The sequence below is a fragment of the Ranitomeya imitator genome, chromosome 5 (genome assembly GCF_032444005.1).
Source record: "Ranitomeya imitator isolate aRanImi1 chromosome 5, aRanImi1.pri, whole genome shotgun sequence".
NCBI classification, from domain to species: domain Eukaryota; kingdom Metazoa; phylum Chordata; class Amphibia; order Anura; family Dendrobatidae; genus Ranitomeya; species Ranitomeya imitator.
Genome location: NC_091286.1, coordinates 520,174,709 through 520,246,797, shown reverse-complemented (window position 1 = coordinate 520,246,797; position 72,089 = coordinate 520,174,709). Strand labels below are relative to the sequence as shown.

The window sequence follows — 72,089 nt, the reverse complement described above, 5'->3', positions numbered from 1 at the left end:
GGTATCAATTGCCTACTTGATGACCAAGCACTCTTTCTCCACAATGGCATATATCTTCTCACAGGAGGAGAGTTTCCTACTCAGGTATAGGACTGGGTGTTCGTCGCCATCTATTTCCTGGGACAGCACAGCTCCTAAACCGACTTCGGAGGCGTCAGTCTGGAGCACAAACTCCCTAGTGAAGTCTGGTGCGACCAAGACTGACTGTCTGCGCAGGACATGCTTCAACTCCTGGAATGCCATCTCTGCTTCAGAGGGCCATTGGACCATCGTTGACTTGGTGCCCTTGAGGAAATCAGTCAGGGAGGCAGCTATCATGGTGAAATTCGGGATAAATCACCAATAATATCCCACAATTCCAAGGAATGTCCTGACCTGCTTTTTGTACACCGGGTGTGGCCACTTCTGGATTGCCTCCACTTTGGCTACTTGCGGCTTTATCTTGCCTTTTCCAATGATAAAGTACTTTGCCTCCTCTTTCCGGAGGGCGTACTTTTTTGAGCTTATGGTAAACCCCGTATTCCTTAGTGCATCTAGTACCACCTGGACATTCTGCAGGTGACTACCCCAATCTGGTCTGAAAATCACATTGTCGCCCAAATAAGCACAATTGGAACATTGTGCATCAATGGAAGAAGTGGGTATCTCTGTATAATGTTCTACTGGAAAATTATATGCCCTACTATTCATGTGGCTTTCAATTTGACATATGACACATTTCCAAACACTGTTGGAGACCGCGTAGGCAGAGGCCCCTTTTTTAGCAAGAAGATCGATGAATAGATAGGAAAAATCACACTGATGTTTGGAAGATATCGTTTTACTGGCTGAGAATCTTCAAAACAAGAAGTGGGCAAACAATTTTTCCGAGAGCCCACAAAAGAGACTCTGACTGTTATGGAGGGCCGCACCAACTGGCCAAACTTAATTCTGCTTATTATTATTGTTTTATATTAATTTTAAACACTTAATATTGAGCACAATTAAGTATAGTCACTCGCTTCTACTGTTAATACTTGTTACAATAGGGCTTATTGTAACCTGTTTTCTTATTAGTGGTGCTTGTACTTTGATCAACAGCTTCCAGCACAATATGAAGCCCCTACAGACCTTACACAAAGTATGATGTTCCCACATAGTTTGATGTCAGCTTACAGCCCCTAAAAACAATAAGATGTTCCCTTAAACAGTATACTCACCTCACAAAGCCCCCTACGCAGTATTATGTTTCCATACAGCCCTCTTACACAGTATTATATCCCCTGGCAACTCCATAACACAGAATTATATCCTCTCACAACTCTCACACAGTATTACGTCCCCACACAGCCGCCTTGCAGAATGATGTCCCCACACAGCTCCATGCACAGTATGATGTCCTTCAAATAGCTCCCATGTGCAGTATGATGTCTGCACACTGCTGCTATGCACAGTATAAGGTCCCTCACACAGCCCCATGTGTAGTATTATGTCCCCCACATAGCTTCCATGTGCAGTATGATGTCCTCCACACAGACCTCATGGGCAGTATGATGTCTCCCACACAGCTCCCATGCGCCTTATGATGTCCCACACACGACTTCCATGCGCAGTATCATGTTCTTCACACAAACCACCCCATGGGCAGTTTGATGTCCCACACACAGATCACATATGCAGTATTATGTCCCCCACATAGCCCTCATGGGCTGTTTGATGTTCCACACACAGAGCCCATATGCAGTATTATGTCCCCCCACACAGCCCCCATGTGCAGTACGATAACTGCCACACAGACCCCATGTGCAGTATGACGTTCCCCACACAGCCCCCACGGGTGGCAAGATTTAACAAAATGTAATAAAAAACTATTCAGCACACCCCATTCCCCCGCAGCTATACCCAAATTATCGCTGTAAGTGTCTGTCTGACTATGGGTCTAATGATCTTTAAGTCGTGTGGCACGATCTATCATAAAATATTGTGTCCAAATAATGTATTTTAAATGCATTATCTAATATGCTTACATAATTCCATTATAATGAATAGCCTAAATATTGTAATATATTATTGGCATCAGCTAAAGGTAGGAGTAGACTTTATAGTTTGACTATAGCAAGATCGCCATCTGTATAGGAATAAAAATCAGGCAATGAAAATGGTATATTTTTTTTATCCAAAAGATCTTCTGGGCAACAACTACTGTGTGTCTGGCCAGCTTAGGAGCTTTAACAATATAATTCATATTCTTCATAAATAGTTCACACATCACTATAGGATTATTTCACTCAATGCTTAATAACTGGGTCACACTTTCTACTGCTACACATCTTGCTGAATAGCCGATTTCCTTCCTCCACTCATCCAGGGTTGTCTAGCCATTTACGTGAAAAACCCGGACTGATATGACAATTAAACAAATATGATCAATTAATGATTAATTTGACACAATATGCCATAAATCAATACATTACACATTGTATTACAGTGTATGGGTGATTATCCAGGAAAGTCTTGGTTGCAATAAAACCATGTATTGTGTTTCCCCATAGACATCTAAAGTCATGACTGAAAGTATTGCTACTCTTGAAATTGCTCCATTACTCCCAGAAAATTATTGCAATTACACATGTTATGTTATACACGTGGCATCCGTAACTTAATATTTTGTTGCACACCCTTTGGAATAAATAACTGCAATCAATCGCTTCCAATAACCACCAACAAGCTTCTTACACCTCTCAACTGGAATCTTGGACCACTCCTCTTTTGCAAAGTGCTCCAGGTCTTTGATATTTGAAGGGTGCCTTCTCCCAACAGCAATTTTTAGATCTCCCCACAGATGTTTAATGGGATTTAGATCTGGACTCGTTGCTGGCCACATCAGAACTCTCTAGTGCTTTGTTTCCATCCATTTATGAATACTTCTTGAAGAATGTTTGGGGTCTTTGTCCTACTGGAAGACGCCTGACCTAGGGTGCAAACCCACCTTTTTGACAAGGGGTACTACATTGCGACCCAAAATGCTTCAGTACTTTGTTATTTTCTTTGTAAGCCTCATTTCATTTTCTGTAAACAGCAGATTAATGTGCTTTACCAAAAAGTTATACAGTCATGGCCAAAAGTATTGACACCTCTGCAATACTTCTGTCAGATAATACTCATTTTCTTCCTGAAAATGATTGCAAACACAAATTATTTGGTATTATTAACTTCATTTAATTTGTCTTAAATGAAAAAACATGAAAAGAATTGTTCTAAAGCCAAATTGGATATAATTCCACACCAAACATAAAAAAGGGGGTGGACAAAAGTATTGACACTGTTCGAAAAATCATGTGATGCTTCTGTAATTTGTGTAATTAACAGCACCTTTAACTTACCTGTGGCACCTAACAGGTGTTGGCAATAACTAAATCACACTTGCAGCCAGTTGACATGGATTAAAGTTGACTCAACCTCTGTCGTGTGTCCTTGTGTGTACCACATTGAGCATGGAGAAAAGAAAGAAGACCAAAGAACTGTCTGAGGACTTGAGAAACCAAATTGTGAGGAAGCATGAGCAATCTCAAAGCTACAAGTCCATCTACAAAGACCTGAATGTTCCTGTGTCTACCGTGCGCAGTGTCATCAAGAAGTTTAAAGCCCATGGCACTGTGGCTAACATCCCTAGATGTGGACGGAAAAGAAAAATTGACAAGAGATTTCAACGCAAGATTGTGCGGATGTTGGATAAAGAACCTCGACTAACATCCAAACAAGTTCGAGCTGCCCTGCACTCCGAGGGTACAACAGTGTCAACCCGTACTATCCGTCGGCGTCTGAATGAAAAGGGACTGTATGGTAGGAGACCCAGGAAGACCCCACTTCTTACCCCGAGACATAAAAAAGCCAGGCTGGAGTTTGCCAAAACTTACCTGAAAAAGCCTAAAACATTTTGGAAGAATGTTCTCTGGTCAGATGAGACAAAAGTAGAGCTTTTGGGGCAAAGGCATCAACATAGAGTTTACAGGAGAAAAAAAGAGGCATTCAAAGAAAAGAACACGGTCCCTACAGTCAGACATGGCGGAGGTTCCCTGATGTTTTGGGGTTGCTTTGCTGCCTCTGGCACTGGACTGCTTGACCGTGTGCATGGCATTATGAAGTCTGAAGACTACTACCAACAAATTTTGCAGCATAATGTAGGGCCCAGTGTGAGAAAGCTGGGTCTCCCTCAGAGGTCATGGGTCTTCCAGCAGGACAATGACCCAAAACACACTTCAAAAAGAACTAGAAAATGGTTTGAGAGAAAGCACTGGAGACTTCTAAGGTGGCCAGCAATGAGTCCAGACCTGAATCCCATAGAACACCTGTGGAGAGATCTAAAAATGGCAGTTTGGAGAAGGCACCCTTCAAATATCAGGGACCTGGAGCAGTTTGCCAAAGAAGAATGGTCTAAAATTCCAGCAGAGCATTGAAAGAAACTCATTGATGGTTACCGGAAGCGGTTGGTCGCAGTTATTTTGGGTAAAGGTTGTGCAACCAAGTATTAGGCTGAGGGTGCCAATACTTTTGTCTGGCCAATTTTTGGAGTTTTGTGTGAAATGATCAATGTTTTGCTTTTTGCTTCATTCTCTTTTGTATTTTTTCATTTAAGACAAATTAAATGAAGATAATAATACCAAAGAATTTGTGTTTGCAATCATTTTCAGGAAAAAACTGAGTATTATCTGACAGAATTGCTGGGGTGTCAATACTTTCGGCCATGACTGTATTTTAGTCTCATTTGTCCACAAGACAGTTTCCCAGAAAGATTTTGGATTACTCAAGTGTGAATATTTTTCTGCTCAATGATGACAGAAGTATTCTAGGAGTGATATCTTTATTGGCTAACCAGAAAATAATATGTTTGCAAGCTTTCAGAGCACAGTGGCTCCTTCTTGAGGCAAGATTACAAAGCTTTTGTAATCTTGCCTCAAGAAGGAGCCACTGTGCTCTGAAAGTTTGCAAACATATTATTTTCTGGTTAGCCAATAAAGGTATCACAGCTGGAATGCTTCTGTCATCATTGGGCAGAAAAATATTCACATCGATTTTTCTGGCTAACACGGTACCACAATACAATTTGTTATTGTACATCTGTATTACTCAAGTAAATTTTGGCAAACTGCAGTCTAGTTTTTTATGTCTCTGTGTCAGCAGTGGGGTCCTCCTGGGTCTCCTGCCATAGCATTTCATTTAAATGTTGATGAATAGTTCATTTAAATAAATAATTAAAAACAAAGTGGGGTCCCTCCCATATTTGATAACCAGCCTTGCTAAAGCAGACAGCTAGGGAATGGTATTCTCAGGCTGGAAAAGGGCCATGGATATGGGCCCCCCAGGCTAAAAATAGACCGCAACCGCCCAGAAAAGGCGCATCTATTAGATGCACCAATTCTGGTGCTTTGCCCATCTCTTCCCACTTGACAAGTGGGGTTCATGTTTGTGGGGTTGATGTTGTCGCACCTCTTGCTTCTCCTCCTGACCGCCGACATACTTACCCGGCCTTGCGTGACTTGCTGCTGCTGCCGTGTCTTCTGGGTCTTCCTCCAGCTCCTGGCGTTCCTCCCTGTGCGCGTCCGGCATGTGTGCGCACCGCCCGTCCTCCTCTCTTCCGGTCTCTTCACCATCTCCTGACTCCCGTCGGGTGTGCATGCGCCGCACTTCGCCTTCTGGCTTCTGTGGTGCACGCGCACCTCCACTGGCTGATTCCCGGTCGCTCCGTTCCTCCTTACCCTGACCCTGGAGGTTCCTGATCCGGAAGTCCTGTGGTACTCCTCCTATATCAGGTAGCCTCTCCCCGTTCCTTGCCTGATTGTCAATTGTGTTTTTCGCTTGATTCAGGTCCCTGCATTTCTCTGTCTACCTGCTAGCTAGTCCTGTACCTTGTCCTGCTTTGTTTACTGTGCCATCTACCCCTTCCTCCCTGTTTGCCCTCTTAGCACCATTCGTTCGCCTCCGTCAGCTCCTTGTCAGTATTCATGTTCCCTGCATGTCCTACTGCCCTCTTCCCTTGTTGGACCATTAGTATCCTTTTCCTGTAGTCCCCAGTCTCCGCTACTCATTTCCTTTTCTGCCTAGTCCTGTGACTCCCACCCTCTGTCCACAGGTATTAGCTTCCGTGGCAATAGTCTCCCTTGGACCTGCCCCTGTTGCTCCCTGTATAGGGAGTGGTCTACCAGGCCAGCTCACCCTTGGGAGGTTCGTTGTCGCGGTCCAGCGGGTTCACCTTAGGAGTTTCTCTCTCCTTAGTCTCAGACCTTACAGATGTCACCTTTGTATTGTTAAGTGACATCAAGCCCACAGATTAATAATAGAGAGGTGTCTATAAGACATCAATCCATTACTAATCCTATAGCTATATGGTACATAAAGACACAGCCGGAATAAAGTATTTTATTTGAAATAAGACAAAGCACTTTTACTTTTTTTATTTAAAAATAACACAGTTATACTCACCAAACGCCTAATTCCACTGAAAACCTTGGCTCCTGTAATAAAAAAGCAAAAACAAAAAACAACAATATCCCTCACCTGTCTGTCGTTCTATCCCACACCATAATCCATGTCTGGGGGATTAACAGTTTTCAACCTGGATGGTGCCAAGATGCGACCATCCAGGATGAGAACCACTGGGGAATGAGCTGCTGCAAGCTCAGCCTCAGTGACTAGCTGTGACATCATTGAGGTTACTGCCGGTCACTGAGGCTCTGTTCCCAGCCGGGCTGAACTGTGGTGAACTCGGTGAGATCCCCGCTAGCACAGTGAGAAAAAGTCTCACAGTGCAGAGGCAAGTTCTCACTGTGCTAGCGGGGATCTCACCGAGTCCACCACAGTGCAGCCCGCCTGGGAACAAAGCCTCAGTGTCCGGCAGACTGATGTCACCTCAGTTCATTAGCATGGCTGGGAATGCAGTCTCAGTGACTGGCAGTAGTCTCGATGACGTCACTGCTAATCTCTAATGCTGCGCTCGCAGCAGCTCATTCACCAGTGGCTCTCACCATGTACGGTCGCATCTTGGCACGATCCATGTTGAAAACTATTAATCCCCAGACATGGATTATGGTGTGGGACAGAATGTTGGACAGGTGAGGGATATTGTTGTTCTTTATTTTGGTTATATTATATAAGACGAGGGATTCCATGGACTGGTCATTAGGTGAGTATAACTGTGCTTGTTATTTTTATATAAAAAAAGTGTTTTGTTTTATTTCAAATAAAATACTTTATTCTGCCTGTGTGTTTATTTACCATATAACTACAGGATTAGTAATGGATAGGTGTCTTATGGACGCCTTTCCATTACTAAGTCGTGGGCTTGATGTCACCGAACAATACAAAGATGACATCAAACCCAAAAATATGAACACCACTTGCCACCGCTACGGGGCAAGTGGGAAGAGCCAGACAAAGCTCCAGAGTTGGCGCATCTAAAACCACATGAGCCGGCCTATGAATACTCACCAACAGCCGCTCCAGCTCTCACTGTTATTAGTGGTAGCAGGCATCGGCTGATGGGAGCAGTAGTCCTATAAGGTGACACCAGAAGCCGGAGGTAAACTTATACCTCCCATCACAGCTGCGCGCTCATGCTGTTTTGATTTTACCGCCGATCAGAAGCAGTATTTGCTGTGCTGTCATGCACATGACAGCGTGGCTAACACTGGATGTTTGGGGCCCCCATTCAAGTGAATGGGGCCTGGATACGGGTACTGTTCTGGTACCTGAACCCAAACTTTTTGAAATTGTTCGGCCGAACCCGCTGGACGCGCCCATCTTTGACGCTCTCTCCACTACAATAATGCCAAACATTTGGCCACTTACTGCGGTTTTGGCACAGTGAGGCTCAGAAGGAGGGGGTATTTGAATTTGGGAGTGCAGATTTCACTGGATTTTATTCGAGAGGGCGAGAGTCATGTTGCTTTTCCATAGGCTTTGTTCTACCAGTAACATGGGAACACCTATATTTTCAGTGAGATGACTGACATGAGTGGGGGTTGATTTGAGTGTGGGATACGTTTGGGTTTTTATTCTTAATATTTTGGGGTACATAAAATGTTTTGATTACTTTCAGTATAAGGCTGTGATCACATTTTTACGTGGGTTTTCCGTGTAAATCCCTCAAAAGTATTATTTAGAAGAAACCCCCTGATGGAACCTCTCACTATGATGAGGCAGATGGAGACACTTGGAGTCTGTTTGGCGTCTGCTGCAGTGGTGTATATATTTTCAGGCATTCATAGAACTGTGATGGACCACACTTCTGTGCTATAACAACACTTAAATTGACACTGCCAGAACAGAGGCCAGACGATGTCCAAAGTGGCTCCACCTGTCTCATAAGTGAGTGGTTTCGAATCAATCGCATTTTGGGGGATTTGCACAGAAACCCGGACGTAAGTGCTCAGTGGAGAGCACAAGATAAATGTGAGCTGAGCCGTGCTACAATTTGTGGAAGGCAAAATAAATGAATAGAGAGCAGTACAAGAATAGGTCTTATTTATATTTTTGAGTTGTTCACCTTGTGATTTAAGATATTAGAAGACTTTATTCATCGGGTCAATGCGATTACAGTGATACCAGATTTATATAGTTTGTGACAACACAGCATTTATTCTTAATTACACCAGACATGTTTTCCTTTGGTGGGTCAAGAGACATAGGCCATTGTTCATGTGAGCCTAAACGTTGACTCTTTGATTTATTGTGTTGCTATCTTTGGAGAACAGGAGCGCTGGGGAATTGAACAATTGATGTGTGCTAATATGTTGATTACCCATTGTACTAGGACATCCAGTTTGATGACCTGCAAACAGTGAAGAAAAAACTAAGCAAATTGATTAAATACTCAGTGAGAGTTGACCTCATCCCACCTTTCCGCTGACCTGGTGATGATTACCTGAAGGACAGATGTGGGTATAAAAAGGGACCTTTACCCTTTTACAAAGAGACTCTACAGAACAGCAGCCAGGATACCATGGCTCTAACCAGAGGCATACAGATTTGAGACACTCTACAAGAAGTCAGCCTAAGGGACCATAGCCCCAGCTGAGGAATACAAATCTGATCCATTGACCATGATTGAACCCAAGGAGATTTTTGGAGAAGCCAGGTTGGGACCATCGGGTCACCTGGCACCATGGAGACGATTGGAGAAGCCAGGTTAGGACAAACAGGCCATGTACCTCAATGGACTGTAAGCTTCATAAGCTTGTCATTACCTCCTCTCTGTGGGTGCCCGCCAAAACCAGAGTGCCACTGGTGGGGGTTGTTGGACCTGGAAGCCCCGAAGTCGCAGCTGCTCTAATCCTGGGGAGCCAGCGGAAAGGTGAGACTGCAATTTGCATCATCTTATGTACTTGCTGGGACTGTACTATATGTCATTGTCTGTTGGTGATTCAATAAAGTAATGCCAACCTGTTTTACCCTTACCCTGTTTTGTCTGAGTAGTATTCTGCCCACGGTAAAGGATTACTGGGGTTCAGTGGGTTGAATACTGGTCCATGCGGTCTTCCTAAAGACAGGCGGGCCTGCAGAAGAGAGAAACCACTGACCCTCATGTATATATTTTTTACTACTATCACGCAGTAAAAATGCTTTTTTATAAAAAAAAAAAAAGAAAAATTATTGCCATATTCTGAGAGCTGCAACTTTTTTTTATTTTTGGCAAATAGAGCTATATGAGGGTTTATTTCTTCAGCAACGAGTTGAAGATTTTTTGGTACCATTTTGGGGCACATAACGTTTTTTGATTGCATTTTATTCAGATTTTTACAAAAACAGCAATTCAATTATTGTTTTTATTTTTTTGTGCGATAAAAGTGATAAGACCGATTTGTGCTTTCGGCTAGTATGCCTACAGGGATACCAGCATTATATTGTTTTATTATTTATTATATTTTCACACACTAAAAACAATATTGATTTGTTTTTGCATCGTCATATTCTGAGAGCTTTTTTTAAATTTTTTTTGCTGGATGAACCCTAGTAGGGCTTGTGTTTGCGGGACGGTTTTATCATTCTCATTTATACCATTTTTTTTTTTAATATGACATTTTGATCACTTTTTATTCAATTTTGTACATATTAATATGTTGAAAAAGCGACATTTTTGGCGTGTTTTTTTATTTATTTTTTACTGTGTAAATAATGTGCCTATTTATAGAGCGGTTCATGCTGGATGCAGCAATATCAATTATGTGTACTTTTTTTTGTTTATTTTTGTTTTAATGCAAACGCTGCGTTTTTTATGGCGAAACAGCATTTCATAATTTGTATGCGCTTTTTTGTGTTTTTTTAACATCTTTTATGTATGTTATTTTTACTTTTTCACTTAGTCTCGCTATGAGACATGAATATTTTTTACTTTGATCGCTGGTCTCATGCATTGCAGAACTTGTGTACAGCAGTGCATGAGACCTGTCAGTGTCTCTGTAAGACTGAGTCAGTGAGATCTAACAGGCCACCATACTCTGGGGTCATCACATGACCTCAGGGTGCCATGGCAATGATCGGCACCTGCGATTACGATCGCGGGAGGTCGATGAGCTTAGATACCACTGTTGTGATTGAGAGTAGTTAAGGAGTTAGTCAGCCCCGATTGGTTTCAAAATCATCCAGGGCCGATGCCGCAGGGTGTCAAAAATAGAACAGTGACTTAACCCATTATCTACCAATGTCCTTTTTTTGGGACACCTAATCTTTAGCTTCTAGCAACTAAGATTTTATAATTTTTATAACTAGCTCCAATTTTTGGTGTTGCGTTTGTAAAATGAATGTTTTCAAAATAGGAAATCATGTCATTGTCATTTTTAATTGAATATTGGGATGCCCTTTTCTGAAAAATCCGTACTTGTAAATTTTAATTTGGCAAGTAATGGGTTAAGATAAAGTGAAAATGATGAATCGGGCCCAAAGAGTTCTCCTCTTGCGTGAATTTGCAGACCTTTCCACCCAACTTTACCAGACTCCAGAATGACAACTTGTCGTCCAGGAGACTGAAAAGTGGATGCCACACAACTTTTCAGAATTAGTCAACTATACAATAGGAGATTTATTTTATCATGGGAACTGTGTAAAGGAAAGAAAGAATCAACTTCATGAAGAATTCAATGAATGAGCACTTTGTTACTACAATATGGTCAGTATTCATCAGGACGAGGTTTGAGGAGCAGGAAAAACAACATGGAACAATTTTACTAGTTAGTGCAGGCATGTTTTCAGCCTGGCCTGACGGATGTGCTCCCCACGCATGGGCCTCTCTCGAATATCTAGTCTCGCAGTTGATCACGTACAGCATGCTTTTCTCTCAGCAAACAGCTTTGAACACCAAATGGGGAAAAAGGGAAGAGTGGACGCAATTACGTAATCATTTTACCTTATAGGACATCAAGCTAATCTCTGTGTATTATCTCACTTTTATATAGAGGAAAAACAAACACATGTAATACCTACTATAATACCATTATAATATGTTTTATCTACTATATAATTGTCTAAGGGTCACTTCCGTCTGTCCTTCTGTCTGTCACGGATATTCACTGGTCACGGCCTCTGTCTGTTATGGAAATCCAAGTCGCTGATTGGTCGCGGCAAAACAGCCATGACCAATCAGTGACGGGCACAGTCCGGAAGAAAATGGCCGCTCCTTACTCCCGGCAGTCAGCCAGCCCGCATACTCCCATCCAGTCACCGCTAACACAGGGTTAATGCCGGCGGTAACGGACCGCGTTGTCGCGGGTAACGCACTCCGTAACCGCTGCATAACCCTGTGTGTCCCCAACTTTTTACTATTGATGCTGCATATGCGGCATCAATAGTAAAAAAATGTAATGTTAAAAATAAAAAAAACAAAAAACCTGCTATTCTCACCCTCCGTAGTCCACCGAGCCGTTCTCGCAGCTGCCGCCATCTTCCGTTCACAGGATGCATTGCAAAATTACCCAGATGACTTAGCGGTCTCTCGAGACCGCTAAGTCATCTGGGTAATTTCGCAATGCATCCTGTGAATGGAAGATGGCTTCAGCTGTGCGTGTATCGCCGGAGCTTCGCTGGATCCCAGGGGTGAGTATATAACTCTATTTTATTTTAATTATTTTTTTGACAGGGATATGGTACCCACACTGCTGTATACTACGTGGGCTGTGTTAGATACCGCATGGCTGCTATATACTACATAGGCAGTGTTATATACAGTACTATGTGGGCAGTGTTATATACTACGTGGCTGTGCTATATACTACGTGGCCACTGTTATATACTGCTGGGCAGTGCTATATACTACGTGGCTGCTATATACTGCGTGGGCAGTGTTATATAGTACGTGGCTGCTATATACTGCGTGGGCTGTGCTATATATTACGTGGCCAGTGTTATATACTGCGTGGCCTGTGTTATATACTACGTCGCCTGTGTTATATACTGTGTGGCTGCTATATACTGCGTGGGCTGTTATATAGTACGTGGCTGTGTTATATACTGCGTGGCCACTGTTATATATTGTGTGGCCTGTATTAACGCATCGGGTATTCTACAATATGTATGTATAAAGCAGCCACATAGTATATAGCACAGGCCACGTAGTATTTGTCTGCTATATACTACATGGCTCCTATATACTACATGGACTGTGCTATATACTATGTGGCTGCTATATACATACATAAATACATATTCTAGAATACCCGATGCGTTAGAATCGGGCCACCATCTAGTACTTTATAAGTAATTATATCTATTTATATTTGCAATTAAGATTTCATACAAACTAAATTATATACAGTAGTCACTCAATTACTAATTTATCCAGGGAATCCCTGTACGTGTTGTGGCTGTCGAACAGTCGAGAGACATGCACGCACGGGGATTTGTACATAGTATTCGAGCACGTCGAAGACTCGAACATAGAATTCGAGCACGCCGAAGTCACTCGGTTACACCTTATTTGAGCACATTTGCTCATCACTAGTACTAATGTGTGTATATGGGCAATGAAAGATAAACAGTTTATGGAGTTTTTATCTGGGTGACAGATTCTCTTTACAAAAAGGATTTCCTGCACACAAAAAAAGAAGGGACTTCAAGATCATTATCATTAGATTATAACCAAAATATATCCAAGAGGGGTGTTGTGTTTTATGTTAGGTTTGATGGACTGGTCATACGTGTTAACTGCGATGGGCAGCCAGAGGTGGCTTGCCAAGTGCATTAATGCCACTTGAATTGATGTAAGCCCTGGTCATATGGGTAAATTTGTAATTGAGCACGTTCGCTCATCACCAATTAGTACCTTTATATCTGCCATCTGTTACCAGAATTTGGAGAAGTCCACAATTTTCACAATATGTAAATGAAGCCTTAAGTACTATATCACGCCCAAAGCACTTAAAGAATTTGTCCACTATTCAGCCAACCCCTTCTCAATCTGTATATTCCCCCTTTTAAAATAACACTTAGGCTAGGTTCACATTGCGTTAGGGCAATCCGTTAAGCGCATAGCGCTAGCGGATTGCGCTAACGCAATGTTTATTTTTGGTCCGCGTTCGCCGTCCCCGCTAGCGCAGATCCCCGATCTGTGCTAGTGAGGAATGGACCTGGGACGCGCCTCGGATGCTGCAAGCAGCGTCCGAGGTCCGTCAAAAAAGAACGGCACATCGCTAGCCGAAAATGGCACCCGCTAGCAATGTGCTACAGGCAGAAATAACATTGCTGTCAATGGGTGCGCTAACGGACCCGTTGCACGGTATTAATTGCGACATTTTCGCCGTGCAACGCTGTCCGTTAGCGTTAAACCATTAACGCAATGTGAACCTAGCCTAACTCATCTCCAAGACTCACTTCTTCCGACAAGCCTACAGCCTGCAGTGATCCTCAACCTACTGAACCGCCGCACAACCAGCTCTACCCTCTCCTAGTGTATCCTCACCCATCCCCTGCAGACTGTGAGCCCTTGCGGGCAGGGTCCTCCCTCCTTCTGTACCTGTGTGCCTTGTTTTTTTGCTCATGTTTAATGTATTTGTCTATATTTGCCCCCTTTTCATATGTAAAGCGCCATGGAATAGATGGTGCTATAAAAATGTATAATAATAAATAATAATCTCCAGTGTCGGCGCTGTCTCTCCAGGCAATCGCTTACCAGTGTGACGTTATGCGAACCCAGCAGCGATCACGCTTGCCCAGTCACACACATCAGGAAGGAGAAACTGCAGCAGCAATCATGTTCTCCTGATGTGATTTGTTTGAAGGCTGGGAGAGTGAAGCGGCCGCTGATTGGCCACACAGTTCGGGTTACATCACATTGTTACGCGACCGCAAGTGCCGACAACTGTAACAGCGCCAGCATCGGAGGAGCATACGTGTTATTTTTAAAGGAGGAAACCTACAGCTTGAAAAGGAGCTCTTCAAATGATGGACAACCCTTTTATAAAACTTTGCCTCCTGAGGTTAGTTCACCGAGTCTGTGACATTAGGTGCCGACCAGGAAATCTAGCGTCTGTGTAGATCATCACTTTCCTCCCTACTGTGCACAACGGTGCCCTACTAAGGCAACTGGCCTCAGTGTTCTCCTGCCCATGCGCAGTTCATTTATCCTGTACATCCAAACACCCGCATTGCTCTTCTTTGAGGTGTACATCGTGGCTTGGCGGCACATTCCCAGTAGAGCACTAAAGCCAGTGTCCATAAGTGCATCTTAGTGTGCAGGAGCGAGGGAAGCGGTGATCTCTGCAGGTACTAGGATTTTCTGCCCAATGCCTGATCACAGATAAATGAGCCATTGCTAAAAGAGGGAGGTGCTAACAATAAAAAATAACCTCTGGAGGCAGAATTCTGCTAAATGCTCTGGTAGTGGCAAAGTACAGTAGGTATCAGCTCATTTTGGATATTGCAAAAATCATGAATATCTTTAGTTTAATGGGGTAGTTCTGCAGGCGAAGCATTTTTCCCTATTTAGTCCCATAATTGAAGCTATTTTCAAATACGCTTTAAAAATTCCCTACCGTTCCCGAACTATATCAACTGCTCGTCTTTTCCTCTACTTCCTGTCTGATGACAATTCACTTGACTATCCCCAGTGCATGCTGTGGAAACACTCAAACAAAGCATCACCATGGGGCAGAGGCTGTGGTCACTGTCACAGTCCTTGCCCTCTCCCTAAAACGAAGCGTCAGTAGTGACGCTCCTTTCACGGGGCCGGTCCCTGCTCTGTCCCAGAGTGTCTCCTCCAGTGCCCTGAGTGCGGTGCCCGGTCTGCGTGGATGAATAGTAATAAGCTGGTAGCAGAGTGGTTTCACAATACCCAACATGCAAGGACTAATGCCACCCCTGCAGATAATGTCACTAGTCTCTGACAGGTATAGTGACACTGCTCTGCTGCCAACCTATTACTATTCATCTAAGCAGACCGGACACTGCAGTCATTGCACGGGGAGCCTGCGCATGGAAGAGAAACTGCACAAGGTCCAGCCCCTGAAATGAGTGTCACAGAAGACGCTCCGTTTCTAGGGGGGGGTAGAGGATGCAACAGTGTCCACAAACTCTGCCACCTGATGATGCTCCGTTTTAAGGAGGGGCCAGGGGCTCTGATATTGACCACAGCCTCTGCCCCTGATGATGCTCCGTTTTAAAGGAGGGGCCTGTGTATTGCAGGGATTAGTATAAATATTTTTTCATCTCAGCACCATCATCAAATTGCTTTCCCACCTGTATCAAAAGGGTTGGAATAAGGTAGTGAGTGACAGCCCACATTGAGTGGGGGTGCCAAAATAGTTTCTAGGGTGCCAACCTCCACAGCTAGACAAGTGTAAACTAGGCCTAGTGTAGGGCATCTACAGGGTAGCTATTGCAGGTCACTTTTTGGGGTCTATACCTATTTTTTCCCACTGGGTTGGTGTGTTTTATAAGATTATTAAAAGTTAAATTTTAGTGGAAATGTATGTACACATACCTGTATTAAGGAGGGGCCAGGGGCTGTGACATTAATCCACTCCGCCCAAAGCGACGCCCCCTTCTGTACGCACAGTGATTCCGGATGTGTTCATTGCACACATCCAGAATTGCCGCACCTTATACATAGGACTGTGTTATTTACCTCCGTCGCCGCAAGGTAAACAAATAAGCTATGTTCTAAAAAGACGCGCCACATGTCCGTAAACGCAGGGCTGCCGGATGTGTGTTCACACGCATAGTGGAGACGGGATTTAATAAAATTCCCTTCACTATGCTGCAACATCTGGATGCTGCGGATCGAACGCTGCCGCTGTACGCAGTGTTCAATACGCAGCTAATCCGGATGTAATCCAGCCCGTGGACACATACCCTTAAAGTATGTGCACACGTATTCTGGAGGACTGTGGATTTTTTCCGCAGCGGACTTGGAAAAACCGCAGTGCAAAACCGCTGCGGTTTTTCCTGCCGATTTATCGCGGTTTTTACTGCGGATTCCGCTGCGGCTTTACACCTGCATTTTTCTATTGGAGCAGGTGTAAAACCGCAGCGGAATCCGCACAAGGAATTAACATGCTGCGGAAAATAAACCGCTGCATTTCCGCGCAGTTTTTTCTGCAGCATGTGCACTGCGGATTTCGTTTCCCATAGGTTAACATGGTACTGTAAACTCATAGGAAACCGCTGCGGATCCGCAGCAAAATCCGCAGCGTGTGCACATAGCCTTAAAGGAACCAATGTGTTTCACTGACCTACATGCTCTTATAAACAATTTAGGGGGGGTGATAGATTCCACTTAACTCATTTAATTAAATGTTTGCCAGTTTTCCTAAAGGTACCTTCACACTGAACGATATCGCTAGCGATCCGTGACATTGCAGCGTCCTAGCTAGCGATATCGTTCAGTTTTGCAGGCAGCAGCGATCTGGATCCTGCTGTGCCATCGTTGGTCGGAGCAGAAAGTCCAGAACTTTATTTTGTCGCTGGACTCCTGCAGACATCGCTGAATCGGCGTGTGTGACGCCGTTTCAGCGATGTCTTCACTGGTAACCAGGGTAAACATCGGGTTACTAAGTGCAGGGCCGCGCTTAGTAACCCGATGTTTACCCTGGTTACCAGAGTAAATGTAAAAAAACAAAACAAACTACATCAGGGGCGTCAAACTGCATTCCTCGAGGGATGCAAACAGGTCATGTTTTCAGGATTTCCTTGTACTTCACAGGTGATAATTTAATCACCAACTCATTATTTGTGTAGGTGATTAAATTATCACCTGTGCAGTACAAGGAAATCCTGAAACCATGACCTGTTTGCAGCCCTCAAGGAATGCAGTTTGACACCCCTGCACTACATACTTACATTCCGGTGTCTGTCCCCCGGCGCTGTGCTTTCCTGCACTGGCTGTGTGCGCCGGCTGGCCGGAAAGCACAGCGGTGATGTCACCGCTCTGCTTTACGGCTGGCCGGCGCTCACAGCCAGTGCAGGAAAGCACAGCGCCAGGGGACAGATACCGGAATGTAAGTATTTGTTTGTTTTTTACATTTACGCTGGTAACCAGGGTAAACATCGGGTTACTAAGCGCGGCCCTGCGCTTAGTAACCCGATGTTTACCCTGGTACGTTACCAGGGGACCGGCGTCGCTGGTCGCTGGAGAGCTGTCTGTGTGACAGCTCTCCAGCGACCACACAGCGACACTGCAGCGATCGGGATCGTTGTCTAGATCGCTGCAGCGTCGCTAAATGTGACGGTACCTTTACAACTGGATACCTATAGGCTTAGTTCATTTACCCCGTAGCCAACATTCCTTAACCATACATTTGGCCAGTTATTAGAATCTTATTCACGGACACGCATTGGCAGACTTTTACTAAGCTACCTGCACCAGAATTCTGGTTAAATTTGATTTAGGCCATGTTCACACAGTGCGTTTTTTACCGCGGAACCGCGGCGGTTTTGCCGCTGCGGTTCCGCAGCTGTTTTCCATGCAGGGTACAGTACACTGTACCCTATGGAAAACAGGACACACTGTGCACATGGTCCGGAAATTGTAAAAAAAAAGCCGCGCTGAATAGCTCCCGGAAAAAAGAAGGAGCATGTCAATTCTTCTTCCTGAACCGCAGCGGTTCTGCACCCATAGACCTCCATTGTGAGGTCAAAATCGCAGTAAAACCCGCAGATCAAAAATATATCTGCGGGTTTTACTGCGATTTGATGTGCAGAACCGCTGCAGCAGGAAGTGCGGGGGAGCGGGCGGAAGTGCGTGGGCGGAGTGTGGCTGCCCCCCCGTGCTCCGTTCCCGCCCCCCCGTGCTCCGATGCCCCCCCCCCCCGTGCTCCGATGCCCCCCCCAGTGCTCCGATGCCCCCCCGTGCCCTAATCTCCCCCCCTTATACTTACCCGGCGTCCCGGTGTCCGTCCGGCCGTCTTCTCCCTGGGCGCCGCCATCTTGCAAAATGGCGGGCGCATGCGCAGTGCGCCCGCCGAATCTGCCGGCCGGCAGATTCGCTCCAAAGTGCATTTTGATCACTGAGATATAACCTATCTCAGTGATCAAAATAAAAAAATAGTAAATGACACCCCCCCACTTTGTCACCCCCATTGGTAGGGACAATAAAAAAATTAAGAATTTTTTTTTTTTTTTTCACTAAGGTTAGAACAGGGTTAGGGTTAGGGTTAGGGTTAGGGGTAGGGTTAGGGGTAGGGTTAGGGGTAGGGTTAGGGTTAGGGGTAGGGTTAGGGTATTTTCAGCCATTTTAGCCCTAAAAAGCTTCCTAGGAAACACACAGTAAAAAAAGGATAAAAAAACGCATCAAAAAACGCATCAAAAACGCATCAAAAAAGGACAAAAAAAGGACCTGCGTTTTCTGCCAAGAGCTGCAGTTTTTAAAAAAAACTGTCCTGAAAAAAAAAGGATGGAAATCCTGAACGTGTGAACATACCCTTAATGGTTTTACTCACAATGCACCATAGTTATGCGTTTTACACACTCGGTCAACGAGGGATGCAGCTTTGTCAAGATACAAGTGTGGTTTAAATGGAAAGAGGCATGTTCTAAGATGCAAGACCAGGTGCCATATTTGGCCAAAATTTCTGGCACAAAAAAGTCAACGAATAGTTGGTGTAAATAGACTAGACAGTCTAAAAATGCACCAACGCTATTAAACAGCATGAGCCTCTTTCATAAACTTGGTACATTTCATTGCGTAACTACTCTGTAAAACCAGCTGCGTAAATGGAACCGTGAAGGACACTGGTATGTGACTGGCAAAATAGTATGGTTCAGCTGTCATAGTGTTACTAATATGCTGCTGCTACCATTTTATCAGTATGCCAGAAGTGCAGCATGCCACCAATGTGCGATTACTAGCTGTGAGAATTACCATTAGGAAAAATTGAGGTGTAAGCTTTCAGAACATTTGGTTGTCTTAAGATATTAATTGGGGTTCATGTGCAAGGTATGGAAAGAATAAGGTGGGAGATGTACCGTACTACAAAAAATGTTGGTATGGCACATATGTAGATTTTACATCAAAGTTATGTGTCTTTAAAAGTCAATGTCCACCATTGAGGATAATTTCCTTTTTACATAAAGACATATTTCGTCATAAAAATAATTTTTACAACTGAGTTTCATTAAAAATGTTACACCGATTGTCTTTTATAACCTTTGGTGCACTTTGTATTGCTGGCTACACAAGGAGTTAACTGAAATTCCAGAACAGGAAGGGGTTGTAATTTAGTTTGTCCACAAACTTTCAGGATGGCAAAAACAAGGTTATTTATTTATTTTTGGTGGAAACGGCTTCAAGAATTGACTACTTTATATATACATTTTTCTTTGGCTTTTTTGGGGGGCTATTTTCAGAAACTTTTGACATGATACATTAGGCAATTCATAAAACATAAGCAATTGTGGAGACATAAAGGTTTACAAAATGCATAAAAAAAAATAACCTAGACATCTTCAGGGTGTTCTTTTTCGCCTTCCCATTGTATTGTAAAGTGTGGAGCGGCTTCATAATGGAAAATGCCCTAAGACTACTTTGCTCACTTTTAACCAATTGGCGTTTTGGAAACCTTAAGGCCAAGTTCTCATGATGAGCCTTTGATGTTGCAGATTTTCTGCACCCATTAAGTAAAATGCGCATTTTTGGAAAAAAGTAAACTAAAGTTAAAAACTTACCAAAAACTCTCTGTTGGAACATAGCCTTGTTAAACAACGCTTAACTGACAATGTATGGTATGTAAAAGTTGTCTTACAGTAGAAATGAATAAATTTTTCAGGTGTGCTCGGAAAATTTTTTCAGGCATATTCTTTGGGCGGATTCACTCTGAAAATGCTTCAAAACACAGTAAAAAAATGCGTGAAAATACTCTTCGGGTATGTGCATATGGAGTTTTTGAGAGCGAGTCTGCTCTAAAAAAAATTCTGTAAGGACTCTTCCCTTAATTTCAACAGTAACAACACTTTGCTGATCATAGGATCGGTCTTTAAAGCATTTTTCTTTCACTTCAGGTCATGAAGAACTCCTGGTCTGGTGGGAGGAATAAAAAAAAAATGTACATGTCACTTCTTTGAATTGTCCTCTGATGGAAAATCCTCAAACTAGAGTAATGTCCAATAAAAAAGCTGCAACAGGCTTCAGGAAACAACTCATCAAAACCTCTTGAAAAAGTCTTCAAAATAGTAACTCAGGAAGCGAAAAACAAAACTCAAAGAAAGAAAGTTTCTGTACATGGTTTCGTCTAGAAAACTTCGTTTTTGACCTCTCGGCTTACTAATGACCACAGATCACATTAAATTTGAATGTGAAGGAGACAAAAGATCCTGTTCCAGTCAAATGGTGCAATTTTTTTAAATGAAGACCAATTGCAAAAACATTATCCCCAGACGTTGTCCCCAAAGATGGAAAACCCCTTTAAGAAACTGAATAACTGAAATATGTGCCCATGAAACTCTATTAAATCTTCTTAATGCCTAAATAGTGGTGGGTTTGGCCAACTTTAACCCCTTAGTGACAGAGCAAGTTTGGTACTTACTGACCAGGCCAATTTTTACAATTATGACCACTGTCACTTTATGTGGGTATAACTCTGGAACTCTTCAACGTATCCCACTGATTCTGAGACTGTTTTTTGTGACATATTGTGCTTCATGTTAGTGGTAAAATTTCTTTCATATAACTTGCGCTTATTTATGAAAAAGACGGAAATTTGGCAATAATTTAGAGAATTTAGCAATTTTCAAACTTTTAATTTTTGTAACCTTAAGGCTATGTGCACACGCAGAATGGTCCTCTGCGGATTTTTCCGCAGCGGATTAGATAAATCTGCAGGGTAAAAACGCTGCGTTTTTGCTGCAGATTTATCGTTGATTTACAGCGGTTTTTGTGCGGATTTCACAGCGGTTTTACACCTGCGGTTTTCTATTGGAGCAGGTGTAAAACCGCTGCGGAATCCGCAGAAAGAAGTGACATGCTGCGGAATGTAAACCGCTGCGTTTCCGTGCGTATTTTTCCGCAGCATGGGCACCGCGTTTTCTGTTTCCCATAGGTTTACATTGTAATGTAAACTCATGGGAAACTGCTGCGGATCCGCAGCAAAATCCGCATTGTGTGCACATAGCCTAAATCAGATAGTGGGGTCACACAAAATACTTAATAAATAACATTTCCCACATGTCTACTTTGCATCACCACAATTTTGGAAACAATTTTTTTGCTAGGATGTTATAAGGGTTAAAAATTGACCAACGATCTCATTTTTCCAACAAAATTTGCAGAACTTTTTTTTTTTTTTTTAGGGACCACCTCACATTTGAAGTAAGTTTGAAGGGTCAATATAACAGAAAATACCAAGTGGCACCATTCTAAAAACTGCACCCCTCAAGGTACGCAAAACCACATTCAAGAAGTTTATTAGCCTTTAGGTGCTTCACGAGAACTAAAGCATTGTGAAATAAAAAAATGAACATTTTAACTTTTTTCACAAAAATTTTTCTTTGGAACCAATTTTTTTTTATTTTCACAAGGGTATCAGGAGAAATTGGACAACAAATCTCGTGGTCAATTTCTCCTGAGTATGCCAATACCCAGTATGTTGGGGAAAGCAACTGTTTTGGCACATGGCAGGGCTCAGAAGGGTGGGAGCACAGTTTGGCTTTTTGAACACAAAATTGGATGGGATCAAAGGTGGCGCCATGTCGCGTTTGGAGACCCCCCTGATGTACCCAACAGTCGAACTCCAAAAATTCTAACTCCAACCATAACCCTAACCACAACCCTAACCCAAACACACCCCAACCCTAAATTTAGGCTAACCCTAACTTTAGGCCAACCCTAAAGGAAATAAATATATTTTTTTAATTATTTTTCCCTAATTAAGGGGGTGATAAAGGGGGGTGTTATTTACATCATTGTGATAGACGCCATCACAGTGATCAAAATGAACCAATAGGAAAAATTTCCTATTGTTGCCAGCCGGCAGACCTCGGCGGGCGCATGCTCAGTGCCATTTTCTTCCCAGAAGAAAAACACGCCGGTGGCCTTCATAGGGGGACGCGGGAGCACTGGAGGTACCGGGGGAGAGGTTGAGGAATCGTGGGACCCCATTTCTCTCTCCTCTGATATGTGATCACATCAGAGGAGAGAGAAATTAAACAGGAAATCTGCCTTTTTTTGCGATTGCCGTTATTCCGCTTTTAACAGCGATCACAAGACACAGGTCAGTAAAAACCGACCCGAATCATGCTCTCCGGGTTTCAGTTACACGCGGTAGCCGAGATCCCGGAGAAATTCCAACTCTGGGGAGCGCTATACACTTATTTCTCAGCGCCATTAAAAAGTGGCGCTGAGGCTTAAGTGCCCTTAACTGCTGTCACTAAAAAGCGTATCGGCGGTCGTTAAGGGGTTAACGTGATAAGACAACATCTGATGTGACGGAACCTCCCTACTTTCCCTTGACAAATATCAGGGAAGAACAGGATCGGATATTGTGAACTAAAATGTCTAATCAGGCATATAATCTGCTACCACAAAAGTCCAGAAGCGACTCACAAGACATGAAGCCTCAGCCTGACGCTCATGTGTATGGACATTCGAGAGAGGTCGCTGTTGACCGCTCCATAAATGGTATGAGCACCTTTACTTCTGTATCAATGGTTTCGACTTTGTACATATAACAAATGCTTATACTTTAAGAAAATAAACATACAAATCATGTACCAAAAAAAAATTAAACAGTATCTAGTTTATTACATATAGAAAGATTTTCCAGAATTTACAAACAACCACATTGCTCATTCCAGGGAGTTTCATTTAAAGAGTTCAGCCAAATTTCAATTTTATTCCCTTTTAATTTTTTTTTTTTTTTTATTATTTCATGTTTATTTATTTCTTTTACATTATATACAATGGAAGACTCTAGATTTCATATATATATTTTCTTGTACCTGTGCAGTGAAAAAAAACAAAACAAAAAAAAAAAAAAAAAAAAAGTTTTTTTTTTTTTTTTTTTAAATCTTTTACACCTGTGAGTAGCATGTTTAGGGTCATCAGTTCTGATAAAATATCTTAGAAAAACCATGGCCCTATCTGGCACAGAAAGAGTTAAAGCACATCACTGCTGGGAGTGCGGATGTATTTTTTTTTTTTTTACATACACTTATATTACACGTGAAGCTAAATAAAGGACCCAAAATAAAAGAGTCCTTACAATCTAGGACTTGCTTTGTTTCTTAGAAAGGAGAATAGTACCCTACTTATTTTATTAGCCATATTTTAGCAATCAATTATCCAAAGTCTGTTTATAACAGAATACCTCAAATGCCCAAGTAAAAATGGGCTCTAACAAAAAAAAAAAAAATTGTATAAATCAAAACCTATGTTAAATATTTAATTCTCATCAATCATTATTAACAGTTTTTTTCTCGTACTTAATAATTTACACCAATGATTTGTAATACAGTTTTTCGTTCTCGAAATTTTCAGCAGCAAATTAAATTGAATGAATTGAGAACAATGTGCGAGGATGCAAGTCCGGGCGCACCGTGAGCAGGTGCGGGGACGATCGGATCACTGAGGTGGTCTCCACGGATGTAGAAGAAGGAGCAGATTGCTTCTGTCCAGACGTCACAGTGCTTTTTGCTTGGCACAACAGAGAAGGTGCGGTTCAGTCAGCTGACTCCTGAGGTTTGCGTGTGTAGTAAACAAAGTGAAGTGGATGCAGCGTACCATTTATTGAAGAGGAGGATGTGAGGTCCTGGTTGTGATGTGTGGAGGCTACTGAGAGTCCATAATCCCTTGAGATTGAACGGGTATCTTGCTGAGGTTGTAGAGGTTGTTATTCTGGAGGAAGAAAATGCACAAATATGAATATATTAATTTACCATCCAAGGAACATCATCAACTTTAATAAAACAGGAACAAAAAGTGAATGACAAGCAAAAACAAAATATCTAAAAAAAAATGGGATGTCCAAGTCCTTCTTCATCACCCGATCATGATGGGAGAGTGACTATGTACATCAGTGTTTCCCAAACTCCAGTCCTCACGGATCCCACAGGTCATGTTTTCAGGATTTCCATTGTGTTGCACAGAGAGAATTCCGGAGGGCTTGATGAAACTTCCACCACAAGTGCAATACTAAGGAAATCCTGAGAACATGACTTGTGGGGTCCGTGAGGACTGGAGTTTGGGAAACACTGATGTACATTGTCACCATTTTGCTGACAGAGATCCTTCATCATCATGGATCAGTTTATCAACTTGATAGAAAACCTCTTTAGGCCATGTTCACACGTTCTGCATTGTTCACCTACTCCTGGTTTTGGCTTATAAATACTGACCAAATACAGAAGTGGTGACGTGTTTCTGTTTTACTTTTCCTCCGATTGTTTCACTCCTGGTTTTGGTTTACAAATACGGATGTGAAATACTGACCAAATACTGAACGTGTGAACCTGACCTTACGGTAGATCTGCACATGATGGAAGTAACCTGCAGATTCAGTCAAGTTAAATCCACAGAGGATCACAGGTAGACATGAGCGAATTTTATTGGGTCAGGGCTTATTCGGCAAGCTATAGCGCTTACCGAATAAGATGCAGAGGGAACCCGGCTTCCTGGATCGCTCCGGCTGATCAGCTGTCCGGCTTCAGAGCTGCATGTGTCGCGGCTATGGGACAGTCACGGCACATCATTGGAGAACCAGTTTGCTGGGCTCTCCATGAATGCGTTGTGACTGACACAGCCGCAACACATGCAGCTGTGGAGCCAGACAGCTGATCAGCCGGAGCAATCCAGGTTCTCGCTGCAGCTTCTTCGGTAAGCGCTACAGCTTGCCGAATAAGCAGGGACCTGATCAAATTTGCTCATCTTTAATTACAGGCAAGTGACATGGATTCTAGAAATTGCAGCATTTCCATTTATCTAATGAATGTTCACCACAGATTTCACCTCAGTCAATCTGTGGCGAATCCGTCACATCTGGATGCAACACATGCTGCCAACTCACCCTATGTGGAGCTACCCTCGATTTGTTCATCCATATTAGTTTCTATGGCCAGGGTAAGGGGGAGTATGTCAGACAAGAGTGTGGATTTCAAAACTGTGTTGATGATTACACCCACTTGGACAACAAGACTAGATGTATATACACTGAAAAGGAGCTGTATCGGGGAAAAAAAAAAATGGAGAGGCAGAGAAAAAAAAAAAAAAAAACAGCCAGATTCAGGAGACTAGCCCAATTTACACCTGGTTAAAAAAAAACATAATTCTGGTAAGTGCCAGCTGGAGACTTTTATAAAGAAAAAAAGGAGAGCGACCTTGATGGTGCAGGATAATGCTACGATTATACCACGGTGTTACAGGTGATGAAGGAACATTTATCACCCACAGTAACGCAGGTTTCATTTGCACACATGAGAAATAGAAAAGTAATTTTATGTCTTTTTAAACATCCACAAATGTGTCAGAAAAAACCCTCAAGATTTCCACATGATGCAATGAATGCAGTCTGTGCCGCTCATCATGGACGTATCAGGGGAAGAGACGGCGAGTGCTGAACGCCGAGCTGAGATCTGTGTCTGGGCTCACCATTGTTTCTCATCAACAACAGTCAGTATTTCCTTAACAACCTATAAAGCAACGCTCCACGCAAATGGCCTAGTGCAGGGGATCTCGGGCTACAGTGAGCTCAGCGCAGGATCATATAATGTCACTGACATCAGCGCTGGCAGCTTAGGAGCAGGGGAAACCTGCATTTAATCTATTTCCTACTTACCGCCAGCCATAGCTGGAGTCCCCGATAATGCAGCTTTGTGGTTGGGCTGCACTTTTTTGCTAGCTTACTCAAGCCTTCCTGGCAAGAGGAAACAAGTAAAAGAAGGCAACAATGACGGGGGATTCGGCATCAGTCTTGTGTTTCACATCTGCTCTAAGGTGTGTTTCAAGGAGATTGACAAATCTTATTTCCTTTGAAGTGTAAATTACTGTCATTACCAAATAAGAAATTACTTCTGTAGATATATAGTTAAGTAAATAAGGCAGCACACTGCAGCGCTAAAACATGTAAACTTGAAATACGAAATTTGAACTGCATTACTGCACTAGAAATATGAAAAATGAGAGCGTTTAGCGCATAAAAATGGCCAATTTTATGTGTACCTGGTAGCCCCTTTACGGCATCTCTCTTATACCAGGTCCTAAACTGAGAATAAACGTCTCCATCTGAATGGGTGCATGTGAAACCTCTTCCTAGACTAAAATTCTCTCTCTCTGTGGAGGGGTATTGGACCTGCTGTAATTAAAACACCTGTAGGCTAGGAGGCGGAGTGCACGATCAGAAGGCTAAAATGTATTCTGAAATGTATTCTGTAGATATATAGGAAGGATTATCATCCATGCTATGGGCCAGAGACAATTATTTCAGACTATGCTAGAAGCTGCACTTCACTCCTTGCCACGTCTGCCAGCATAGCCCACCAGGTGAGCTAGCTGCACTTCACTCCTTGCCACGTCTTGCAAGCACAGCCCACCAGGTGAGCTTATCAAGATGCAAAGTTTTGCACTTTATGCATTTATATTTTATTAGTACCCATCACGTCTTACCCAACATTTTCCACTCTGCATACACCTAGTTGAGGCTGGAAGCAAGATGGCAGTCTACTACGTCTTGGTGCCCACCAACAATAGGCATATATGGCTGAAAATGATGCACAGATGCTCCTTCTGCATCATCGTAGTCAATGACCCCATCAGCACGTACACCAGAATCCTGTTTTTCAGACGCAAGCCCCAGATGAGCCATTGAACGCATGCTATAACATGTGATCACTGTGTAAGGGAGTCCTTGTTACTCTCCCATTCTAGGTTTTTTGTCCTAATTTTCTGCAAGCGGTACGGGCTACAGGCTCTGCGCCTCCTGACCACACTATGTGGCCTCTGTATAGAGCTCCAGAGAAACCTGTGGCATCAAAGGAGGAATCTACTAAATCTTTTAAGCTGCTCACATGCTAAACAAGGTTGCCAATGCTTAGCTTGCAGTTCAAATGCTAGTGCAATCTATGAACTCGATAACCCCTCGCTGACCGTTTGCTCTAGGTGCAAAACCCTAGCGCTGGGCTCATTTGCAACTTTTGCAAAGTGAAATATACAGCAAAGCTGTCGATAAATTTGCTTTCTGCTAGCAGCGCTGGATCCCAGACGGCTAGAAACTTCCATGTAATGCGTTTGGTATGCATTTCTGGAAAAAGCACAAGGAAAATGTGCCAGACCTTAAATGATTTACCATATCCTGTGACGACATGCAAACATAAAAACAACATCAAAATGTTTCACACAGGATAAGCAAATATCAAGCATTTCAATATGGCTGCCCCCCTGCGGACAAATCAAGACACTGCCACATCTACTCCATATTGCCAGGCTTTTGTTTGTATGATTTTTCCTTTTTTTTTTTACTTCCATTACATATATTTGAACACACGGAACGCTCTCGTGCTTTACTCCGCTTATTATACCTAGATGAATCTTCTATGCAGAGGGAAACCTCCTGAGCCAAGATAATGCAATGCTTAGGCTGGTAGACGGCTGTTCCTAGGAGGAATACATTCAGCGTACTTGCATGTTTAATCCAGATCCCTGTTATGCCCCATAATTCAGAGAAACAACTAATGAGGACGAGGAAAGACGTCATGTCTGGTTTCATCTAGCCATCTTTGAAAGTCTTGCAAAAGTGATCATTAAAGTTCCGTTTCCATATGTGGAAGCCTTATTCTGGGCACTGCCTAATAACGCGGCCATTCCAGAAGGCGAAGGAGGCGTACAATTAGGATTTTGGTCACACAATCTGCCAGACAATGAAGGCTTAGCACAAAACGGCACACAACATTGTGGATAAATGACTGTTATGAGAAAAAAAAACGGTCCTTTCGACAAGAACTTCAAAGGGGTCACCTGTTCTGTGAGACAGAGGGGAAAGCAGCTCCCATTTTGGCAGATTTTGGCAATTGTATTACATGAACGCCCATTCATTTGTAAGGCTGCCATGGAATACACGCTGGCAGCAGAATATAATGGGGGTACCGGGACAGGGAGCAACGACAAATCAGCAAGCACCGCAAATGCGGGCGGGGAGTATAATGCGGACATCCCCTTTCACTTACACAGCAATTAAACTGGATTTTATAGACCGTCATGATTCAAAAGATTAAGTTTTAGGATCTCCACTTGCTGTCAGTAATGGAAACTGTCTTATTTACATTCCACCTACACATTTGATACAGACCGAAAGGGTCTGACCAGAATTCGACAAGCATGGCTGCCAGAAACATCCCAAGCCCTGTCTATAGGGTTGGTCCGGTTTATTAAAATGGTATGGTAGAAGTATCACACACAACCTCTAAATGGAATCAGTAATGTTTTTGTAATGCCGGACAAGCACTTCAATTGTCTGGGTGGAAAAAAATAAATAACTAAATAAAAAACCAAGCTACTGGAATATTCTAATGGGCTCATTACTGCAGCCACGCTGTTACTGTTGCACCATGATGGCCATCAAGGTAGTGAAAGGAGATCGCATGGACATTTCCATCAGATCGAACCGCACAGCCATAACTGAAAACCTCTCCCTGCCAAATTAGGATGATCAGTGTTCCCTAGCAACAGTGCCTAGCAACAACAGCCATTACCGGCTATTGTACATCGCAATGGTTTCTGTAAAGCGTTAATAGATCACGTGCTGGTCAATCATTATAATTGAAACGAGACAACTAAACTGGAAAGATCAGTATATTGTGGCCTCAAGTAGTAGCCCACCGAAGCACCACTGCGCCCATTCACCATATGTAAGACACAGAGAAGCAGCGTGGCACAGGACAGCCCGACACGTGGGGGCAATTATAGTTATTCATAGTGATTACGTCAAAGTATAAATGTTTTATTTCCCGACAGCGGTATTACACCAAATTACTTCACTAGATCAAATAATTAAAAATTACAAAAACGATAACATTTTAATTACTGAAACACAAAGGAGTTCTGGGTGACATGACATCACTGTGTCAGTATGGAGACCACCAACCCCCCGACTGATTAATAATCTGCCAGATCCATATATATATACAAATCTCACAAAAGACCCACGTTAGGTGTCCCTGAATGCCATCTGGCGCTGTAACTCACATCTGAAAAGTATTTGTACCAGGACCAAAATATGCAAAGGAAAAGAACATCATGAGAGACTCTTATTACTCCGTGGTCTCAAACGGCTACAGCAAATCACCGCATTTATCATCAACGTTCTCATGGCCCAAATATGTAACCTAACAGCTTTCCATACACAAAGAAGCAAGAAAGGCAAAGCAGACGCTTAAGGGGCTGTAGGCATGTGACAGAGAAAGCGCCTGTAGTTGTAAAAGTTAATGTGCCACGACTAGAATCTATATTCAGGACTAGATCTGGATAGACTGAAATACGGCCACAGATCAAAGGCGCAACCAGTGTCCCCGTACCTGGGCTTACACCTATGGATGCAGGCGATTTTGCTTCAGGCCTGAGAAACTGGTTGACGCTGGTTGGGCCATCCATGCTCATTATGGGAGAAGACGCTGCTAAACACTAGGAAAGCAATGTTTAGCAAATAAAACCAGATCGATCAGGACTTGGGGTTAGGTTCTCATTAGCGTGTTGTATTTCATTAATGAAGGTTGAGCTGTTCTGGGATTACATAATTAAAGTGGAAGTAGTACAATGCCCTTAAAGGGAATGTGTCACCAGGCTTTTCCAATATCAAGTGAAGCCTTTTTACAGCATTCTACAATAGTAGATCTTTTATTATACGCACATACAGTGCTGTCCTGTCTGATCCGGTGGGCGTTTCAGGTCTTTATTTGGCGCCTCCTTTATTACTACAATCGCTGTCCTCCTGTACTGTTTCATTAGGATGACACATCATATGCAATGCACAGTGTCTCCCCATCACGCTGCTCCGGAGGCGCACTTCTCTCTGCCATGCCGAGGGCAGAACAAAATACTGTAGTACGCTTGTCCCGGAATGGCCAAAGTGCGATCAGGACCTGGAAGTAAAATAGGGGCATGATCACTATAGTGCTTTCTAACCTCAGAAGGGAAGAGTAAAGAAAGCCTGCGCAGGAAAGAAATTGGGGGACACTGCGTGGATGACGTAGGACCAGTCAGCCACATGAGGCAGGGCAGGAGGATGGAGATTGTGGGACGAGAGGAGGCGCCGCCAAATCAAGACCAGAGAAGCCCATCGGGCCGGACTGTATGTCTCTATAATAAGAGGTATTTTTTGTGCTATGCACTTACATACAGCTTCCCAGAATGCTGTAAAAGAGGCCTCAGTGGTGGTGGTCATACTTTATATTGGGAAAACCTGGTGACAGGTTCCCTTTAACCCAATTTTCCAATAGATGGGCACACTGGGAATAAAGCAGCCTGCAGGAATATTCTTCATATATAGACCAGTTTAACATGCTGGCGTTTATGATTTTGGGCATTTTCTTAGCAACATAAACACAAGTTTTGCCAATGTTTGACATGGAAATATTTATTGCATAGTAAAAAAATGGGATGACTAACGGCCCCCTACAAACAGCAGACTAATGTTGGCTATACCTGCCGATAACATGTTTGACTTATATACACAGACAGGGCTTAAAGATATGGCCACCACCTTTCAGGGCTGATATACAGCATTGTGCAGGAGAACGATGCCGAGGAGACTGTGCGGATGCTTCATCCATGCGAAGCAAGCAGGAAGACGGGGATCGTAAGAAGACCAGCAATGCCCATTGGACTGGACCACCCTGCAGGTGGGTATACCTGCTTCCCCTCTTTGCAAATACCTTCACTGGTTCCCAATTTTCCAGCATATCCAGTTTAAACTACTAACACTGACCTACAAAGCCATCCATAACCCTTCTCCTCTGTATATTTCCGAACTAATCTCTCAATATCTTCCCTCACGTAATCTCCGGTCCTCCCAAGACTTCCTCCTTTCCTCCACGCTTATTCGCTCCTCACCCAATCGCCTCCAAGACTTCTCCCGAATATCGCCTCCAAGACTTCTCCCGAATATCCCCCATCCTCTGGAATTCTGTGCCCCAACATGTCCGGTTATCCACCACATTTGGATCCTTCAAAAGAAACCTGAAAACCCACCTCTTCAAGGAAGCTTATAGCCTGTAAAGACCACACGGCCACCTCAACACCTCCGGAGCTACTGCAACCCTCGACCTACTGTCTCCTTCCCCATAATACACACCGCCGCCAAATCAAGACCAGAGAAGCCCATCGGGCCGGACTGTATGTCTCTATAATAAGAGGTATTTTTTGTGCTATGCACTTACATACAGCTTCCCAGAATGCTGTAAAAGAGGCCTCAGTGGTGGTGGTCATACTTTATATTGGGAAAACCTGGTGACAGGTTCCCTTTAACCCAATTTTCCAATAGATGGGCACACTGGGAATAAAGCAGCCTGCAGGAATATTCTTCATATATAGACCAGTTTAACATGCTGGCGTTTATGATTTTGGGGATTTTCTTAGCAACATATATATATATATATATATATATATCTCAACATGGTCAGGTATGTTGAGGCATACTGGCACGGTGCATGCCAAAAGGTAGCACGAATAGATGGTAGCCTATGGTTGCATTGAAGTTATAGTTCGGACAACACTCCTGATGTATATCATCAACAGTCGAAATGCGAGATGTGAACAGAGCCTAACAAAGTTATCAAAAGCGTGCAGTGATGCTTACAGCCTGGTCTCCCTATCATACAGGCACATCACTGCCTCAGGAATCAGATAACATATCAGTACTTGGGAGGAAATTGCAGCACAGAGAAAAACCAAAAGGAAGGAGGTGAGGAAATACAAGCTTCTGTTCATCACCAACCCCCAGCCTATATAGCTCACCCATATCTGCTTTCCTAGAAACATACATTGCTTTTAAGTTAATTTGAAAAGTAAAGATGATTATTCCCTGCCATACTTGGCGTAAAACAAGAGGTGAGGCGCCAACAAGACGGAGCTACAACAGATGAAGAAGCCCACAGCACTGGGCAGAGTATAATCACTAAGGATATCACAAGACAGGGCTTTCCTAGGTTTGACTTTGGCGCTGACATGCTCTTGGGATGAGTTAACGTAGGAATTAAGCAGGCGCTGGGTGGGAGGGCAGCAGCCAATGCTTCCCCGGAGCCCTAGAACTGGAATGCTGCCAGCTGGGGGAATATGACGCACTCCGGCACCAGCACACATGTGGCCTCGCAAGTGTGACAGATGCATTATTTTTAAACCACTCAGAAGTATGATAAGTGGAGGGGGAAGGAAATATCCTATAACTGTTCATTAATTATAATTAGGCACTAAAAAAAAAACAAAAAAGAAAACCATGTGTGACAGACGGAGCAGCCGTGGCACAAATCAGTTACTTACGGTGTCACATGTGCCGGGGAGAAGTCTCGATTATGCCGACTAGAACAGGCAGTGCTCAACCTAAATTGACCCGTTTCCTATGCAGTCATGATTTGAGCACGCTTTCACAGTTTTCTTGTCTGTGAATTGAATGTGAGAACTACAGTGAAGACTGACACTTGTAGGTGGTGAAAAGAAAGATCTGCACACAAGAAAAAAAAATGGATTTTAAATACCTATGTTATGGCCTCCATCACAATTATCAAGAGTTTATAAATACCTGTAAAGAATGCCATGATTTTACTTTTTAATATGAGTTCTCAGTTTTTAAATTTAGTAAATTTGCAAAGTTTTTGAAAAACCAAACCACTTTGAAATTTACTACGGCACTTATTATAAATCCTCTCCTGTCTAAAAACCCTCATGGATTTTCAATTTCATGAGTTTACTGCTTGTCACCAAATTTACCAGCCATTGCTGTAGACTATCAGAGGCGGCCGGTCACTTAGGTAAGGAGCTTGCAGGCAGTTTGCTATACAGCTTGTAAGCGCAGCTCTGAATCTGCTCGAGTTCGGCCAGTAATGGTGTCCTTTCCACTTTTCAAAACGGTCAATGTGAACGGGACAGGAAGTCGGGAGGCAGAGGAGCGGTGTGCACATGAAGAAAGATTACACAACCACTTTAGAAAAATATTTAGTTTTTTTAGTTTTCTAACATATGGGGATGCTGGCTACGTCATGGTCAATGAGATTTAATGAACCCTAATCCAGACACTGTAGTGAGAATCTGCACCATTAATTGTGCAGCATTGCAGATTGGACATAACTTATGTTGAGAATTTTCGCAGTGGATTTTACTGTAATGTAAAGAGTCCATATCTGACGGGCACAAGGGGGCATTCTTTGCGTCTGGAGGAGAGAAGGTTTTTCCACCAACATAGAAGAGGATTCTTTACTGTTAGGGCAGTGAGAATCTGGAATTGCTTGCCTGAGGAGGTGGTGATGGCGAACTCAGTCGAGGGGTTCAAGAGAGGCCTGGATGTCTTCCTGGAGCAGAACAATATTGTATCATACAATCATTAGGTTCTGTAGAAGGACGTAGATCTGGGTATTTATTATGATGGAATATAGGCTGAACTGGATGGACAAATGTCTTTTTTCGGCCTTACTAACTATGTTACTATGTTACATATGTAGTAAATTTGCGCGACTTCAATGTTGGAATTACGATTGCAAATTCTGTACCGATTTAATGCAGAGATTTGCCACTGAAGGCAGGCTTCAAGTGGAAATACCCTAAAAATGTGTTTTCCCCATTTTGACTCCTATATGGGAACTGGGAAGAAAAATAAACCCCTCAAAATGCCAAACATCGCAAAACCACCAAAAACAGTCAATGTAGACTTAGCTACGTATATATTTTTTTTCTATAATCTGAAAAATAACATCTAGCCGCATTGTTTTCAAATGAAAAGCCGAGTTGAGCAAACGGCCAGCCATTATCGATACGAACACATTCTCCAGGATAAAGGTTTTCTATAACATTTATGTGCAGCAGTTTGGCTTTTGCGGCTGAAACATCTGCTGCAAACACTACATTGCTGGCCGGAAAAACACTGTAAAATATCTGCATTTTGGATGTTTTTTTCCTATTTATTTGAATGGGTGAAAAACGCTGCAAAAACGCCAAAAGAATCGACATGTTGCAGGTTTGAGAAAAAGTTCTGATGGATCAAATGTGCAAGTTAAAAATAAGTGGCGTGTGCACGAGGTTTCAGAAATCGCATTCACTTTACTGGTACATTAAAACGCTTTTTTTTTTCTTTCCCTGCGAAAAAAAAACACTAAAGAAAATAAAATGCTGCAAAAACGCAACTTGTGAACAAGCCCTAGTTGTATTCTGCGAAAAGGGAGAATTCGTGTAGTCGTAGATTACAGAATGAGAAGGAACGGTTCACTTAGGTGCCTTACATTTCACAGTACTGTATTTTATTTAAGTAAAAACTCTTAAAAAGAAGCACATTGTGACCCGATTAACGAAGAAACACATCCACTGGCAAAACCTGCTGAACCAGCGCCATAGAAAGATTATGTAATGTAACTTTCCTGATCCAGAAAGAAAAGAAGATAAAACCACGTAGGATGCCGAGCCCTGTAATGAGGAACATGTATGCGGATCGTCAGCCTTGCCCCGTAATCACAACAGATGCTACATGTTCTGAAACATTAAGCACTAATTAACAGATGTCTCCTATTGTGCCGAGAACACAGGCAGCACCAGCCCAGGTCCATGAAGCTGCGGCATGCGATCGTCGTTTTATAGCCAAAGCCATCATGAATGGGAGATCACAAGAACAGGCAGGCACGTGCCCGCAACTCGCTGCTGAGAGGTGCCGCATGCTTCAAAAGGAACCTTCTCTTCAGAGCTGCCATCACACAGGGAGGGACATGGAGATCTGCCAATGCTGCAACCCATTTTACGGAGCTGTCAGGTTGGCCAATATTCGCTTTTCTCATCTTTTAGCAGAGGGAAAGGTGGAAGCAGACAACCTGAGCCGCTAGCTAGTGCTACCCTAGCTGCAACGTAGCAAATGGAAAAGCCGTAGGCACCATGCTGTGATCTACCAGCTACAAGGACACCACAATGTACATGTATAATGGCCAATATATAATCTATTCAACATGTTCTTTAGAAGGAAAGAATAGTGTAATCTGCCATGAACGGAAGCCACGAAGCCTAAAAAATAAAGTGCACTCAGAGCCAATAACCGAGAGGCTTTTGATGGTTTGGTCCAATGTCGTTGCCTTCAGAAATGCAAAGGCTGAGGTTGCTAGCCATTTGTTCCGTATGTGGCTGGGGAGGATACGTTTTTGGCCCTTTGGAGAGTTTGGGGGAAAGAGCAAAACTTCATGCCATTCTTCATACATTAGAGCCAACCCCAAAAGGCCGCTGTCTCACAATGTAACAGTAACTCTCTGCTCCCATTGGCTAATCTAGCAGAATATTCAGCGCTACCTTGCTGCCTCCATGAAAACCAATACCTCCAAGCTGCAATGTGTGTTGTTTATGTGAAGCTAAAGTTAGTAGCTGAAACAGGCACCCTGGAATATAAATCAAAATCGTGCGTAGATACGATACAGATATGTTCTGAAGACAGGAATGAAGCCGAGTGGAAAAAAGTAGCAGCCAGGCTAAGAACGCACGTTACACGCTGCACAAGATATTGTTGCAGCTGCACAAAGATTTTCTGATTAATTCCATATAAAGTCTTCAACTCAACAAAATTCCCCCAAGTGATCCCTTCACGCTGTCACCACAAAGAACAAACGGGCATTTTCTCATCTTCAACACAAATTAATAGAATGGTACATTTAAGTGTGTTGGTTTGGGGTACAAGGTTATAGGGTTTACAATCAGTGTGGTTCCATCTTGTGACCCCCAACTGATCCAAACAATGGTGGTGCCTTCACACATAACGATATTGTTAACGATATCGTTGCTATTTGTGACGTAGCAACGATATCGTTAATGAAATCGTTCTGTGTGACAGCGACGAACGATCAGGCCCCTGCTGGGAGATCGTTGGTCGCTGAATAAAGTCCAGAACTTTATTTCGTCGCTGGACTCCTGCTGACATCGCTGGATCGGCGTGTGTGACACCGATCCAGCGATGTCTTCACTGGTAACCAGGGTAAACATCGGGTAACTAAGCGCAGGGCCGCGCTTAGTAACCCGATGTTTACCCTGGTTACCATGCTAAAAGTAAAAAAAAACAAACACTAGATACTTACCTAACGCTGTCTGTCCTCCAGCGCTGTGCTCTGCACTCCTCCTGTACTGTCTGTGAGCCGGAAAGCAGAGCGGTGACGTCACCGCTCTGCTTTCCGGCTCCCAGACAGTACAGGAGGAGAGCAGAGAAGCAGAGCGCAGCGCTGGAGGATAGACAGCGGTAGGTAAGTATCTAGTGTTTGTTTTTTTTTACTTTTAGCATGGTATCCAGGGTAAACATCGGGTTACTAAGCGCGGCCCTGCGCTTAGTTACCCGATGTTTACCCTGGTTACCGGCATCGTTGGTCGCTGGAGAGCTGTGTGACAGCTCTCCAGCGACCAAACAGCGACGCTGCAGCGATCCGGATCGTTGTCGGTATCGCTGCAGCGTCGCTTAATGTGAAGGGGCCTTTAAGGTACCGCCACACTTAGCGACGCTGCAGCGATACCGACAACGATCCGGATCGCTGCAGCGTCGCTGTTTGGTCGCTGGAGAGCTGTCACACAGACCGCTCTCCAGCGACCAACGATGCCGGTAACCAGGGTAAACATCGGGTAACTAAGCGCAGGGCCGCGCTTAGTAACCCGATGTTTACCCTGGTTACCATCCTAAAAGTAAAAAAAAACAAACACTACATACTTACCTACAGCCGTCTGTCCTCCAGCGCTGTGCTCTGCACTCCTCCTGTACTGTCTGTGTGAGCACAGCGGCCGGAAAGCAGAGCGGTGACGTCACCGCTCTGCTTTCCGGCTGACCGACGCTCACAGCCAGTACAGGAGGAGTGCAGAGCACAGCGCTGGAGGACAGACAGCTGTAGGTAAGTATGTAGTGTTTGTTTTTTTTACTTTTAGGATGGTAACCAGGGTAAACATCGGGTTACTAAGCGCGGCCCTGCGCTTAGTTACCCGATGTTTACCCTGGTTACCAGTGAAGACATCGCTGAATCGGTGTCACACACGCCGATTCAGCGATGTCTGCGGGGAGTCCAGCGACCAAATAAAGTTCTGGACTTTCTTCCCCGACCAGCGACCGCACAGCAGGGGCCTGATCGCTGCTGCCTGTCACACTGGACGATATCGCTAGCGAGGACGCTGCAACGTCACGGATCGCTAGCGATATCGTCTAGTGTGACGGTACCTTTAGTCCTTTCACAGTCGCAGAGGTGCCTCAATCACCCCTGTGCAGGGGAACCGCATCAGATGGAGTAGGACTGGATACAGTCCCCACCGAAGATGTTGCACTGCAGATCAACTCCTAGTTTCAGGCTTGGAGGGGAGCCAACAACGAGGCCGCCGCCACCATTCCTATCCTGGGTATGTGCCATCAGTTTATGAAACAGTAGCCCTTTAGCCAATTAAGTGGAGGATTTGAAGATTATGGAGACCTATTTACAAAATTAGAGGTTTTATCTTGTATTAACAAGGAGTCCCACAAATTTCTGGCCATTGCAGGACTCGGGAATGATAATGTAGCTGCTGAATGAAGGGTCTAGCAACATCCGATTCCAGGGATTTGTGACTTGATCAGCAGCCTGCTGTAATTTCAATACAATCAGTGTTTTATCAGCAGGAGATCTTCAGTGCAGGACTAGGTGTCCTGTTCCAGGCAGTCCAGCTAATCTGTGTAATCCCACCCCCACCACTGATTGGCAGCTTGCTCACAATGTACAGTGTACACAAGAAGCTGCAATCAGGGGTGTGGGAGAGGTGATACGGAGCTCAGCATTCTGACCACGGCTACATTTACAGCAGAGAAAACAGGGATTCTAGCAAACCTGCACCCAGCAGTCCAGTAAGCGACACATCGCTGGAATCAGGGTCTCTGACCCTACATCTACAGCTCCCAGATTACATAGCAAAACCTGCTGCCAGATTCCCTTTAAGAAGGAGCAATTGCAATATATGGTGCAATTGTGATAAATTCCTCTAAACACAGGGCTGGACACAGTTCTCAAGCTGTTTGTTTTGCTGTGCTTCAGACTATTTTTAGTCTCTTCATTCAGATTGCTGCATTTTCTCAGTGCCTTCCTTTTATATCATCTTGTGGTTTTACAGTCTTTAGAAATATGCAGAGCATTGAGAGCTTTATTTTCCCTGGGAAGAATGGAGCGTAAAGGCGTGCCAAAAACATTAGAAGCAAAACCGCATAACAGCACCGTTTGTGCCACGCGTCAAATACCCAGAGTCATAGAGCTTCAAGCAGGAAGGAAGAAAAGGCTACCAGTCTTATCACTGTGAAATGACAATGGGGTGTACATATTAATCAGACGAGATGTATGTAGCGGCCTGACTGGCCACAGTAATGGATGGCAATATTCTAGACACTGCAAACTCGGGAGGTGGCGAAATCTCTTAAGAGAACAAACGGAGCAGCAGTCCAAAATTGGGCATGACATCCTTATCTCCCCCGACATCATCTGCCAGGTAAGGATCGGGGACCCCATACACAGTCAGCTGAACCGGTTCATGGTAGCTTAAAGGGGCAAGATAATTGTGAACGAACGTTGTTAATGCTGGTTTCATGATTATATTGCCTTGCAAGCTGCTGATCACTCGAACGATAAAAACACTCAATCTGCAGAAAAGATCATTGTACCCGAAGATGATCATTCTCGTTTGTGCATCGTCCTAAACCAGACTCGGACTGCTGACGACTATGGCGGCCTGAACAATAGCGTATCGATCACTTTGTGCACATTGTTTACTTTGGTCTGCCTGTGTAGACAGGAAGCATAACGACCGCCGACTGGTAAAAATGTAGTTATTGGCGGTCGTTAGTCCTAAATTGTGTATGGCGGGGCTTTAGGAGCTCACTTTCCATCATACCGAGTGTATATACACCATGTGAATGAAATGGACATGGAAACTACAGAAAAACGAGTGATACAGCACAATAGGACTATAGAGATCCAGTATCGGAAGCTGGCTAATAAATCACCTATTTACAATGACTAAATAGACAATGATCATGTCAAGGTGCACATCAACATACAATTGGCCAGCTGGGCTACCAGTACAATGCATCCCCATGTGTGCAAGGAGATGATCTTACTGCACTTCTCAGCCTTCTCATTGGGCTTTTTTTAAAGGGGTAGCACTGTAATAAGAATAGACCTAAGCAGCGACCGGCTATAAGGGAAGGCTCAATGGGAACCCCTATCGACAAAGCGCTCTGCCTCCTCCTCAGGCATTCACAGGCTCTTTCTCCAGAACATCCAGTTTGTGCTAAAACCTCCAGCTTTGTGGGGGCGGAGAGCGAGCTATCGGATAGCTGTGAGCTGTGGCCCAACGCCATTGCATTCTTTGCTGCTCCCTGCTTTCCCCGCGTATCGTTTTCCGATCGCACAGAACTTCCATCAGCTGCGTGACCTCACGTTTGAGGACACATTTTAAAAGTAAAGCCCTCTTGGGGTTTCGAGCTCACAGCCATCGTGGCTACACACGGAGCCAAACATGTGCTCTCCAGAAAGATGTTTACAGTCTAAATTCCAGTACAGTTCAACTGTATTACATTATGCTCAATTCTGATCACAAGTTACTAGGCGATGGGGGGAAAAATATAGTCATGTTCTAAAACGCCCAGTCTGAAGACTTGCTGCATTAATACACATCCTGAAAAGCTGCCCTCCCTCCATTACGAGGAGGCTCCACCTTGGCTAATCTGCATTAGAATGCAAAATTATTTATCTCTGCTATTCACATCTGTTACTATTCATTCTCACTCCCCTCAGTCGTATTGGACTACATAGTACTGAAAAAGAAAGGAGAAAAAAACGTGGCAAACAACTCGGCATGTGTCAGCTTCCAGGACCTCTGTTGGAAAGCAAGAGTGAAATATGGAGGATAATGGGACTCAAATGTGTCCACGTTTAGGGTTTGAGAAGTATTTCAGCACGGATTCTGAACTGAAAAATGATCATACACCTTAGCCAAACATTTAACCAACAGCTGTTCCTCCCGACTCACACACATGCAAAGCTCACTGACAATGCATGTGTCTTTAGGAGAAAAAGAAGTGCAGAAAACTGGAGGGCGAGAGTGTTGGAGAGCCCTCTCCTAATTATCCACCCATGCAAATGTCAACGATCACCACACAAATGAGCAAACCGCTTGTTAGGTGATCGGACTGATTGGGTCATTACTATCAGCTCGTTATCAGATATGCTGCCGGTCATATGATCCTGTATGGGGACAGAATAGAACCCTTCTGTCCCCATCATGGTCAGATAGTAGGAAGAGCACCAAATGACTAGTATATTGCGAGTCCGCCTGTGGATCCACACAATAAGCCTCTGACAATCACCTCTGTGGGGGCCTTATCTCCTGGGGACACAAAGGAGTAGGCATTTAAATTCACAGTGCATGACCTTATCCCCCCCTGACAATACCTGTCAGGGCTAGAAAAGGGAGCCCTTTGAGCGGCTTAAAAGTCGTACAGCCATCATTAAGTGTTATTACCTATCCAAAAGGAAAGGTGGTAACTTGTGGACCAGTGGGGGGCCAACTCCTTATTGGGATCAATGGGGATCTAGCAGTTAAACCCCCACCCCCACTGTTCTGCAACTCATCAACGTCATTGTCATTAAATGGAGCTAAAACAAAGGGTTTTCTATGCACAAGTTAAAGTGCTCTGCCATTTTTTGCAGATTATTTTCATCTGCAGTGTGGAATATATTTGCTGCAAAACTCCAATAATGAGCAGTTATCACCTACTGAAGGCAAACCAGTAATGTCTGAATACAGCCATGGGCTTTCTATTGCGGTTAAGCTGCCTTTTGCATTCAAACTGGAGCTTGTTGTTCCCCACCCTCGGACAGACACAGGTTGTCTGCTTCTGTCTATGGTTTACTATGAAGCACACAGTGTAATGAGTCATTACTGATCGCATGCACTAGTACACTAAAGTGATCATTAGAATCCTCAGTAACTGTAAAGAATACTTGTAAAAAGACCAGAGATACCGGCACCTGTGCAGCGCCACTCGGCAGCACCATGAACTTACTGTGGCTTCTGCAGGGGGAGCAATCCTTGGCTACATCTTCTAAAGTCTTCAGAGATGAACAGCTGCTTAACTACTTGGTAGGTGAGCATTGCAGGCGCTCCTCAATAGCTAAAAACATTGTAATGGAGCAGCTACAGCCACTTATTTATACAAACAGAATTTGGCACGATGTGCTCATAAGAGGGCAAGCGTCACATTCATCACATAATCTGGACCCTCGGAGCTTCTATATTGGAACCTCAACTGCACAAATGGTTATTACATCAGTCTGTTAAGCAGCTGTAGTAATACATATATAGATCATATACATAATGTGGACCATACCATAATATATGTGTATGTGTGTGTGTGTGTATATGTAAATATATATTTATATATATACACATACCGTACATACATATACACACACAGCGCTCAAAATAATAAAGGGAACACTTAACAACAGAACTCCGAGTAGATCAATCTTCTGTGAAATCAAACTGTCCACTTAGGAAGTAACATTGTTTGACAATCAATTTCACATGCTGTTGTGCAAATGGAATAGACAACAGATGGAAATTATTGACAATTATCAAGACACCCTCAATAAAGGAGTGATTCTGCAGTTGGGGGACCACAGACCACATCTCAGTACCAATGCTTTCTGGCTGATGTTTTGGTCACTTTTGAATGTTGGTTGTGCTTTCACACTCGTGGTAGCATGAGACGAACTCTACAACCCACAAGAGGCTCAGGTAGTGCAGCTCATCCAGGATGGCACATCAATGCAAGCTATGTCAAGAAGGTTTGCTGTGTCTGTCAGCGTAGTGTCCAGAGGCTGAAGGCGCTACCAGGAGACAGGCCAGTACACCAGGAGATGTGGAGAGGGCTGTAGGAGGGTAACAACCCAGCAGCAGGACCGCTACCTCAGCCTTTGTTCAAGGAGGAACAGGAGGAGCACTGCCAGAGCCCTGCAAAATGACCTCCAGCAGGCCACAAATGTGCATGTGTCTACACAAACTGTTAGAAACCAACTCCATGAGGATGGTCCAAGCGCCCGACATCCACAGATGGGGGTTGTGCTCACAGCCCAACACAGTGCAGGATGCTTGGCATTTGCCACAGAACATCAGGATTGGCAAATTCGCCACTGGCACCCTGTGCTCTTCACAGATGAAAGCAGACTCACACTGAGCACATGTGACAGTCTCGAGACGCTGTGCAGAGTGATCTGCTGCCTGCAACGTCCTTAAGCATGACAGTTTGGCAGTGGGTCAGTAATGGTGTGGGGTGGCATTTCTTTGGAGGGCCGCACAGACCTCCATGTGCTCGCCAGAGGTAGCCTGACTGCCATTAGGTACCGAGATGAGATCCTCAGACCCCTTGTGAGACCATATGCTGGCGCGGTTGGCCCTAGATTCCTCCTAATGCAGGACAATGCCAGACCTCCTGTGGCTGGAGTGTGTCAACAGTTCCTGCAAGATGAAGGCACTGAAGCTATGGACTGGCCCGCTCGTTCCCCAGACCTGAATCCGATTGAACACATCTGGGACATCATGTCTCGCACCATCCACCAACGTCTCGTTGCACCACAGACTTCCAGGAGTTGGCAGATGCTTTAGTCCAGGTCTGGGAGGAGATCTCTCAGGAAACCATCCGCCACCTCATCATGAGCATGCCCAGGCATTGTAGAAAAATAGGCATTGTAGAAAAATATTTAGAATTGAGAGTCCTCAGTGGTTGATACCTTTTAATGGCTAACTAAAAAGATGGTAACAAATTGCAAGCTTCTGAGACTACTCCGGTCGTCTCTTCATCAGACATAGACCGGAGTAGTCTCGAAAGCTTGCAATTTGTTACCATCATTTCAGTTAGCCATTAAAAAGGTAACAACCACTGAGGACTCAAATCTAAATATTTTTCTATCCACTGGCTAACATGGTACCAAGATATATCTTTCCGGTATCAGGCGTTGCAGGGAAGTCATACAGGCACGTGGAGGCCACACACACACTACTAAGCATCATTTCCTTGTCTTGAGGCATTTCCACTGAAGTTGGATCAGCCTGTAACTTAATTTTCCTCTTTGATTTTGAGCATCAATCCAACTCCAAACCTCCGTGGGATATTAGTTGTGATTTACGTTGGTAATTTTTAGGTTTTATTGGTCTCAACACATTCCACTGTGTAATGAATAAAGATTTATAACTGGAATATGTCATTCAGTGATATCTAGGATGTGGGATTTTAGTGTTCTTTATTTTTTGAGTAGTATATATTTATTTTATCTCGCTATATCGCTACATACCTACATCCTGGAATACAAGTGGTATTAGTTGCCATTATTATTTATTAGACTCATGAAGGTAGATTTACTGTAAGCACTTCTCTTTTAAAAAAGGTAGTTCCATCTATATGGATTAAAGGTTAATGTCACAAATGGCTGATAGATGGGGGTCCTAATTGCTGAGCTGAGGTCTATTGTTCCACGGTAGTCACGTGCAGTCCCAGAGTGCCCATTGTAGTCTCCATTCCAGATTACAAGTTATAAAAAAAAAGCCCAACTCTGTGTGGAAACGGCACATAAAATGAATAAGGTACTTGCAAACTCTTAGATTCCAGATCCTACTGGAAAATGGAGAGATCTCTCCAGCTAATAGAGTCTGCACATCTCCCAGGTCCTACCGAAACCTTCCAAAACTGAAGTTCTGACAGGGCGTGGATGTCAAATTTGCAAATTCAGGGGATAGCAACCTGTTATTTAGGATATGATTTGTAAACATGGGAATGGGGGAAAGTTTTCGGCAACGTGCACTGCACACTAGAGATCAGCCAGGGAGGCAGCAGTAAAGTTGGTAACTGGTAAAAAAAAAAAAAAAAAAAGGATATAAAAATAACATACAGTAAAATATGTACACAATAGTTTTTTGATTTTATGCACATTTTTGTGGAAAGCTTTAAAAACTAAAAAAAAAAATGAAAAAAGGACACAGGCTGCTATGTATGTACACATGGCTGGATGAAAAATGTATTTGGAAGGGAAGGATCAGATGTCAGTCAGTTCAAGACCTGTTCCTAGGGCCCCGCAAAGTCAGTGTGTCAGGTTGATACACCATTAATTTCATTACAATATCCCTAACCTAATCTCAGCCTTGAGTGTCTAAACTGGCCTGCGACCAGACTGCTTTCTGCCAAGGTTCGGAGTGGAGATGAATCGAGGACACGAATCACAGAAAATGTGTAATACCGTCTAGGAATTCAAGGTCAGACTGTTTGGAAAGGGTGGAGGGTAGTAAAATACTTAGTGTTTTCATACTCAATGAGAATTTAAGAAGTGAGGTTGTTTAAACAAGATACACAAGTCCTGCCAGAATCTTAGGAATCCTAAAACTTCCACATTTAACCCTGTATGACACAAGTAACAAGACCACACAAACCACATTCACTATGCCCCATCTGAAGGCCGCATTAGTAACATTGACATAAGAATGCCTACAAGTAATACACAATATGTGAGACACCATGCAGGAGATTACAACACAGCAGACATTACATAAGTTCACCACAAAGTCTGATCACTCTTACAACTTTAACTAGTCTCAGAGAACGGGAGTTTAACAATAGCATCCAGATGTTAGATAGTAACCTGGAAAAATGGAGAAATCAAGACCACATTAGGTGAATTACTTTAAATCACATTACTACCAAATCTAATACCTGTGCAAACCGGAATGTTTAACACTCTACTCACTATATTACATGCGAAGGTAAAAGAGGGAAAAAGCACGTCACCAAAAACAGCAACCGTAAACCATACAGTTCTGCTATGGACAATAACATTGGCCGCACTTCAAAAGCCCCAGAAACAACTGGAGAAATCTCTCTAAAAACATACAATTGGCAATAAACTCTTCCGGAGTCTAAAATTAATTCCCCAAGATGTCTTTAAACAGAATTATGAGAAGACAAGCTGTAGATGTGTTTGCATTGCTAGGAGGCAAAAGCCCCACACAGCTACTACATACTCGGAATACTAGAGCAGCAGGACAATAGATGCTGGAACACATCTACCGCGAGTTGGCCGGCCGCCATTTGTGCAGTATCTCACTACTGCTCTTAGGGTTTTACATTCCCATCTTCTGTGCTGCCCATTTAGGACGTAACATCTTAGGCAGCTGTCTTTGCATTAATTTTTATGGTCAAACCGTTTTATTTCTCTTGTAATAATCAGTTGTAGCAGCACACCAGATCACCGGTAGCACAGGCTCAAATACATACAAGCAAGGAGGCTGGACCAGGTAGTTGATGTGGCCTCTTCATGACGCTAGTTGAGGAGCTCATACTTTTTACAATTTTTAAATTTTGCACAAACGCTCAAACATTTAAAAAAATATATAGAAACCATTAAAAACCAAACTCCAAAAAACATCCACAGCTATTCAAAGATGATTCACCCAAACCAGATTCCAATGCAATGTCCTACTGAATAAAACACTGAAGCCCCGAGGATGAATAGACATTGCCACCCAATTAGATCAGAATGGGAAGGCTGGAGGGGCTTTGTGTACGCCTAATAGCAAGCCTCTGCCCCAGAGATCCGGCCCAACAAAGGCCTGTGTGAAACAAGCTTTGAAGACACAATAACATTCCTCTGCCGAGTTTCAAGCCCCGCGGGTCCAGCAGCACCAAAAACAGCCACTCGCTCTTCCGTATTGAAGCACATTCCTAACCAGAAGTTCAAAGGCCTGCAAGATAACATGCCAGAGCTGCACCTTTCTGCTGGAAGATTAACCTGTTCATAACAGCACCACATCCCTCTAATGTACTTGTGGCATCAGAACTTAGGTGACCTCAGAAACTGAGCCGAATTCTGAGAATCTGCAGCGCATTATCCTGGGCACAACAACTAATGGACATATAGGGCCATAATCGGATTACTCACAATCCAGAAAGTGATCTGGTATTTATAGCCAATACCGCAAACTAAATGTTTTCTTCTAATGGCATCACTGTAAAGGGACCTGCAGTCATCACGATACATATACATCTGGATTGACCACCATATTGCCTACATTGTCAGCATTAGGGGCCCGTGTTAGTCGCCAATGGCTGCAGGAGAGCTTGAGCAATGTCGACTGCAGAAGTCCAACACTGAAAAGACACCATGGCTCAAACACACAGATGATCCCAACACCAACCTCCACAGGCTTCCGTAAGGTTCTCCATGATCATGCTCTGATGGGTGGAGGGATGTTATTACAGACAAAATGCTAAATTGTGAGCCATTAGTAAGGCGTATTTGCTAGCTGTAAAAATATGTGGAAGAACATGTTTAATCCACAAATTATTGGAGCATTTATAGCTAAAAGAAAGGAAAGGGGGATGGGCACCGTCAAGTAGCTTTCTCTCTCTGTCACAAAAACTAGAATTGGAGGATAAAATGCAATTAGATGGCAAGCATGCACATTTTTGAAAATAAAAATGGAGACTAATAACATCAAATGTTCTTTCACTATTAGGCCATGGACCAATAGGGACATCAGGGACTTACATGCAGTTTATGTATTACTCTGCCCACCAATATCAAATATTAAGAGAATTTGTTTTAGTGCTGTGCACTTGGGGTGTGGTCTCCTCCAAATCTCAGCACCCTGATCCACACATCTTTCCTGGGAAGGATTTCATAAAAGAGGATATCCAGGACTTTATAAAAAAAACTGTTGTGTCCGGCGCCGTTCTTCCCCAGCACAGAGCGGTCACACACTGCTCCTGCCAGAGATTTAAGATGATGCGGAACTTCCAAGGTCATTCTGATTGACAGCCGGCTTCCCCAATTAGGCAGTGGGATCTCGCTGTTGATCAGAATGACCGCGGAAGTCCCATCCCGTGGACAGATCGGACCAGAAAAGTCGCGAAATGTTGGCGCAGCTTAAGGCTGCGCTACAATTTTGCTACTTTTGACATTTTCACCATTTTTTGCCCAGCTCTGTCAAAGTGGGAAGAGCTTGGCATGTGGAGTTTCTTACATCACAAATCTGGAGAAACCACAGTAAGGTTTGTGGTGAGCTGCACATAGAGGCACAAACCACTTTTCTGACCCGCTGGATTCAATGAGACACGCGCCTCTTTATGAATTAGGAGCATCTGACTCCAGCACACCTCCTCATCAAGACTAGAGTGAAAAAAAGCCAATGGCAACCATAAGTAGATAGCTATACTTGAAAAGAATCTTGGCCTGAGGATATGTTTGAGGCAATGTTACCTCCATTAATTAAGTTCCGTAAGAGAAAGGTCTTGGTTGGGAGTATAATTCTAAATTTGCTTTTCCGAAAGAGGTAACAAATCATAGAGGATGTTCTGTTTGAAGGTGCACAGCTACTGACTCCGAGACTTTAAGTGATCTTCCCAGCAGATTAATTATTAAGAGATTAAATCTTTTCATATCTGCGGCACTAGGTACCGCTGCCGTCTGCCTGATGAACCCTTTGTAGCAATGAGGGATTTTCTCAGGCATCTCAGACATTGTGCTAATTAGGTAGCTGCAGGTGGGATGCAAATCTGCAGCTGGTTGTCAGCGTTGGGAAGCGCTGATAAAACCAGTGAAGCCTGGCACACGTGTAGCAAGAACAGACAGGCTGACTTGTTGACTTGTAAAGGCTCTGTTCCAAAGTACAGTATTAGATGGCTAAAACGGCTGGGCATAGGCTAAGCTAAGGTGTGGGTGTATTTCACTTTGGGATATTACTTCCCTATACACAACTCCTAGTTTGATATAGTCACCCGGGCAGGTATGGAGAACAATCAGGTGATCAAAAATACTCAATATTGCACAATAATCTTCAATGATACATCGGGAAAGCTATCTGAAATTATATGATTCCTGCTTTTTTTCCCTCAAAGGAAAGCAGGAAAGGTGGAGGATAATGGGGACACACAAAAAATATTAACAAAAGAAAAAATCAATAATCACAGCATTCGAATAATTAAAGGATGAATGAACATATGTATATAAAAAAAAAAAATAATTTACATTTTTTGTTTCTAAAATCGTAATCTCCAGTTCAACGCAAATTCTCACCACAGTAAAACATTGTTGAGAAAAATAACACAAAAAGAGAACATCTCCCAGCTACTGTAAGGATAAATCTCTGAAGACATCTTCTGAGTTAGTGACCTAGAACTGTCACATTTCATCAGAAAATTGCACGTCAATACATCTCCATGCTCCCCAGCAAATAAACTAAACAAATGAAACGCTCATTCCCATCTCACAAGAAATTAGAGATTTATGGAGCAGAGGGCACTTTCTGGAGACACGACTTTAAACTAAACAATTGCCATTCTTGCTTTCTTTTTAATGCACTGGAACTTGGATTTTAAAGAAGCATTTAATAAAAATGTACACAGGCAAGGACAGTGCAAAATACAGCGACGCGGTTGATGCAGCCACACCTATGGGAGGGATACAACCAAATAGGATAGGCTTCACTTTTTAAAGAATGTAATGATAACACAAGGGAAATATAGTAATACTCTAAGAATGTTATCCCTTTTCATAATTCTGGACTAAGTCTTCACTTTCAAGTGTAGCAAAACCTATCACCAGCTGGGATTCTCCAAACACAGGGCGTGAATAGTGATGGACACCCAACTTGTGGGGCTCTGAAAGTGTAAATACTTTTCTAAGGAAAAGTCCTGGCATGGTGTAAAGTTTCCACTACAGATATCACCACAAGCATTTGTTCAGGTTTCACTCCTTATCCATTGAAAACGTGATATCAGTAGAAGAATTTTGAAGCTGCAGTTAAAGAAGCCCTCCCATGGAGTTTCTTTTTCCACTAAAGCTGTGTATGTGGAGTAAGTGTGTTAATATACTCACGTACCGCCAACGTCTCCAGTATCCATCTACGTACAACGTAAGTCTATGGAGCATCAGAACTAGGCTACATAGAATTGTAAGAGACTTCAGGCTTGTGCACAGAGTCATCAGGATAGTCTGAAGAATGGTGATGTCACCGAGAAGAAGAGCAGAGGTGGATACTGGAGAAGATAGCGGTAGGCGAGTATTTTAAACATATATACAGAACATACACATTCACAGATTTAGTGGGGGAACAAGACAAAATGGAAGGGCTTCTTACACACATCTTTCTGTCACAAATTTCCATTTACCGTAGATAGTTTCCAAACCCCTGTTTCAAACCCATGTTTCAAAGCACTGGAGAGAAAAATTGCTGGTGACCTCTATTCTCAGATGGACACTAGGATGGCCAAGGCAGCTCTTCAGGGAACAACATATGGAACTCTGATTGTGAAAAAAGGTGAGCCAGGATCCTGGGACTAAACTCAACCATACCCAAACTCCTACCCAAATACATAAGAACAACTAAAGGTATCACTGTATTTGCTGCCATAGCGCTAATGGTTGTTTCATATTAAAAGGGTACTATAGGACTTCAACACTGATGGCCGGTAAAACCGCTGTGAGAAGTTAGTGATGGCTTATAATTAGGACTGGTCATCAATATTTAAGTGGAAAGTCCCTTCAATTTTACATTTAAAAAAAAAAAAAAAAATCCAGGTATACATATTGCAAGCAAACTTGTCATTTCATCCTGTCCCAAGATGCTTTTGCTTGCATTGCACTGAAAATTCAATCCTACTTTATGAGCTGCGCAAAACGCAATCTCTCCTGGTCGTGAAGAACTTAATCATTTTCAATTTTCAAAAGACCATAACAATGCTTTCCCAGAGAGTGAATAGCCTGCCCAAGGCAGAAGATTACCTATAAGCCTATAAGACCAAGCATTAGACCCATCACAACAACATCAGGGGGACTAGATCCTTTCACATAAATCCTGCCATTATCATGCTAGAACTATCCGATGTGTGGCTGAAGGTTAATAGAGATGCCCACCTTTCTACGTGTAGGAAAAGGTCCAGAAGACGCTACGTTCCAAAGCAGATTGCTCACTATTGCCAAAAGGTCCTTCCTGTACCCCTCTTAAGTCCTCCAACATTACAGGCTTGCTGGAGTTATCGGAGGACCTTATGGAAGGTGACTAAAATATTTGCCAAGTACAAACTGTTATTTAAAGGGCATAAGTTGTTAGAAAGTTATTTCAATAACATTTTCATGCTAATAATATTTAAGAATTAGTTTTAGTCATTCACCATATCACTTCATGATCGACAATAAAGAGACTGACATTCTGCAATTTTCACACTGACCATTTTTAGCCTTGTAATAGTCCGATAATTTTTCTTCGAGAGATCGCTTTTCACCAGCCATTTCATTATCACAGACAGAATGACAATGTAAAAGGACACCTTATATACATATAATTCAAGATCCTCCGTTCACATTAGGCAACGCTGACAGCTCACCTCCTCCCCTCTCTGCACAGGTAATAGAGCATGCCTAACTGCAGCACAAATAACATGCAGAAAATAAAAAGAATTAAAAAAAAAAATAGGTTTCATTACCTGGAATAATGTTAATCAGTATAATGAAGCCAGATAGGGATCAAACAAGAACCAGTAAGATTACAGTAAGGAAAGCCTTGGAGGTCATGGCATATTACAACATATAACAATACAAGAGCTGTTTGATCTAGGGAACACTATATTGATTAGATGAGATCTCCTCTACTCCCCCTGGTCTCCCACCACATTCTGACATCTCTACATGCATCACTGGATTTCCTCTAATAACGGTAAAGCACATCCTCCGCAGTGGCAACAAACTTATCTTGACACTTACTAATTCCTCCAGAGCACACAAATACCTTTCCAAAATGTCACAGCATATCTATTTGGATTTTTCACCTACAGTTACTTAGCCGCTGAAAAGTCAGACCACTACATATATCTCTACACCAGGGGTCCCCAACATGTAGCTCGGGAGCCACATGTGGCTCGCGGTCCCATGAACTGTGGCTCGCGGCTGTCAGCTTGGTGAATTAGCTCCAGTTCTAGCAAACAGGTATGAAGAGCACATCTGAAAATGGTGAATTTTGTGAGCAGCCCTGCACAGAAGAGCAGATCTGGATGCACATATACTCTTCTTAGGGGCTTTGAGATAATGTAAGTATGGTACGCTTGAGACAAGATGACACCACCTGTCAGACGAGAGGTTTGAAGCTGGATGTGACAGTGTCTTGGGAGTGCTTTATAGGAGAATACTGAGTGGAGGGTATTGTGGGAACCCCTGGATCTTAGTATACTGCTTTGGGGTGGTTGATTTTTGTGGAAAAGCTTTGGTTATCCATTATTCCTGTAATGGGGGCTTTGGTTGCCACTATTGTGAGGGGGCGGGAGCTGATTGTGGCTCTCAAGGTCAGAATTGTTGGGGACCTCTGGTCTACACTATGATGGAAAGTGAAAGCTACTACATAGGTGAAGGCTGTATGGGAAATCAGAGTACGACCGTCAGCGCGACCTCAACCAGACCATAACATTGGGCAGTGATCGGATCTCACAGATGAGAGTGGAAATTTACATTCCCCTTAAGAGTAGCATAAACATTATTGAATTTTATGGGCAAACTGCAAAAAAAAGATTACAGTTGCCTGATCAGCTCCAGTTGGTTGTCAAGTAGATGTCCTTTCTCAGCGCCCAAATCTCATTCATATCATCCTGGAGAGCGTCCAGCGTGCATTTATAGTCCTGTTGATCAATGTTTATGACCAGATAGCCTTTGCTCCTGGAGATTTACTGGAGGGAAGTGACCTTTAGGTATTTCCTCCCCCAATAGAATAAAGAACCTAAAACACCATGCTCACCTCCCTATACCAGCTGTGATGGAGACAGCAGCGCAGTATGTGAGCGCGTGCCATAGGCTGCGAGAAAGACAACCATGATATGCCATGGCCTTCCTTACCCCCCACCCTGAACCTCATCCATCGTTCCCACAGTCCCCACCCATTATCCCCACTCCCTATTCCCTACTGTACACGTGCTTTGGCAAAGTTAATGTTTATTTGGTCCTGCCAATAAAGCTTCTTTGAATTGAATTGATGTATGAGGACATGACCAAGGGTGCGCCCTTAAATTCACCATATGGGTCAATGCACGCTTGTCAGTCTACAGACACGTACACTAGCTAAGTTTCTATAATAGTAGAGAGTTAATCCATTCATGATTCTAGACAGCAGAAAGGCAGTAATAATTCAGAGGATACTCAGAGTCTGGCACAACATATAAAAGGCTATGTAGTAATGAAGCTTTACTAGATAAACAGTAGCAAACTGAATTTCCAGTGAGGATTGCATTCCTTCATGACCTCAGCGGCCATACTGCTTTTCACAACAGGCATTGTGCTACAATCTCAGAAAGGTATTGAAGCCTTATTAAAGATGTACAGCACAATGCCGGCGGTATAAGGGCCTAATTCATGCAAAACCCATTCACCAATCCTAACCATGATCATTGGACAATTTTCACTTTTCCCTCGACATAACATTTCTAGATATACACAACTTGCCTAGTTTCTCTAAATTTAGAATACCGTTTATACTCGAGTATAAAACTGGGAAAACTTAATGACACGAGTATAAGCCTAGGGTGGGAAAAGCAGCAGCTACCGGTAAATGTCAAAAGTAAAAATAGATACCAATAAAAGTAAAATTAATTGAGACATCAGTAGGTTAAGGCTTTTTGAATATCCATATTGAATCAGGAGCCTCATATAATGCTCCATAAAGTTTATGATGGCCTTATAAGATGCTCCATATTAAAATATGTCCCATATAACTGCATAAAGGTTAATAATGGTCCCATAAGATGCTACATAGACACATTTGCCCCATATAGTGCTGCACAAACGTCATGGCCCCATACAGACACTTGCCCCATATAGTGCTGCACAAACGTCATGGCCCCATACAGACACTTGCCCCATTTGCGGTTGCTGTAATTAAAAAAAAATAAAATTAAAAAAAAATTAAAAAAAAAAAAAAAAAAAAAAAAATCACACACACCTCTCTGTCGCTCAGGCCCCCCGACACTTCCAATATTCACCTGACTTCGTTCCGGCGCCGCTGTGTCTTCCATGTCTTCTGCACCGACGTTCAGGCAGAGGGCATGCACTAACCACGTCACCCCTATGGGAGGTGGAGCCGCATATTCATTACTGTAATGAGCGGTACCATGTGACCACTCAGTAAAGGAAGAAGCTGGGGCGCCGAGGAGCCAGGGACCTCGCCAGGAGCAGGTGAGTATAATTAGACAGCCCCCACTCCCCCTTCCCTGCCGACCCCTGGGTATGACTCAAGTATAAGCCTAGAGGGGGACTTTCGGCCCCAAAAAATGGGCTGAAAATCTTGGCTTATACTCGAATATATATGGTAGATAAAAAAAAAAAATATATATATATATATATATATATATATACACACACGCACACAGATGCAGTTTCTGGCATCTGGACCTGTCGATCAGCTGATTGCCCTTCCTATCCTTACTAAGGAGTGTTTTTTTGGTAGAGCTAAAATATAGAATATAATAAAATATTATATATTTTAGTTCTACGAAAAAAACAACTCGTTATTAAACTTAGAAAGGGCAATCAGCTGATTGACAGGTCCAGATGCCAGAAACTGCATCGGCCTATACATTTCTCATGAAGGAGCAACAACATATTACATGCTACAATACCAGGCTCTAATGAAACACCCACCATATAATCCATGGCCACTCCTTGCTTGGCTCCAAAGACTAACATCTATGAAATCCATATGCCCCAGTGGGATATCTTCAAGAGAGCTTCCTTTATAAAGGGATAGTCCCATAATTTCACATTACTAGTGTATGCCATCCTTAAATAAATGGTGAGGATCCAATCACTAACAACTTTCAGTGACTCAATAGTTGACAAACATGAAATAGCAGTCAGTTTTTATCTCTCCCGATAAAGTAAAATGGAGTACTGTGTACAGTTTTGGGCACCGATACTCAGGAAGGATATAATGGAACTAGAGCGAGTACAAAGGAGGACAACAAAATGAAAAAAGGGCATGAAGGAACTACAATACCCAGAAAGATTAGCGAAATTAGGATTATTTGTTCTAGAAAAAAGACAATTGAAGGGCGATCTAATAACCATGTATAAGTATATAAGGGGACACTACATCATCACCTCCTCAGGCAAGGAATTCCAAATTCTCACTGCCCTAACAGTAAAGAATCCTCTTCTATGTTACTGGAAAAACCTTCTCTCCTCCAGAAGCAGAGAATGCCCCCTTGTGACTGTCACCTTCCTTGGTATAAACAGATCCTCGGAGAGATAATTGTGAAACCCCTTGACTGAGTTCTCCATCACCACCTCCTCAGGCAAGGAATTCCAGATTCTCACTGCCCTAACAGTAAAGAATCCTCTTCTATGTTGTTTGTACAAGGGGGGCATTCTCTGCGTCTGGAGGAGAGAAGGTTTTTCCAGCAACATAGAAGAGGATTCTTTACTGTTAGGGCAGTGAGAATCCGGAATTCCTTGCATGAGGAGGTGGTGATGGAGAACTCAGTCGAGGGGTTCCAGAGAGGCCTGGATGTCTTCCTGGAGCCTAACAATATTGTATCTTACAGTGATTAGGATCTTTAGAAGGACGTAGATCTGGGCATTTATTCTGGATGGACAAATGTCTTTTTTCGGCCTTGCTAACTACATTACTATGATTTTCCCATGCACATGAATGTTTGGTTCAACTGAGCATTCATGTGTTATTTAAAGAAAAGAAAAGAGAAAGCTGCTGCCAGACCGTTTTGGCAGTGGCTCACCTCCCATGAAAACAGAAGAATCTGGTGTGAAAATGCCATCTGTCCTAAACCTATTCTCCCTTTACATACTCTTAGGGGAGAGTCGGGTTAGATAGACTCATGTAATAGGTATTGGAGCCCTAAGAATAAAAAGGATAATGTGCAGATTCAGAGCTCTACGTCTCCTTCATTCTTCCCCTGACACCTGCATTGCAGGAAACAACACCAGACACAAGATTGGGAAATCTAAAAATATGAAGTGTTTGTACATTCACTCTAGCTTTCACTAAATTCACTATTTAATTAATAACTATGTCCTTATTAACTTTATTGTGGTTGGTCAGACACACATTTGCACGGCACATTTATTTTTTAGGATTTAGTTATTAATTTTTATTATTGTGATTTTGGTTTTGTTATCTTTATCATTCATCATGTGTATTGGTCTATGGTTCACACCTGTATGGGTATTTTTTGTATTGGTTTCATGGTACCGTATTTATGTTTTTGATATTTACTACATGTGTCCTCTACCATCAAAGTCACTAGATTTGCAGATAGTGTCTTATGTATAGGTTTTTATCATCTTTTCACGGTGTACATGCTCAGATCTACATCTATTTACACCGTACTTTGTATATGCCCGGTTTGTGTTTGCACTATGTACCTAGTTAGTGATTAAGATCATATGGCCATGTCCGTATAATATTATTTATGACTCCACTGATAGGCGTGCAATCCAACTTTGTCACCTTATAGACCTATGGGCTGCCTTACAATGACGTTATGATAACATGCGGTATATATAAATGATATGCTGATTTGCTGTGACGAGCTTTGCTTGATTCACCTTGCACGATTCTATTTAGAAGTCTGCTATAGCTGTAAGCCGATCGGACATCTACAACAGCGATCAGATCAGCGATCAGATCACATCCGTGTGCGCTTGCCATCTGTGATGCCAAATGATTAGACACGCCCACTTTGAATCCTATTGGTTAGTTCAGAATATAAATATTCATGACGTCCCGCTATGGACACGCCCCCAGGAAGAAGCAGGCATGAAACGCGCGTCGGGGTTGTTTGGAGGCACAGCACGCCACTGCGGCATCTTATTCTTAAGCGTTTGGATTCAGGTAATATGTGTTTTTCAGGGGTTTTATGACCTCTTCCTCTTACGTTCATTATCTGACATGCATGCTGTGGACTGTGATGCGGTGATTTGCACCTTCCATCAACGGTCTCTAGAGGGTGAAAGTCAGCATGTGGGACTTGCCATTATTTTGAGCATGCGCGCTTATATGTAGCATGGTGAATTTATTCCATGTAAACAATTGGCTATGTCTATAGGTGACCATAAGCCTGTGGTTATTTTGTGGTATATATGATCTGTATACTACCTTAAGCACCCTGGGCAACATGTGCAATAATATTGGAGTAGTAAGATTTTGAAGGGGAGGATTTTTAACCCATGAGCACGATATGATAATATATATCCATATGCTTTAGCTGGCCCATTCATTATTTGTATCCGGTTGTAGGCACTTTTTTAATTCATGTTTTTTTAATGTATTTCTAATAAAGTTGTATTTTATTCTTAAAAACAAAGACACTTGTTTGACTTTATATAGTATAATGACTATTTGGTCAGTATGTTGAAAGTGTTTGTACATTGTAGATTTATGAAGACTGGTGTTTCATACAAGATAAAAGTAAAAAGTGCTGTTGGAGTAAATTATGATAACATTTATTTAAAAGGCTCTAAATTTGGCACAGGTAGGGTGGTGCTAAACCCAGAAAATTAATCTGCGCCTGTTCTGAACGCTCACAGATTTATGACAAAATGTTCACCATTTTCTGGCTGCAGTATTCATAAATCTGTCAACACTTGCAGACCTTGCCCACTCCAAGTAAACGGTGCCCACTCTGCTCATCGCTTTACAAAAGCTGACAAAAGTTGCAAAATATGAAATAATCAAATCTGATGTGAACGTGACAGTTTGAAGCCAAGGCGCCTGTGCTATTGATAAATGCACACAAGACACTTTTATAGAAGGAACATGAAATGGCTCTTTTGGGTGGTTGCACTGCATGAAGATATTAAAATGCATCAATAATGGCATCCACACATCCAGTGAAAGCTCTATCTGCAGAAGATGCGAATGAATTCATAGCACCGCCGCTTTAACAATATAACAGAGGTCTGGGAATGGAATGGCATTCCTGTGGTTTAATTAAGTAAAAAAAATACTCCAGTAGATTGGCCTGAACATGGGAAACTGATATACCATCCTCAGCAGTCAATCACTTCTTTAGCCTTTTGCTGGTTTGGAAAGAGAAAAGAGTCTGGCCTGTGAACAAAGGCTCAAAAAAAAAAAAAAAAAAAAAAAAAAAAAAAAGAGAGAAAAACAGCATGTGACAGGTTTAGATCAATCCAACAGTCACCAGAAGTGGAGAAAACACAACAGATCAGCATCTTTGCAGGCACGTCCATGTCAAAAGCCATAAACAAGTGAGCAGATATCATAGCCATGTAATGCAATCAACTCCCATCCCAGGGCAATATAGCAGATTACAAGGAAACAGAACGCAATAAATAACACAATATTGAACATATGAGTTTACTTATTGCAGTGACACCATGATGTGACTGAGGATATCTTTAATAACCTCTTGGTCTTAACGAAAATGACAAGATCAATCCTAAAACGTTCTGATTCCACACTCCACAACTAACCACTACGTAGAAATGTGACAAAAGTAGCCACAGTGACCAATTTCCTCTAAATACTGTGAGTAAATCTCACAGCTCTCAGAACAACAACATCAGGACCATCAGACCAAGTGGACATTTTCCAACTATAGCTGTATTATATATATATATATATATATATATATATATATATATATATATATATATATACACACACACACACACACACACATATATTTATTTTATCGTGTGGTACTGTGTTAGCAATAAAAATCTAGGCAAATACTTTTATGCCCAAGGTATTCTAGAAGTTATAACTATTAGCCAACCAGAAAAAAAGGTACCGTATATACTCGTGGCCCCATGAGATGCTCCACACATTATGGCCCCACAAGATGCTCCACACATTATGGCCCCATGAGATGCTCCACACTATGGCCCCACAAGATGCTCCACACATTATGGCCCCACAAGATGCTCCACACATTATGGCCCCACGAGATGCTCCACACATTATGGCCCCACGAGATGCTCCACACATTATGGCCCCACGAGATGCTCCACACATTATGGCCCCATGAGATGCTCCACACATTATGGCCCCGTGAGATGCTCCACACATTATGGCCCCATGAGATGCTCCACACATTATGGCCCCATGAGATGCTCCACACATTATGGCCCCATGAGATGCTCCACACATTATGGCCCCATGAGATGCTCCACACATTATGGCCCCATAAGATGCTCCACACATTTGCCCCATTTGCTGTTGCTGCGATTAAAATAAAAAAAAAAATTAAAAAATCACATACTCACCTTTCTTTGCTCAGGCCCCCGGCACTTGCGATAGTCACCTGTCTCGTTCCACCGCTGCGCGCTGCTCTGTCTTCCATCCAGGATGGAAGACAGAGCAGCGCGCAGCGGTGGAACGAGTAAGGTGACTATCGCGCAATGCTCACCCCCCGATATACTCACCTGCTCCCGGTGCGGTCCCTGGCAGCGTCTCACTGTCAGATGGTCTCCGGGAGCCAGCGGCATCTTACTGTGTTTATGCGTTCATATTCATTACTTTAATGAGCGGTACCACGTGACAGCTGAACACAGGAAGAGGTGCCCGGAGACCACGGGACATGAAAGGACAGCGCCAGGAACAGGTGAGTATGTCACCACGCTGCTCCCCCGCCGACCCCAATTCCCCACCCCTGCTGACAATGACTCGAGTATAAGCCAAGAGGGTCACTTTCAGCCCAAAAAAGTGAGCTGAAAATCTCAGCTTATACTCGAGTATATACGGTATATATTTGCAATCTTTTGAAGCACAGAGGCTCCTTTATCAGGCATGTTTACCAAAAGTTTGCAAATATAAATTTTCACTTCTAGGATCCTTTTTTAGATAGGGGTGGGGGATAAAAATATTTATATAAATGCAATACTTTTATTTACCCTTGATATGTATAATATATTATCAATGGATTGCTACTGGATCAGTTCTAATGGTGCGTACCCATGATCTGGAGTTGCTGCGGGTTTCACGTTTTGTATTTGCGCAGCGTTAAACCCACAGCTTCCAGATGTTACAACATAGTGTATTGGATTTCTAGGAATCCCATGACCTCTATGTGTGAATAGTTGCCTGCGAATCACCCGTAAACACGGACATGCGGCACGTCTTTCAAGACCGCAGCACATCAATTTCTCTTTTGGAGACGTCAGTCTCCACAACAGAAATCTCATCAATAGAATGTATTGGATGCCGTAAATTCGCATTGCTTAGAGAATGCATGTGGATGTGCGTTAAATAGATGGCAGCGCTTTGGATGCTGCTAGTTCCGGATAGTGGGCACCCGGCCTGCAGGATGATTACTGGACATGTGACAGCCTTAGTGGCTGTGCCCAGTACTGCAGATTATGACAATCTTAGCGAATAAGAAAATGCTGCAATGCACAGCACTAATTAATCCAAGATGAAAGTATTTATGGCATTATAACACGTGTTTAAAACAATAAAAATGTGTCCATGTCCTTGGATGGTAATCTTAACATGGGAATTTATGGCATCAACGCCTACAATATGAATGATGGATGTAGATCCTACTTCTGGGACCTGCACGTGTATTGTGAGTGGGGGGGGGGGGTCCTCCAACCAGCCTGGTGTGTGAATAATTAGAGAGTTGGCCGTACAATGCTCTGTGTACCTTTGTGGAACTTCTAGAAATGAGCCGCTGTGCTGTGGATAATCCATAGACATCACAGTTGGGAAAATCCCTTTATTAGACATTTTTATAGCGCCATTTATTCCATAATGCTTTACATGTGAAAAGGTGTGAAAAGGGGGCAAATATAGACAAATACAAGGCACTAACAGGTACATAAATGGAGACCACTGACAAATACAAAGCGTGGAACAATAGCCGTGATACTGTAATGGACGTAATAGTCTAGGTCGGGACTAGCACACGCGTCATATCAGTCACTAAGATCCACTGTTAACCTCTGATTCTACATCATTAGACGGACCGCTCTTCTTTCTAAAGCTTCCATTAGAAGTCGTCCTGCTGCACTCGCCATACTCTCCGGCAACGTGCTCCATACAGCGTCTGAGATCATATTACCTTACATGACCCGTAGCTCATTAAGCACAGTTCTTTCTATCGATGTCCCATTATTTTATATGGCGGTGCATCTGTTTACCCAACACAGATTGTGAAGTGAGCGTCCAAGCAGAATTTGCCAAGATACGTTATCAATAGTTATAAAGGGCATTTCGCGTGTGATAAATATTGACACATTATCAGCGAGTGTTTGCTGGATCACGACTTTCAATGCCAGGTCCAGACCATTACGACCTGGACACAAACACAAAACGGTGCAGCTACTAAGGACACCGAGACGACAAACACGCCAGTCACCTTTACTCCTGACTTGTTACAATTTAATCTGAAAACAAAAAAAACGCCATTTAAAACAGAAGCAAGAGTCACAGGCCATGTGAAACGTTTCGCTGATGCAGGACTTCAGCTCAGACTGTGCGCCAGTATACATCAATTCCCTCCATATCAGACACAAAAAGCAGACAGGGTGTCTCCTGCGCACACTGTAAAGCACGCACCTGCCGCCGCCAGCCCCTGCACGTGAACCTATACCAGCTGCCTGGATTTTCCATTCTAAAAAGTGTTTGATAGACAAAAAGCCAATGGAAATTTAAAAAAAAAATAAAGTGTCAGGCTACCACCAGACGAGAGAGTGAAAGAGTTAAGAAAGGGATCTCAATAGCTGCAGTCTCTCTGGTGTTCTGCAAAAACCATCATCATGAGGAGCCACAATAAGATGCACATGGAAACAGATGTGGAGGATTGTTTATCCAACCAGGGCGGCCAAAAGTGCTAAGAATGGGTAAAGGAAGTCATGGCAGATGATGGCTGCTCAAGACAAAGTAATGACTTAAGGCATAAAAAAACAAGGAGCACAGTGTGATCCCATCCAGGAGGAGGAAGGGTAAACAAGTTGACACACAGAAGAGCATGCTGCTGCCAAATGGTTAGAGGCTTGGGGGTTAAGCGGATGTGTGCTAATAAGAAGGAAGAGAGGGCGGGATGGGAGCCATGAGCCCATGAAATGACAGATTCCCACGCTCTAATTTCTTCATTCATGAAGTTCTTCTGGTCCACTAAAGAAAAAAGTGCAGGATTACAACCTCCTCAGCAACTCGTTACCCAACGTGTCCTCAGAGACATGCACAGCACATACCCCATTTATGCACACTGTCACTTTAAGAGAAAAACAAAAACACTATACTAAGGCCATGCATGTTGTAATAAACTCCCCAAACCTGCAAGAGCCACAATAAATGCTGTATATGTAATTTTCAATAATGCTCCAACGCCTTTACAATATCTGTCTTCAGCACTGAGCCAACAAAACCGCAAAGTGTCGGAGTATGAACCCGGCCCAACAGAGAGCACACCATTAGGCAGCGCATCGCTTCACATGAACTGGAGTCACATCAGGATGAACTGAACGGAGAGTTTTGTTCTTGGATATTCTAATCATACAGTGGAAAAGCTGCAATTAATTACAGAGAATAATTGACTACTGCGGAGAATAAAACAATCACATTAGTAACGGAATTTCCTCTAATTGGGTTTTCACCGTGCAATTAAACTGGGAAGAGAAAGGATATGATTTCAAGCTAAACCCATTAGGATTCCATTTTTAATAAGCGCGTGAAGCATCAACAAGCGCAATCTTAAGGGAGCCTTGTAAAGTGCGTGAAAGAAAGCAGTCTAGACTACGTTATCACAGCCAAAAGTGCAAAACCAGAGCGAATCCAAGGACAGAGGGTAATATTTTAGGACTGTGTAATAAGGTGGTCTAGGCAGACACAAAGACGTGAAACAAAGGGGCACTTAAGACTAATGATAGCTCCTTGCCATATCAGCCCCATGACAGGCTACAAAGTATTAGCACATGGCACAACACTGACATTTGCTAACAGAAGACATCATGAGGGCAACATGCCACCAACAGGCAAATCAAGATCCCTGACCTCCGCAGTGCTGCACATGCCTCACCCTGGCAAAATAAAGCACGTGGCTGCAGTACAATAACTTTCATCAACATCTAGTTATGAAGAAGAGCTGAACATCGCCGGCATTTCTCTACGTAGCGGAGCACGCATAATGCAACAAGGAAGTTACAAATTCACATCTGCTACAAAAATAAAAGTGTAAACACTGTAAAAAAAAAAAAAAAAAGCAAAATAAAAACTCATTTCAAGCCAGGAAGCTACAGGGACCTAAAAGATCAGTTGCAGGAATTGGACAATTGCGCCCCACCTTTATTGACCTCTGTCACCACATGTACAACTCAGAAGCTTGTGTAACCTGTCCCACTACTGATTAGTATACAAAGGTCTGCCTGCAAAAGAGGACAGAAACAAAGAATTGGGCAACATGTGATAAAGGTCTTTCAGTGAGGGGAGAAAAAAAACAACAGTCACATAAGCTTATCAATTTACAGCATTATTTCTACACTGAACACCCTGCATATCACATGGTGAAGTATGGATACAAGGAGCAACAACTAGTGTTATGGTCTGGTCAACTGGCAAGAGGGTTAGAGGCAATGACCTACAGTAATATGCATGCACACAAGGACCCAAGGTTATATGAAGAGCAATTCAGTAACCTACCTTCTGTCTCTGCCTGGCTCCTGCGTTCATCCAACTTGTGGAAAGTAATGCTAGCATAAGCACTCAAATCATCTGAGGGGTGGGTGATCCCAGTCTGATGGGGGTTACAATGTTCCAAGCCAGTCAAATCTTTCACTAGATCCAAATCAATGTAATTGAGGCCATTTTGATGGTGGTCTAAAGGTTGCTGAGACTCTCTCCGTACAGAGTCTCCAGGCCTGAGCCAAACATTCTCAAATGAAGCAGAACTGTGTCTCTTTACATCATCTCCAGAAACAGGTCCAGCACTAACTCGGGCTGTGGTAGGGGTAGAAGAAAAGGTCTCAGAGCTGTGTCGCCTCCTACCTTGTGGGTCACCTGCCCTGACAACTTTGGCACTCTGGTTGCGATTTGGGCTTAGACTAACACGGGTAAATGCACTGGGGCCAGAGCCCTGGCCCAGAAGAGGGCAGGAAGTTTCCACTAGGCTTGTATTACCAGATGGTGGGGGAGCTTGCAAATTATCATGGACTACACCAATTGTCATTTCTGCGTAATTGCTGTTACAAGTTGGCGAGATTGGCTTGGGAGTGGTCCGGGCAGGTGGTAATTCACTGTAGTCTGAACAAATGGAACCAAGTTGCATACTCATATAGTCCCGCTGAACAGGCTTTCCTCGAACAGGTGGACGACCACTACATAGGTCTGTTGAGCACACGGCACTGACAGGTTTACATGAAGTGTAAGCATTTTTTGACCTCCAGTGCTTGAGGTCCATGTTCATGTACTCAGACAAGTTCTCTCTCTGAGGAACCACTCTACTTTGCACATAGGATGGTGAATGTACTGAAGAAATTAATCCTCCAGGGAATATCTTTTCATTGAACTCTATGTTCACATACTCTCCAGGACTCTTTGGCTCTGGAGGTAAAGCAGGTTCCCGAGCCCTTGGCAATGTGCTGGCCTTACTACTACTTTCTAAGGACAACCTTGTGGGCCTGGTCAGTCTACTGCTTCTTCCATGGAGACAAACTTCACTTTTCCGACTCTGCTGGGTTTCTTGTCCCCCAAGACTATCACTGCTTGTGGAAGAAGAGGAGGATTCCTCGGTATATAAAGGATGACCTGAGCTTACAGATGAGCGCGAGTGGCCATCATCATTCTTCCGGTGAACGTGCTTAAAGGACCTTGGCAAAGAAAAGTAAGAATAGACAGGTTTGGATGGCTCCTCGACAGAATTCAGATAGCAATCGGGTGGAGTGCTAGTAGTTGAACCACTAGCTGGTGACATATTAATGTAATCACTGCAAGCTAATTTGCCATCATTACTCTCTATGGACAACTTTGGGTTGACACCATTTGTCCACATTTTGCTGTAGTTACAGCTGTCTGGAGAACAGCTACCACTAGGAGACATCATCATATAGCCATTGGAGTCCACTTGTGTATATCGTCTTGGGTTAATAATCTGCTGTGGGGCTGACACACTCTTCGGACTCATGGGCATGTAGTCACCATTTTTTGTAGGCACAGGAGCAACACCTGGTGACATTGGCATATAGCCATCATCACTGTGGTTTGGTCTGTTTTCCAGGTGCAGATCTAGGCACTCTTCAGGATATGAGTAAGTGGGCACAAAAGCTGAGTGTCTAAATGATGAGAGGCGCAGAGGATAGGAAGGCATCATCTCAGTGTATTCCTCTATAGATGACTGTGAGGGAGTCTTCTGATGGGAAACAGTAGGTGGGGAAGTACCTGAGGAATGAGTCCTCTTTCTGAATACTTTGTCAAGGTCGCTATTCTCTTCACCCCTACTTAACTGGTACCTTTGCGGTGTGCTTCTCTGGATTAGATTGTTGGATTTGCCCATGCTGATGTAGTTGTTCAAGTCTTCTTCTCGAGCTGGAGGCGTGTGCCCCAAAGAATCTGGTGTCACGCTCCGGAAGGAGCTTCTGAAATCACACGGACTGGATCCATACTCATCAGAAGAAATAAATCCACCATCACTAGGGGAACCTGAAACTGAGGCACTGGATCTTCGTGGACACAAGCAGTCAGAAGTGGAGCCATGTCCACTGGTGCTGCTGGAGGACAAACTCACTGGACTTGTAGCGGAGGGAGAGCAGCGACTTGTTGGCATGGGAATGGAGCGACTATGGTTTAGAGGTGGGTGAAGTCGAGAACTGCCCCTATGCCGATGTGACTGGGCCCTGCTGGCACTTGGGCTAACTGGGCTGCCATCCATTGAGGCGGGTCTTGACATTGTACCCTCTCCATCACTTGAAGCCCGAACCCTGAATGAGGATGAAGACCCATGTTTACCGGTTCCTCCAGCAGGAGAGGTGGCTGTAACACTTTCTGTACGAGCTCTCCGATTTAGCCCAACTTGGCTTGGAGGAGGATGGTTAATGTGATGCCTTCTGAGTGGCACAGAAATTGGGTTGGAGCAATTAGAAGACGACTGACTCTTGCTACGAGGTCGAAATTCATCGCTCAATGCTTTCATGGCTTCGAGGATTGTCTCGTGCATATTTTGCGCAACCACAGAGTCATCCACCTGCATCCAGAATTCACCAGCTCCTGTCACGGCGGAGCGACCAACTTCGATAAAGAAGAAATTTTCTGAATGACCACATCGCCGGATGTTCATGAGCTGCAACACCACGGCTGCCGCATCAGAATTGAGTTTGACCAAACTGATTGTTCGATGGGTCAGGCACAAGCGGTAGATTCCAACAAGATTTTTAAGCTGCCCTAAACCCTTTGGCTTCATTATCACTTGCCACACTTCCTTAAAGGCCAGACCAGGGGGGGTCACGTCCCCATAGACATCCTCTCCATTAACTCCATCATGCACCCCATTGGCAGCTCCTTCACTGTAATGACGGTGGTGGTGAGTTTTCCCCCGGTTATGCAGATCCACTAAAGCTTGATACCATCCCTCCTGTTCTTGTTCACAGTCAGCAGCAATGGCAAAACACTCGTCTTTCGTGTACAGGGCGACTAAATGTTTGTTCTTTGAATCCGCCCTCTTGTTGATATTAAAGCAGCTTTCCAGTGGAATGGACCTTTTGGGGGCCCCAGATTTGTGCCGCCACTTTTTCTCGTTCTCATAATACTCCAGACGGGCTAAACCCGACTCGCTGGCGGCTCGGAGCACGAAGAATCTTTTGTGCATGCTCTTGGGTTTTCTAAGGTAGCCCACCTTCTTGACATCAGAGAAGTTGTTCTCTTGAGGTGGAGGATCCGTGGGGCTGGCCATGGTACCAAAGTAGAAATAATTGCACAAAATGAAAAAAAAACAAAAATGTAGTCCTTGCAAATAAAGTGTGCAGCTTCCCAGCCCAGTCAGCACCAGGGGCAGCAGAGCCTGCAGCACCGTGCAGGGGAATGGCCACTTAGCAGAGTTGGATGTCCCTTGGATCAAGAAATCCACAGAGTAGCAGAGCCCAGCAGCAGTGGGAGCACCGTGATCCACACCCGGGGAGCCTCATCGTGGGCTGCATGTGTCTGCACAGCCACGGGGCAACGAGCCGGCGTATTCCTGCCCACGGGCTGCGCCAATGTCACTGCCGGGAGGGGGTCACTCCGGGAGGGGGTCACTCCGGGAGGGGGGTCACTGCCGGGAGGGGGTCACTCCGGGAGGGGGTCACCGCCTGCGCCCATTCAGTCCCATCGCGTTGCAGAAAGTGGCAGCTGATGGCAGGTAGCCGCTCTCCCACCCCGCCTGCCAACGGGAGCCTGGTCCCCCTCCCTCACTCACTGGCTCCGGGGACCGATAATGCGGGCTCCGGGGGAGAGCTCGGTGCAGGAGTTGCCGGAGTTTCTGCCAGGCGTCCTCTCCCCCCCGCCTCTCCTTGCGAAATAAACCAAAACAAGCTGTGTCTGTGTCTGAGTTCCCGGGAGCGCAGCCCCGCCCCCTCTCTCAGCTCCCGCCGCCTCCGTCTCCCTCTCAGCCACACGTGACCGCCCCAACAGCAGCAGCGGCACCACACACACTGCGCGCAGCAGAAGCCGCGCCAGGGACAACCTAGCCTGCTACCCTCAGTGCGCTAAAGCCACGCCCCTCTCCGTTTACACTATACAGCGGCCAGGAGGCGTTGGAGCCCAATCCCGCGACGTCATTGGTCGCTGCTATCTGTCCATCACCTCTATTCTAAATATTAGTTTGGTTGAGGCGTGGCGTAGTAAAAAAAAAAAGGCGTAAACGCCATTCAGGTCCGTGTTATTTATGAAAAGTGAGCGTACAGCGCGGTGTACTGGCGTGTCCTGCTGCTGCCCGCGCCGTGTGCACTGAGGACACGCGGCAATAACACAGAGGGGTCGTGTCAGCCCACGCGTGGGAGCGAATCCCTGACTCCCTCCTTTATACATCGTGTGCTATATCCACGCGATTATTGCAGGGCATGTCACCGCAGTGTCGCAGTCCTGCGCATATCGCACCTTTGGTGTAATGTTCATAAACTCACCTTCTATGTTCGGACTGAAAAATGCCGCTGATTTTACCGGTTTACAAATCGCCCGTAATAGCGAACCCTAACGCCCATGTGAAGGTGTCCTGGTACTGACCCGATTGTGGTGAAGGCGCCAGAGGCATCTGCAATGTGTGATACACGAATACCTCACACAGAACATTACAGGACAGGTTCTCCTATGTCTCCAAACCTCGGAAGGATGCTACATTGTATCTGTACTGATATCAGGGCATGGGATATAAGGAGGCGCCCCGACCGCACCAGAAGCATCTACAACGTGTGAGCGAACGTTCCCCAGCACCACAGTATACACGAATACCTCACACAGGACATTACAGGACAGGTTCTCCTATGTCTCCAAACCTCGGAAGGATGCTACATTGTATCTGTGCTGATATCAGGGCATGGGATATAAGGGGGCGCCCAGACCGCACCAGAAGCATCTACAACGTGTGAGCGAACCCGAACGTTCCCCAGCACCACAGTATACACGAATACCTCACACAGGACATTACAGGACAGGTTCTCCTATGTCTCCAAACCTCGGAAGGATGCTACATTGTATCTGTGCTGATATCGGGGCATGGGATATAAGGGGGGTGCCCAGACTGCACCAGAAGCATCTACAACGTGTGAGCGAACCCGAACGTTCCCCAGCACCACAGTATACACGAATACCTCACACAGGGCATTACAGGACAGGTTCTCCTATGTCTCCAAACCTCGGAAGGATGCTACATTGTATCTGTGCTGATATCGGGGCATGGGATATAAGGGGGCGCCCAGACCGCACCAGAAGCATCTACAACGTGTGAGCGAACCCGAACGTTCCCCAGCACCACAGTATACACGAATACCTCACACAGGACATTACAGGACAGGTTCTCCTATGTCTCCAAGCCTCGGAAGGATGCTACATTGTATCTGTGCTGATATCAGGGCATGGGATATAAGGGGGCGCCCAGACTGCACCAGAAGCATCTACAACGTGTGAGCGAACCCGAACGTTCCCCAGCACCACAGTATACACGAATACCTCACACAGGACATTACAGGACAGGTTCTCCTATGTCTCCAAACCTCGGAAGGATGCTACATTGTATCTGTGCTGATATCAGGGCATGGGATATAAGGGGGGTGCCCAGACTGCACCAGAAGCATCTACAACGTGTGAGCGAACCCGAACGTTCCCCAGCACCACAGTATACACGAATACCTCACACAGGACATTACAGGACAGGTTCTATGTCTCCAAACCTCGGAAGGATGCTACATTGTATCTGTGCTGATATCAGGGCATGGGATATAAGGGGGGTGCCCAGACTGCACCAGAAGCATCTACAACGTGTGAGCGAACCCGAACGTTCCCCAGCACCACAGTATACACGAATACCTCACACAGGGCATTACAGGACAGGTTCTCCTATGTCTCCAAGCCTCGGAAGGATGCTACATTGTATCTGTGCTGATATCGGGGCATGGGATATAAGGGGGCGCCCAGACCGCACCAGAAGCATCTACAACGTGTGAGCGAACCCGAACGTTCCCCAGCACCACAGTATACACGAATACCTCACACAGGGCATTACAGGACAGGTTCTCCTATGTCTCCAAACCTCGGAAGGATGCTACATTGTATCTGTGCTGATATCAGGGCATGGGATATAAGGGGGGTGCCCAGACTGCACCAGAAGCATCTACAACGTGTGAGCGAACCCGAACGTTCCCCAGCACCACAGTATACACGAATACCTCACACAGGGCATTACAGGACAGGTTCTCCTATGTCTCCAAACCTCGGAAGGATGCTACATTGTATCTGTGCTGATATCGGGGCATGGGATATAAGGGGGCGCCCAGACCGCACCAGAAGCATCTACAATGTGTGAGCGAACCCGAACGTTCCCCAGCACCACAGTATACACGAATACCTCACACAGGGCATTACAGGACAGGTTCTCCTATGTCTCCAAACCTCGGAAGGATGCTACATTGTATCTGTGCTGATATCAGGGCATGGGATATAAGGGGGCGCCCAGACTGCACCAGAAGCATCTACAATGTGTGAGCGAACGTTCCCCAGCACCACAGTATACACGAATACCTCACACAGAACATTACAGGACAGGTTCTCCTATGTCTCCAAACCTCGGAAGGATGCTACATTGTATCTGTGCTGATATCGGGGCATGGGATATAAGGGGGCGCCCAGACCGCACCAGAAGCATCTACAACGTGTGAGCGAACGTTCCCCAGCACCACAGTATACACGAATACCTCACACAGGGCATTACAGGACAGGTTCTCCTATGTCTCCAAACCTCGGAAGGATGCTACATTGTATCTGTACTGATATCAGGGCATGGGATATAAGGGGGCGCCCAGACCGCACCAGAAGCATCTACAACGTGTGAGCGAACCCGAACGTTCCCCAGCACCACAGTATACACGAATACCTCACACAGGGCATTACAGGACAGGTTCTCCTATGTCTCCAAACCTCGGAAGGATGCTACATTGTATCTGTGCTGATATCAGGGCATGGGATATAAGGGGGCGCCCAGACTGCACCAGAAGCATCTACAATGTGTGAGCGAACGTTCCCCAGCACCACAGTATACACGAATACCTCACACAGAACATTACAGGACAGGTTCTCCTATGTCTCCAAACCTCGGAAGGATGCTACATTGTATCTGTGCTGATATCGGGGCATGGGATATAAGGGGGCGCCCAGACCGCACCAGAAGCATCTACAACGTGTGAGCGAACCCGAACGTTCCCCAGCACCACAGTATACACGAATACCTCACACAGGGCATTACAGGACAGGTTCTCCTATGTCTCCAAACCTCGGAAGGATGCTACATTGTATCTGTACTGATATCAGGGCATGGGATATAAGGGGGCGCCCAGACCGCACCAGAAGCATCTACAACGTGTGAGCGAACGTTCCCCAGCACCACAGTATACACGAATACCTCACACAGGACATTACAGGACAGGTTCTCCTATGTCTCCAAGCCTCGGAAGGATGCTACATTGTATCTGTGCTGATATCAGGGCATGGGATATAAGGGGGGTGCCCAGACTGCACCAGAAGCATCTACAACGTGTGAGCGAACCCGAACGTTCCCCAGCACCACAGTATACACGAATACCTCACACAGGGCATTACAGGACAGGTTCTCCTATGTCTCCAAACCTCGGAAGGATGCTACATTGTATCTGTGCTGATATCAGGGCATGGGATATAAGGGGGGTGCCCAGACTGCACCAGAAGCATCTACAACGTGTGAGCGAACCCGAACGTTCCCCAGCACCACAGTATACACGAATACCTCACACAGGGCATTACAGGACAGGTTCTCCTATGTCTCCAAACCTCGGAAGGATGCTACATTGTATCTGTGCTGATATCGGGGCATGGGATATAAGGGGGCGCCCAGACCGCACCAGAAGCATCTACAATGTGTGAGCGAACCCGAACGTTCCCCAGCACCACAGTATACACGAATACCTCACACAGGGCATTACAGGACAGGTTCTCCTATGTCTCCAAACCTCGGAAGGATGCTACATTGTATCTGTGCTGATATCAGGGCATGGGATATAAGGGGGCGCCCAGACTGCACCAGAAGCATCTACAATGTGTGAGCGAACGTTCCCCAGCACCACAGTATACACGAATACCTCACACAGAACATTACAGGACAGGTTCTCCTATGTCTCCAAACCTCGGAAGGATGCTACATTGTATCTGTGCTGATATCGGGGCATGGGATATAAGGGGGCGCCCAGACCGCACCAGAAGCATCTACAACGTGTGAGCGAACGTTCCCCAGCACCACAGTATACACGAATACCTCACACAGGGCATTACAGGACAGGTTCTCCTATGTCTCCAAACCTCGGAAGGATGCTACATTGTATCTGTACTGATATCAGGGCATGGGATATAAGGGGGCGCCCAGACCGCACCAGAAGCATCTACAACGTGTGAGCGAACCCGAACGTTCCCCAGCACCACAGTATACACGAATACCTCACACAGGGCATTACAGGACAGGTTCTCCTATGTCTCCAAACCTCGGAAGGATGCTACATTGTATCTGTGCTGATATCAGGGCATGGGATATAAGGGGGCGCCCAGACTGCACCAGAAGCATCTACAATGTGTGAGCGAACGTTCCCCAGCACCACAGTATACACGAATACCTCACACAGAACATTACAGGACAGGTTCTCCTATGTCTCCAAACCTCGGAAGGATGCTACATTGTATCTGTGCTGATATCGGGGCATGGGATATAAGGGGGCGCCCAGACCGCACCAGA

At 44.1% G+C, this 72,089-nt stretch overlaps 1 protein-coding gene across 2 annotated transcripts; it reads right to left on the bottom strand.

The window, feature by feature from the left end:
* Positions 1-23,174: 23,174 nt before the first annotated feature.
* IRS1 (insulin receptor substrate 1) lies at positions 23,175-67,217 on the bottom strand. 2 transcript variants are annotated; one of them, XM_069727545.1, is made up of 3 exons: positions 66,898-67,151; positions 63,299-66,863; positions 23,175-24,286 (listed from the first exon to the last, which is right to left on the bottom strand). In XM_069727545.1, the coding sequence occupies exons 2-3, from the start codon at positions 66,537-66,539 to the stop codon at positions 24,282-24,284; spliced, it is 3,246 nt and encodes a 1,081-aa protein (XP_069583646.1). In that variant the 5' UTR covers positions 66,540-66,863; positions 66,898-67,151; the 3' UTR covers positions 23,175-24,281. The 2 variants fall into 2 exon arrangements, with proteins under 2 accessions (XP_069583646.1, XP_069583645.1); XM_069727544.1 differs by having other exon boundaries at positions 63,299-67,217.
* Between the last annotated feature and the right edge of the window lie 4,872 nt (positions 67,218-72,089).

Bases quoted from the DNA above. Each gene is read 5' to 3' on its own strand.
- IRS1 (XM_069727544.1), bottom strand. From the start codon at position 66,539: ATGGCCAGCCCCACGGATCCTCCACCTCAAGAGAACAACTTCTCTGAT.